The sequence below is a fragment of the Nycticebus coucang genome, chromosome 22 (assembly GCF_027406575.1).
Source record: "Nycticebus coucang isolate mNycCou1 chromosome 22, mNycCou1.pri, whole genome shotgun sequence".
Classification (NCBI taxonomy): domain Eukaryota; kingdom Metazoa; phylum Chordata; class Mammalia; order Primates; family Lorisidae; genus Nycticebus; species Nycticebus coucang.
Window position 1 is genome coordinate 25,623,722 of NC_069801.1, and position 65,409 is coordinate 25,689,130.

At 46.6% G+C, this 65,409-nt stretch overlaps 2 protein-coding genes and 1 pseudogene across 9 annotated transcripts in view; 2 read left to right on the forward strand and 1 right to left on the reverse strand.

The window, feature by feature from the left end:
* KHDRBS1 (KH RNA binding domain containing, signal transduction associated 1) overlaps positions 1-15,507 on the forward strand; it is a 50,204-nt gene extending 34,697 nt beyond the window's left edge. The window contains exons 10-11 of the transcript XR_008376843.1: positions 511-570; positions 11,963-15,507. The gene's annotated coding sequence lies outside the window, so the exon portion shown is untranslated. The remainder of the gene's footprint in view (positions 1-510; positions 571-11,962) is intronic.
* Positions 15,508-27,853: 12,346 nt separating this feature from the next.
* On the forward strand, positions 27,854-60,249 carry TMEM39B (transmembrane protein 39B). Of its 7 annotated transcripts, none has more exons than XM_053575581.1 (9): positions 27,855-28,483; positions 30,725-30,859; positions 31,418-31,637; positions 32,229-32,312; positions 32,634-32,788; positions 48,694-49,030; positions 51,781-51,968; positions 56,373-56,493; positions 59,824-60,249. In XM_053575581.1, exons 4-9 carry the CDS (start codon positions 32,259-32,261, stop codon positions 60,064-60,066), a joined length of 1,098 nt encoding a protein of 365 aa, XP_053431556.1. In that variant the 5' UTR covers positions 27,855-28,483; positions 30,725-30,859; positions 31,418-31,637; positions 32,229-32,258; the 3' UTR covers positions 60,067-60,249. The 7 variants fall into 7 exon arrangements, with proteins under 7 accessions (XP_053431551.1, XP_053431556.1, XP_053431550.1 ...); XM_053575575.1 differs by having other exon boundaries at positions 27,860-28,483; positions 30,733-30,859; XM_053575576.1 differs by lacking the exon at positions 56,373-56,493 and having other exon boundaries at positions 27,854-28,483; positions 30,733-30,859.
* On the reverse strand, positions 41,220-47,004 carry LOC128575433 (general transcription factor 3C polypeptide 6-like; annotated as a pseudogene). The gene is made up of 3 exons (XR_008376994.1): positions 46,985-47,004; positions 43,944-44,589; positions 41,220-41,245 (listed from the first exon to the last, which is right to left on the reverse strand). The product of XR_008376994.1 is annotated as a general transcription factor 3C polypeptide 6-like (transcript).
* Positions 60,250-65,409: the final 5,160 nt, after the last annotated feature.

The window sequence follows — 65,409 nt, forward strand, 5'->3', positions numbered from 1 at the left end:
ACCTAAATGTCTGATTTTAATAGCACATATTTCTCTTTTACATAAACTGTGTCAGCAACTTGCATAAACAGTTCTTTAGCTGTTAATTTTAATGTTAAAACTTTGCAAAACTTGTTTAATAAAAATAGCTGTAAAAAGAAAAAAACATATGCTGCCGCATAAATTAGCCATAACTCTTAATAATCCTGCCCATCACAAGTGAACTGTAATGTAACCTGGGCACAAAATCTGAATCTTAAATGACACATTGTAAAACTTCAATGACTGTAGACTAGACCTGCTGCACCCTAAAGTAAAGCTTTTTGCTCAGCTGTTTTAAAATGTATAAGGATGAGTCCCTGTAGGTCCCCATATTGATATTCACAATGAAATGTTACTTAAAATTTCTTGAAAGTTGCATGTTTCTCTCCTGTAATGTATAAACTACACGCAGGATCTCTTTATCTTTTATTTTGTATGTCTTCAAAACTTCCTCTTCTAAAGACTGATGTCTTATTTCTCCATTTTCAGGTACTAGAAAACTCCTGAGGCATTTCCTGGAATAGAATGGGTAGTGAAGACCCATGTCAGGTATGTTAAGGTAGCTTTCTGTTAAGGACTGTGGGCCTTTCATCATGACTGTAGAACAGTTATGCCAGGAGGTGACCTGGAAGGTGTCAGTGGACTGCTTTGTCACTGACACTACACTTTGTCACTGTCACTACAGTCATCTGTACCGTCTTTTACATGTCTGTGTTTATATGATGGTTTACAGTCCTTACTGAATTTACTTCTGGTTAAGACCAGAATATGTTAATTTACCTATTGAATCCCACTCTACTTACCCTATTAGAAACCTGATGAGGTAGTGTTTGATTTGGTGTTGATTGGTTATAAGCAGCAAAGTGGCTGATGTACATAAAATGATGGACTTTATTAGAAAGATATCAAGGGCTCAGAGGTTTAGTATGAAAGCTAGCAAACCTGGCATGGGAACCATAGTAGCTACAGAAAACTGGGATAGCGGTGGTAGACTACAGGATGATCTTGAAGCAAACTGGCTGCCAGTAATATAATAGTGCTTGGGCACTGCTACTAGAATAGGTAAACACCAGGCAGCACCAATAGTTCAATGGTAGGGCATCGGCCACATACACCCAGGCTCGGGGTTCAAACCTGGCCCAGGCCAGCTAAAATGACAATGACAACTGCAACAACAACAAAAAAATAGCCGGGCGTTGGCGTTGTGGTGGGCACCTGTAGTCCCACCTACTTCAGAGGCTGAGGCAAGACAATTGCGTAAGCCCAAGAGTTTGAGGTTGCTGTGAGCTGTAACACCACAGCAATCTATCCAGGGCAATAGCTTGAGACTCTCAGGGGAAAAAAAAAATTGGTAAACTCCAGCTGTGTTTGTTTTTTTTTCCTCCCTCTACTCAAGGTTCAAATTCTTAGGAGAGAATTGATGATTAGCTTGAATTTTATGCCTTTACTTTTTAGTAAGAAACTAATTCCTCAAAAGGAAGTTGGGGTGTTATAAGGAGAGGGAAAGAGGGGATGTGGGTCAGTGAGTAGGGCGCTGGCCCCATATACTGAGGGTGGTGGGTTCGAACCCGGTCCCAGCCAAACTGCAACAAAAATGTGCTGGGCGCCTGTAGTCCCAGGCTCTGGAGGCTGAGGCAAGAGAATCGCCTAAGCCCAGGAATTGGAGGTTGCTGTGAGCTGTGAGCTGTGAGCCACGGCACTCTACCAAGGGCGATAAAGTGAGACTCAGTGTCTAAAAAAAAAGAACAGTGGTTCTCAACCTTCCTAACACTGCGATGTATTTTCATTGTTACAAAGGGGTTGCAAACCACAGGTTGAGAACCACTCCTTTAGAAACAAGCAAGATTGGGTACCAGTTTTAGTTCTGCTTCATCTCACCTCAGACAAAAACAAAACCTTTAACCCAGCTCAGCGCCTGTGGCTCAAGCGGCTAAGGCACCAGCCACATACACCTGAGCTGGCAGGTTTGAATCCAGCCCAGGCCCGCCAAACAATAATGATGGCTGCAACTAAAAAATAGCCGGGCGTTGTGGCAGGAGCCTGTAGTCCCAGCTACTTGGGAGGTGGAGGTAGGAGAATCACTTGAGCCCAGAAGTTGGAGATTGCTGCGAGCTGTGATGCCACGGCATTCTACCCAGAGTGACAGCTTGAGGCTCTGTCTCAAAAAAAAAAAAAACCCTTTAACCCTTCTTCATGCCTTATTTATCATCACATGAAATTTAATGATAATAGCTAATATCACTAGGTGCATCAAAATATCCTGCATAGTTAATAAAGAGTTATTTTATTTGGTGGTCCTCTACCCTTTTGTATTTTTTGTTTTGTTTTGTTTTTGAGACAGAGTCTTGCTATGTCACCCTTAGTAGAATGCCATGGCATCACAGCTCACAGCAACCTCCAACTCTTGGGCTTAAGCGAGTCTCTTGCCTCGGCCTCCCAAGTAGCTGGGACTACAGGCACCTGCCACAACACCTGGCTATTTTTTTGTTGTAGTTGTTTAATTGGCCCCAGCCAGGTTCGAACCCACCACCCTTGGTGTATGTGGCTGGCACCATAACCACTGTGCTACGGGCACTCAGGCTACCCTTCTTTTTTTTGCAGTTTTTGGCCGGGGCTGGGTTTGAACCCCCACCCCTGGTACATGGGGCCCTACTCCTTGAGCCACAAGTGCTGCCCTACCCTTCTTTTTTAATTGAGATAAAATTTATATAGCATAAAATTTACCTTCTTAAAGTATACAATTCATTGGGTTTTAGTATGTGTGCAATGCTGTGCAACAATTACACTTTAATTCTAGAACACTGACATCACTTCAAAAAGAAATACTGTACTTGTTAGTAGTCACTTCCAATTCTCCCACTCTCCCCAGCCCCTGACAGCCACTAATCTGGCTCCTTTGACTTTGCATAATGTCTTCAAGTTTCATTTATGTTATAGTATATATCATAATACTTCATACCAGTGATAGATGACATACTACTTCTTTTTGTTTTGTTTTGTTTTTTGGCCAGGGCTGGGTTTGAACCCACCACCTCTGGTATATGGGGCCGGTGCCCTACCCACTGAGCCACAGGCACTGCCCAATATATTACTTCTAAAAGCATGCTCAGCACCTGTAGCTCAGAAGCTAGGGTGCCAGCCATGTATACCCGAGCTACCAGGTTTGAATCCAGCCTGGGCCTGCCAAACAACAATGACAACTACAACCAAAAAATACCTGGGCATTGTGGCAGGCACCTGTAGTCCTAGCTACTTGGGAGGCTGAGGCAAGAGAATCCTTTAAGCCCAAGAGTTTGAGGTTGCTGTGAGCTATGACACCACAGCACTCCACTCAGGGTGACAGCTTGAGACTGTCTCAAAAATAATAATAATAAAATAAAAAATAAATAAATGCAGCCCATTTCATTTGAGATACCTCTAAGTATTAGAACTCCTCGCATTTTGAATGAGACCTACACCCTAGTAGCTTAACACTGGTTCTACTTTGGACTTCTGAAGCAATAGCTTTTCAAGTAATTAAAGATTGTTTTTGGCTCAGCACCTGTTGTTCAGTGGTTAGAGCTCTGGCCACATATTCCAGGGCTGGGGAATTCGAACCTGGCCCAGGCCTGCTAAACAACAACAACAACAACAAAATAGCCGGGCATTGTGTCAGGCACCTGTAGTCCCAGCTACTTGGGAGGCTGAGGCAAGAGAATTAATCCCAAAAGTTTGAAATTGCTGTGAGCTGTGATGCAGTTGCTGTGAGCTGTGATATAACAGCACTCTACTAAGGGCGACATAGTGAGACTATCTCAAAAAAAAAAAACAGGAAGATTATTTTCATTCTTGTTTCATCTCTAAAGTAATTTTTTTGTTAGACTTGCAAGATTTGATTGTCAAGAAAACTGGAAATTTGAGCCACATGCAATGGGTTATGCCTACAGTTCCAGCTACCTGGGAGGCTGAGGTAGGAGGATCATTAGAGCTCAGGAGTTCAAGGCTGCATTAAGTAGGTTATGATTTCACCACTGTGCTCCAGCCTAGGTGACAGAATGATGCTCCTTCTCAAAAAAATAGCGGGTTTTGTTTGATTTTGGTTTGGTTTATTTGGATTTTACGTATAATTGTTCAGTGTTTGCTCAGATTTTTTAAAATATAGTATTGGTTCCAATAAAATTCAACTGCTGCAAGGCAAATGTGTCTCTTAGCCTACCAGTTTGCAGCCTATGATTAGCTTCTGTTGATAAAAATAAAAGGCATGTTATAAGTTTTAAGAGCTCCTGTCTCTTTGGCGGCGCCTGTGGCTCAGTGGGTAGGGCACCAGCCCCATATACCGAGGGTGGCGGGTTCAAACCCAGCCCCAGCCGAACTGCAACAAAAAAATAGCCGGGCATTGTGGCGGGCGCCTATAGTCCCAGCTACTCCGGAGGCTGAGGCAACAGAATAGCCTAAGCCCAGGAGTTGGGGGTTGCTGTGAGCTTTTTGACACAATGGCACTCTACTGAGGCCGATAAACTGAGTCTCTCAAAAAAAAAAAAAAAAAAAAAAAACAGATCCTGTCTCTGTAGATCCTGTAACTATCATGTTGGCAAAAAAGTCTGGAGTTTTCAGGGGCTTTGGGGGGCAACAGCTTTATTCAGATATAATTCATATGCCATAGCATTCACCCATTGAAAGTATATAATTCAGTGGTTTTAGTATCTATACAGGTATACAGTCATCACCGTAATCAATTTTAGAACATCTTTTTTCCCAAAAGAAACCCAGTGCCCCATGCCCTTTATCTGTCTCACCTCAGTCCACTTATCCCCTCCAACCCTAGGCAACTACTAATCTACTTTCTGTGTCTATAGACTTCTCTGTTCAAGACATTTCACATAAGTGGAATCATACAATATATACTTTTTTGTAACTGGCTTTTTAAATTTAGCATAATGCTTTCATGGTTTATCCATGTTAGAGTATGTCAGTATTTTGTTCCTTCATACCATCAGATGCTGTTTCATTATATACATATGCCACATTTTATTTGTCCATTAATCCATTGGTGGACATTTGGGTTGTTTCTACCCTTTTTTTTTTTTTAAACAGAGTCTCACTTTGTCGCCCTCGATAGAGTGCCTCGGCAACACAGCTCACAGCAACCTCGAACTCTTGGGCTTCAGCAATTCTCTTGCCTCAGCCTCCCAAGTAGCTGGGACTGCAGGTGCCCACCACAACGCCCAGCTATTTTTTATTTTTTCTCCTTTTATTTACTGTTTTGAGATAGTCTCCCTTTGTTACCCTTGGTAGAGTGCCATAGCATCATAGCCCACAGCAATCTCAAACTCTTAGGCTTAAGCGATTCTCTTGCCTCAGCCTCCCAAGTAGCTGGGACTACAGGGGCCCGCCACAACACCTAACTGTTTTTAGAGATGGGGTCTCGCTCTGGCTTAGGCTGGTCTCGAACCTATGATCTCAGGCAATCCCCTGCCTCAGCCTCCCAGAGTGCTAGGATTACAGGCGTGAGCCACCATACTCGACCATGTTTCTGCTTCTTGACTATTAAGAATAATTCTGCTGGGCTCAGCGCCTGTAGCTAAGTGGCCAGGGCGCCAGCCACGTACACCGGAGGTGGCAGCTTTGAACTCATCCTGGACCAGCTAAACAACTACAACAAAAAACAGCTGGGCATTGTAGCAGGTGCCTGTAGTCCCAGCTACTTAGGAGGCTGAGGCAAAAGAATTGCTTAAGCCCAAGAGTTTGAGGTTGCTGTGAGTTGTGACATTACAGCACTCTACTGAGGGCGATGTAAAGAGACTCTGTCTCAAATAAAAATAATAATACTGCTGGCTAGGTGCCCATAGCTTAGTGAGTAGGGTGCCAGCCACATACACTGAGGTGGGCGTGTTCGAGCCTGGCCCTGGCCTTCTGAGGAACAATGACAACTGCAACCAAAAAATAGCCAGGTGTTGTGTCAGGCACCTATAGTCCCAGCTACTTTAGCTACTTGAAAGGCTGAGGCAACAGAATTGCTTAATCCCAGGATTAAGATTGAGATTGCTGTGAGCTGTGACACCACAGCACTGTACCAAGGGCAACATAGTGAGACTCTGTCTCAAAAAAAAAAGAATAATATTGCTTTGGACATTGGCATACATGTTTTTATGTAGGCCTATGTTTTCAGTTTCTTGAGTATATACTTAAGAGAGAAATTGTTGAGTCATATAGTAACTCTGTATTTAATTTTTTGCATAATTGCCAAACTGTTCTCCACAGGGCTTGTACCATTCCCACCAGCAATGTATGGGGGTTCCAATTTCTCCATATCCTCACCAACATTTAGTTGACACTTTATATTATAGCCATCCTGGTGGTTATGAAGTGGTATCTCATTGTGGTTTTGATTTGGATTTGCATTTTTCTAATTACTAGTGTCATTGAGCATCTTTTCCTGTGCTGAATAGCCAGTTATGTATCTCTGGATAGATGTCTCTTTATATACTTTGTTGACTTTTTTTTTTTTTTTTTTTGAGATAGTCTTACTGTGTGGCCCTGGGTAGAGTGCCTTGGCATCATAGCTCACAGCAGTGTCAAACTCGGCTCAAGTGATCCTCTTGATTATAAACTTGCACCACCACATCTGGCTAGTTTTTCTATTTTTAGTAGAGAAGGAACCTTGCACTTGCTCAGGCTAGACTTGAACTCCTGAGCTCAAGCAGTCTACCCACCTTGGCCTCCCAGAGTGCGAGGATTACAGGTGTGAGCCACAATGCCAGGCTGTTAATTGACTTTTAAATTGGATTATTTGTCTTTTTATTACTGAGTTGGTAAATTCTTTATATGTTCTGAGTGCTAGCCCCTTACCAGATAATATGATTTGTAAATACTTTCTCCCATTCAGGGCCTTATCTTTATTTGAACACAGAAGTTGTTCATTTTTATAAAGGATAGTTTATTTCTTACTCTTTATTGATAGTGGTTTTGGTGTCATAGATAAGAAACTGTTGTCTTATGCAAGCTCAGGAAGACCTGCACCTAGTTTCCTTTGAAGAGTTTTTTAGTTTTAATTTTTACATTTAGGTCTCTGATTCTTTTGTTGTTGTTGCTGTTGTTGTTTTGATGCGGAGTCTCACTCTGTCATAGAGTGCTATGACATCACAGCTCACAGCAACCTCAGACTCTTGGGCTTAAGTGATTCTCTTGCCTCAGCTTCCCAAATAGCTGGGACTACAGGCGCTGCCAAAACACCTGGCTATTTTTTTTTTATTGCAGTTGTCATTGTTTTAGCTGGCCCAGGCCAGGTTCAAACTGCCAGCCTCAGTGTTATGTGGCTGGCGCCCTACCGACTGAGCTATGGGCTCCACCAGGTAGGTATTTGGGCTATTTGATGATGGAATGTTAAGACTTTGCCATATGTTAAGAGAATTTCTTCATATCCAATTCCTTTCACACACCCTGTTAATTGGAAACCAAAACTCTATGAGTCTCCACTGATTAAGAACTTTGCTCATGGGCGGCGCCTATGGCTCAAAGAGTAAGGCGCTGGTCCCATATGCCAGATGGAGGTGGCAGGTTCAAACCCAGCCCCGGCCAAAAAAAAAAAAAAAAATACAAAAAACTTTGCTCATAAGCAAGGCTTTGCTTTACCTCGAATGGATGAGGTCCCTGCCTCCATTTTAAGCTCTTAATTTTGTTCTAATTCTGGCTCGGCGCTGATTGCTCAAGCAGCTAAGGCACCAGCCACGTACACCAGAGCTGTAGGGTTCGAATCCAGCCCTGGCCTGCCAAACAACAATGACAGCTACAGCCAAAAGATACCCAGGTGTCTGTAATCCCAGCTACTTGGGAGGCTGAGGCAAGAGAATTGCTTAAGCCCAGGAGTTGGAGGTTGCTGTGAGCTATAATGCCACAGCATTCTACCCAGGGTGACAGCTTGAGGCTCTGTCTCAAAAAAAAAAAAAAAAAAAATTTTTTTTTTTTTTTGTTCTAATTCTGTGCCGAGAGTATCATATACAGCATCTCATTTAATTTTCTTAATCCTGTGAAGCATGGATTATCCCTGGTACACAGAGTGAGAAACTAATGTCTAGAGCAGTGTTTTTCAACCTTTTTTATCTCATAGCACACCTGAACCTATAGTTAAACTTCATAGCACAGTTAAATTATGTTGATTAAGGGCGGCGCCTGTGGCTCAGTTGGTAAGGCGCCGGCCCCATATACCGAGGGTGGCGGGTTCAAACCCGGCCCCTGCTGAACTGCAACCAAAAAATAGCCGGGCGTTGTGGCAGGCGCCTGTAGTCCCAGCTCCTCGGGAGGCTGAGGCAGGAGAGTCGCTTAGGCCCAGGAGTTGGAGGTTGCTGTGAGCTGTGTGATGCCACGGCACTCTACCGAGGGCCATAAAGTAGAGACTCTGTCTCTACAAAAAAAAAAAAGTTGATTAAAAAAATATATATATATATGCTTATTGTGCTTTGAACTTTAAACTTCTTTTGAAAATAATTAATGGTCTTTAAAAAGGCACACCTAAGATCCCCTCATGGGATACCAGTTGAAAATCACTGGTGTACGGCAGTGCCTGTGACTGAAGGAATAGGGCACCGGCCCCATATACTGGGGGTGGCGGGTTCAAGCCCAGCCCCAGTCAAACTGCAAAAAAAAAAAGAAAGAAAAGAAAATCACTAGTTTGGAGATTAGGATGACAATACAGTCCAAGAACTTGAGTTTAAACCCACGTCTTTCTGTTCCTACTTAGCTGCTTCCTTTTCTCTCTCTGTATCTAGAGTGACCACAAGATCAGCTTATGCTGAAAGTAGTTCCTGGCTTTGGAGTATAGGATTGGCACCCCCAGCTTGGTTTCCAGATTCTGAAGTTAAAAGACTTGGATACTTACGAGCCCTCCCTTCCCCTCCTCTGTCTCTCACCCACACATACTTCCTGTTCTCCCAATTAATAGTCACTGCATGTTTAAAGTTAGCAGGCATCTGATGAATATTTAATAGCATTGAGCAGACAGCCTGGAAACAGCTGTGTAAGAGAGCAGCTGCTGGGGGAGGTGAGGAAGCACACTATACTGTCTTAACTACCTGGTCTTCTGTTTCCTGGCCCTTCCAGGCCTCTGAAGAGCAAAGGGCTATGGTGGGCATTGTATTTCAGTCCTGTAGGGGCTTCATGCTGCTCTGTGCTCCCAAGGAGGGTGCACTCAAGTAGCAAACTCAAGTCTTTGGGAAGGGGAAATTGGAAGCAAAATGTTCAGTAGCCTCTAGAATCAATTTTCCAACCCCTGGCTTGCAGGTCTTCTAATCTGTTGTCTGTTAAATTACATTCCTATTTAAGTGTTCTGTCAACTGCAGCTTTCTTTTCCAAAAGAAGGAGACTCCTGGCGGCACTTGTGGCTCAAGGAGTAGGGCGCCGGTCCCATATGCCAGAGGTGGCGGGTTCAAATCCAGCCCTGGCCAAAAACCACAAAAAAAGAAGGAGACTCCTATCGAAGGAGGAGTCCCTATTCCAAGATATTCCCTATTCCAGGGTAGGGAATATCTTGCTTCAAGGAGGTCTTGTTATGTCCAGGGTAAATCTGGGGAGGTCATGGGACTCCTGCAAAAAGACAGCTCATTTGAGATGTTTTTAGGCAGAGTGTGAGGCATTGCCAGTCTGTTAGCCCATATTAATTACCTAAATAGGGCACCTTGCTAGAAATTCGGGCACTATTTCTGATCATAATACTGCATTAAAGGCCTCCATTCGTTGTTCCCTTCTCAACATCTGGAAACCATGTTGGCCCACTCAGGTTAACCAGTCTCAACTGTTGCCGGCACCATGGTGTATGTGAGAATTTGAGATAGAAGAATTTCATTTCAGATACAGGGCTGATCCTTCTCTGGGGTTTTCTGACTCTAGCAGCCTTCATGACTCCTATACATCACCCGGCTTTAAGTGTAAGCTGGGTATTACCCATCTCTCAGGCTCTCTGGGGTTGGAATGTAGCAAACAAACTCTTCATTTACCTATGATAAAGAGGAATACATTGTGCTCTGACAGGATTCTTTATAAGCTTCTCTCCAGAAATCAAAACAAATGTCTCCTTTCATTCTTTTTTAAAATATATATATATATACATATATATACACACACACAGTATTGTAAATTGTGCCTACTATGTGTTTCTCACCAGAGATTCAGTGGTGTATGAACAAGATAAAATGGTCTGACTCCACAGTGCTTACAGTGTATGTAAGGGAAACATACAACCTCTGCTGGGCAAGGTGGCTCACACCTGTAATCCTAGCACTTTGGGAGGCTGAGGCAGCTGGATTGCCCTGAGCTCACAGGTTCAAGGCCAGCCTGAGCCAGAGTGAGACCTCTTCTCTAAAAATAGCTGGGCATTGGGCGGCTCCTGTGGCTCAGTGAGTAGGGCACTGGCCCCATATGCCGAGGGTGGCGGGTTCAAACCCAGCCCCAAAAAAATAGGGGCTGCAACAAAAAAATAGCTGGGCGTTGTGGCAGGTGCCTGTAGTCCCAGCTGCTTGAGAGGCTGAGGCAAGAGAATCGCGTAAGCCCAAGAGTTAGAGGTTGCTGTGAGCCGTGTGACGCCACGGCACTCTACCCGAGGGCGGTACAGTGAGACTCTGTCTCTACAAAAAAAAAAAAAAAAAATAGCTGGGCATTGTGGCAGGCACCTGTAATCCCAGTTACTTGGGAGGCTGAGGCAAGAGAATCGCTTAAACCCAATAGTTTGAAGTTGCTGTGAGCTGTGACGCCATAGCACTCTACTGAAGGTGACAAAGTAAGACTCTGTCTCAAAAAAATATATATATATATACACACATATATAAAACATACAAACAAATAATTTCAGTTGTGTTAAGTTCTGTAATAGAACAAAACAGGATGATGTGAAGACATACAACCTAACTACCTAACTCTAGGGTTTTCTCTGAGGAAATGGTTTTTAAGCTAACATCTAAAGGAAGACTGAAGTAGACAGTTAAGGGAAAAGGATCTGAAGCACATTCTAGGAAGAGGGTAGGACTGAAACAGGTTCAAGGTGAGGTAGGAATCTAGACCTAATTCTGAGGGTATCACTGAAGACTGTTGAATGGGTGGAAGGGCTGGGGTAGAGAATTAACATTCTTTGATTTCTGATTTTAAACTTGCTTATAAGTGGAGAATGGTTATGGTAACCTGTTAGGAAACTTCGTTAGTTTAAGCAAGAAATGAGAAAAGTCTGTGGTAGGGTACTACTGAAAATGTAGAGAAGTTAATGGATTCAAGAACTTTTAGGAGATAGAATAAATATAGTTTGGTGATTGATTAGATGTGGGAGGAGAGGGATATACTAAGGTTCTAGGTTTCTGGTGAGAACAATATTGGGGGGGGGTATGGTCATTTAAAAATAGGAGGCACCACTGCAGACTTTAGCCTGAGGTCAGGCCCCTGCCCTGTACTTCAGGTTTCAGATGTGTTAACTCCTGTGGACAACCCTGAGTATTTGGGGATAGGATGAAACCCCTTAGAAAGCCAGAAGAGATGGCCCCTGCACATAGAATCAAGTTACTAAAAATAGCAATGAGAAGATTCCTATTTCTCTATTTTTTTTCTTCCAAAGACTTTAAAGCTCTTTGTTGATCTTTCTCACATCTCTGGGAGAGCAGAATGCGGCTCTAAAGCCCATATAGCTAACAGCCTCCATCCCCAAGGTTTAGTTGATTCTTCACTTGATCACTCAGCTCAAGCATAGCCAGGGATGGAAAGCTTGGGATGTGAGATTATTTTCCTTGCTTGCGTGATAGCAAAAAAGGAGCTCATGCCATAGCTTTCTAAATTTCTACTCATCTGTGTACCTACTGAAACAACTCAAGTTGTGCTGTGGGATGGGGAGATTGTAAGGGAAGCAACCTAACCATGTGGGAGGGAGGCTGGGAAGTCCCTTGATAAGGCATCTTCATGTTTCTTAATTGTCCACTTTGTGTCTTTGCAGCCATCAGAGGACTCTGGAAACAGGAAAGCTACCTGCTACTGTAAAGTCTGGCCCGTGGGCATTTGCTGAGCACAGAGAAACCCAGGAGAGGAGATCAACAGTTTTGTTGCCCTACACCTCTTGATTTTTGTGATTTATCCACAGAAAGCCAGCCAGGGTTCCCTTAAGAGTTGTTAGGCCCAGAGTGGAGACCTCAGGGCTGTAGGGGACCTTGATGCTATCAGTTTAGACCTCAAGACTTTAAAGAATTGAAGGGGAGGAACAGTATTAGAATAAACTTTGGTATTCCCAGTCTGCCTGCTTCACCTCAGCCTCCCACAGAACTGGCTGGAACACACTGCCACCGTCTATCTCCCCCTCTCCCCCTCCACCGATTCCTACCTGTGTGGTGTGGGTCACCCTGGGAGCCCTTGGACACATCCAAAGGGCTCCCAGAGAGAGACTGAACAGTCATCTGCTCTGTAAAAGGCTGAGGAAAGCCAGGCGAGAAGGTTCAGTTACTTTGGGCAAGTTATTTAACCTATTTTTCTCTTCATTGGTCCAAAAAGCTCTCAAGGGTAGGTAGGGCTTCTCCTCCATTTGTACTATATTCCTGCCACAAGCATATGCCCCTCAGGAGCTCAATAAAGGTTTGGTCAAGTGATGAATGTTCCCACTCTAATAGCTTCTATCAGCTTTGGAAGAGAATCAAAGCCTCCCTGTAGCTCCCACTTTCCTTCCAGCTATGTAGTGGGCCATGTTTTAACATTTGTTGTAACATTTTCTGTTGAAGAATTAGAAAGCCAGCCTTTGGTAGGCTTCTGGTTTCCTGTGGCCTGTTTTTAAGTTAATTTATACTAAACTTTCACAGAGTTTAGGAACCTCCGATACTGTACTCTTTCTTCCCTGACACCTTCTGGTTAATTTTCCTAACAAAAGAACAAGGGGAAGAAGGACTGAGTTTAAGGAGACTTGAGAATCTACATTTTAACTGTACCTGGGGCATTATGATGAGCCTGAATTTATTATGTGTTAGGAACAGAGGTACAATAGAAAGGGACATTAAAATCAGTTGATTTACATTGGGCAAGCTATTTAACCTCTGAGCTTGGTTATTATAAATAATAACTAATAATTTATTATTTCTTAGTATGTACCAAGCACTATGTCAAGCATTTATATGCACTATTTCACTTGCTCCTCTAATTCATTATACTGGTTTTACAGACAAAGAAACTGAAACTGAGCTCAAGAAGGATATAAAACTTGTGTAAGGTTAGAATCATACTATTGGATTTTGTAGTCCACACTTATAACCTATTTGAACCTCTTACAGCCACTGTTGCTCTGAAACAGTAAAGTGTTGTGTTTGTATGAGAGGTTTGGTCAACCTTCCTGATGCTGGGGCCCTTTAATACAGTTTCTATGCGTTGTGACCCACAAATTGAGAACCTCTAATGTAGGGTGACAAACCATGCAGGTTTACCAAAGCCTGAGATAGTTTCTGGGATGCAGGACTTTCGGTGCTAAAAGTAGGAAAGTTACAGGCAAACCTAGATGTATTTGTCTCCCTGTTTGCATTAGAGGCTTTCAGTCCAGGGATATACACTAAGACTGCTCTTTCCTTGGCTTCTTGGTCTGTTAGACCTCACTTCGTGGCCAGGGTTCCTTTAGTATTTTGAATACCTGCTTCCATTCTAGTCACCAGGCAAGGTCATCCTGGTCATAGATGAAGAGAGGAATCAAGGCACAGAACCTGGGTCATGGTCTTGAGGAGCTAGGATCAGGTTCCTAGGCAACCATACCTTCAACCCCCAGGTGTAGGATATCTACTTGGGAACCAAAGAGGTTCATTTTATAGGAAACCTCACAAGGCTGAAACCAAGCTGTTCTGGATTCAAATCTCAGCTCACCTTTTGTGTATTTTCAGGGCTTGTTTACTCCACCAAAGTAGGATAATAATCCCTACCCACTGAATAGAGTTTGAGAAGCAAATGAAATGCGTTTGAAATGCATAGCACAGGGTCTGCCATAATATTACTCAACACTTAAGTTTCCTTCCTCCTTTGTTTAAAGCTTACAGGTCTTATTCAGGCCTGTCACCTGTCATGTCTGTCTCACATAGCTTCTGTCCTCCTCCAGTTACCGCTTTTGTCCCTAGGAATCTTCCTTTGAGAGCCCTGACCTAATGGACTTGGCCCACCCACTCAGCTGAGTTACCTCCTCTGCAAGCTGAGAATGGATGACATCAGCCAGTCCCCCTAACCCCCTCCTAAGCCTTTGGACTGTTTTGAGCCATAAATATTTTAGCTGGGCCCTTCTTGGCTGTTGCCAGGGTGATGGGCTCTCAAGGGACTGGGGTGGGAGTATAGAAGCAGAGGCGGGGCTGGCAACCTGGGGCCTAGCAGCAGAGCTGGCCCTAGTGGGGCCAGTATGAGGGCTGGTCAAGAGCCAATGCTTACAGCTCTGATGGCTGTGCTCTGCCTGCCTTCCCTTCCTGAGCCCCTCAGAGCCATTCCTATTGCTTACAAGCTCATCTCTGGTCTTTGGGTGCTTGTTGATGCTAGGTAAATTGTTAACAGGTCTCTGGGCGCATTCATTTTCCCTGCCTCAGTGCAGGTAAGTGGAGAATACAAAGAAGGTAAAGCAGACTTCTGTAAAGTCCTGTGAAACACTGGGCTAAGTCATGACTGGAGAAGCTAGGCTCCACTACACATTTCCACAGACCTAAAGGCTGAGGTCCTGATAGCAATGTGGATTCCACCCAAAAGATGACACTCACTCCTCCCCCTACCTTATGCTGCAAGCCCAGCTCCTTTTTCCTTATTTTATGTATTATTGAGACAGTCTCAAGCTGTTGCCTTGGGTAGAGTGCTGTAGCATCATAGCTCACAGCAACCTCCAACTCGTGGGATTAAGTGACCCTCTTGCCTCAGTTTTTCTATTTGTAGTAGAGACGGGGGTCTCACTTTTGCTCAGGCTGGTCTCGAACTTCTGAGCACAAACAATCCACCTGCCTCAGCCTCCCAGAGTGCTAGTAGGATTACAAGCATGAGCCACTGTGCCCAGCCCCAGCTCCTTTTTCTAAGGTTCCCAGTTCTGGCTAGATGACTTGGTCTGTATTCTGAGAAGGAGTTGGACCTACTCACTTAATGACCTGAGTTGATAAAAATCTATTTTTTTTTTTTTTGAGACAGAGTCTCACTATGTCACCCTGGGTAGAGTTCTGTGGTGTCACAGCTCACAGCAAACTGACACTCTTTGGCTGAAGCAATTCACTTGCCTCAGCCTCCCAAGTAGCTGGAACTACAGGCACCCACCACAACACCCGGCTATTTGTTGTCGTTGCAGTTGTCATTGTTCAGCTGGCCCCAGCTGGGTTTGAACTCCCCAGCCTGGGTGTATGTGGCCGGTGCCCTACCCACTGAACTACAGGCACTGCCTGATAAAAATCTTTGTTTCAGATACAGAAACCCAAGCTCCTAGACTAGATCTGGCCCTGGCCCTCATCTATTCCCTCCACCCCAATTTCTAGAGACATAGCTAGCTACTAAACTCTTCAGGGGTCCTCAAACTTTTTTTTTTTTTTTTTTTTGTAGAGACAGAGTCTCACTTTATGGCCCTCGGTAGAGTGCCGTGGCCTGACACAGCTCACAGCAACCTCCAACTCCTGGGCTTAAGCGATTCTCTTGCCTCAGCCTCCCGAGTAGCTGGGACTACAGGCGCTCGCCACAACGCCCGGCTATTTTTTGGTTGCAGTTTGGCCGGGGCCGGGTTTGAACCCGCCACCCTCGGTATATGGGGCCGGCGCCTTACCAACTGAGCCACAGGCGCCGCCCAAGGGTCCTCAAACTTTTTAAACAGGAGGCCAGTTCACTGTCCCTCAGACCGTTGGAGGGCCGGACTATAGTTTAAAAAAAAAACAAAACTGGGCTCGGTGCCTGTGGCTCAAGCGGCTAAGGCGCCAGCCACGTACACCAGAGCTGGCGGGTTCGAATCCAGCCCGGGCCCGCCAAACAACCATGGCTGCAACTAAAAAACAGAAGGGTGTTGTGGTGGGCGCCAGTGGTCCCAGCTACTTGGGAGGCTGAGGCAGGAGACTCACTTGAGCCCAGGAGTTGGAGGTTGATGTGAGCTGTGATGCTACTGCACTCTACCCAGGGCGACAACTTGAGGCTCTGTCTCAAAGGGAAATAAAAACTATGAACAAATTCCTGTGCACACTGCACATACCTTATTTTGAAGTAAAAAAAACAAAACGGGAACAAATATAATCACACTGCTGCATGTGGCCCGCGGACCATAGTTTGAGGACCCCTGCTAGGTTATGGTGGCATGCCCCACCCCTTCTTCCTGGGATGGGTCTAAGAATGAAAAGAGGGCCATAGTGGGGGCACCTGGATCCATGCCCTACCCTATGATTGAAAAGCCACAGATTGGATCCATTATGCCCAGCTTAATTTCTCCATTGTGCTAGGAGTTCTAATTCCTTTGTATTGGGCTCTCTCTGGTGGTTAAGATGTGCATTGCAGGAGAATTAGATAAGACTGATGTTCAGGCCACCCTAAGAGGTGGGATGGTTTGCTCTGTCTCCAACTCATAATGCCCACTCTCTTTATCCCTCCTGTCTGTTTGCTTCTCTCCATCACTAATCCTCACAATGACATAGGAATTGTCCTGATTTTATGGATGAAACGGGCTTAGTTGAAATTGAGACCAAATTCTTTACTGTGTGCAGCATTCAGGATCATCAAGTGATCTAAACTGAGTCTATTTTCCCAACCTCATCTTCAGTTACTCCGAAGCCAAAATGGACTCGCTCTTCTGGCACATAGCCTGTTTCTGGACCTTTGCTCATGCTGCTCCCCTCTCTCTTCATTACCCCTCACTTGATCCCCAAGTATGCTACCTGTCAAAATCCTATTATTATTTTTTTATGTAGAGACAAGAGTTTCACTTTGTAGCCCTCGGTAGAGTGCCGTGGCGTCACACAGCTCACAGCAAACTCCAATTCCTGTGCTTAGGCTATTCTCTTGCCTCAGCCTCCCAAGTAGCTGGGACCTGGGGCTACAGGCACCTGGCTATTTTTTTGTTACAATTTGGCCAGGGCCTGGTTTGAACCCACCACCCTCGGTATATGGGGCCAGCGTCCTATCCACTGAGCCACAGGTGCTGCCCAAAATCCTATTGTTTAAAAAACTAAAGAAACAGTATTTTCCATGTTTTCTATAGATAGCATATATTATCTTTTTTTCTGAGAAAGAATCTTGGTCACCCTCAGAGTGCTGTGACACCTTAGCTCACAGCAACCTCAAACTTTTTCTTGGGTTCAAGCGATTCTCTTACCTCAGCCTCCCAGATAGCTGGGACTATAGCCACCCACCACAACACCCAGCTATTTTTTAGAGACGGGTCTTGCTCTGGCTCAGGTTGGTCTCACGTTTGTGAGCTCAGGCAATCCACCAGCCTCGGCCTCCCAAGAGCTGTGATTACTGGCGTGAGCCACTGCGCCCAGATCAACATACATTATGTTTTTTCTTTCTGTTTTGTTGTGTTTTTTGAGACAGTCACATTCCATGCCCTGGGTAGAGTGCCATGGCATCATAGCTCAGAGCAACCTTAAACCCTTGGGCACAGGTGATCCCCCTCCCTAAGCCCTCCCAAGTATTTGGAACTACAGGTACCCACCACAATGCCTAGCTAGTTTTTCTGTTTCTAGTACAGATGGGGTCTCACTTTTGCTTAGGCAGGTCTCAAATTCTTGAGCTCAGGCAACCCACTGGCCTTGGCCTCCCAGAGTGCTAGGATTACAGGTGTGAGCCACTGCACCTGGCCACAGATATTATCTATGTAATAAATGCAAGACACAGGAAAATAAATACAAATGTGTAGATGAGAACAGGTAGGTTGGTGGTCCTGACAAGTTGAAGGTTGTATAGGGAGACTAATGTATATATAGATGGAGTGAGAAAGGCCTGGGAAATCTGAAGAACATGAAAACACTTGGATTATTTTGTAGATTCTCATAGTGAAAATCAGGTGTAGGGCAGCTCCTGTGGCTCAGCGGGTAGGGCGCCGGCCCCATATGCCGAGGGTGGCGGGTTCAAACCCAGCCCCGGCCAAACTGCAACAAAAAAATAGCCGGGTGTTGTGGCGGGCGCCTGTAGTGCCAGCTGCTCGGGAGGCTGAGGCAAGAGAATCGCCTAAGCCCAAGGATTTGGAGGTTGCTTTGAGCTGTGTGATGCCATAGCACTCTACCAAGGGCGATAAGGTGAGACTCTTGTCTCAAGAAAAAAAAAAAAAGAAAATCAGGTGTAAATTCTTGTTGGTGTGAGAAAATGAGAGTAAATCACTGCAGGGACAGCTGTAGGTAACTTTTTAAAAGTCTTCAAACTTCACATTAGTTTGTGAAATATACCTATATTTTAATAATATTAGGTAATACTTCAATAGAACTTCCAATAGTCAATGTTCTAAGTAATTTACGCAGACTAACTGGATCTCTCCCTAATCCCATAAAGCAGATAATAATACTATCCTTATTTTATACTGAGGAAACTGAGACAGGCTAAGTAACTTCCTGATTGCTTAACCAGGAAGTGGTGAACTAGAAAGTCTGACTCTAGGGAAAGTGCTCTTAATAGTTAAGTTCCTTTTGGGGTGAGAAGAGGGGGGACAATCTCATTCTAGAGTGCCGTGGCATCAGCCTAACTCATAGCAATCTGAGACTCTTGGGCTCAAGCAGTCCTGCCTCAGCCTCCCAAGTGCTAGGATTACAGCCATGAGCTACTGCACCCGGCCAATAACTATATTTTAGCATTGAAAATACTGCCTTGGCCGACCACAGTGTCTCACGTCTGTAATCCTAGCACTTTGGGAGGCCGAGGTAGGTGGATTGCCTAAGCCAGAGCAAGACCCCATCTCTAAAAATAGCCGAGCGTTGTGGTGGGTGCCTATAGTTCCAGCAACTCAGGAGTCTGAGGCAAGAGAATTGTTTGAGCCCAAGGGTTAGAGGTTGCTGTGAGCTATGACACTAGGGCATTCTACTGGGGGTGACAAAGTGAGACTCTGTCTCAAAAAAAGAAAAAAAAAACTGCCTTACGTGTCCAGTAAATAAAACTGCCATTCTAGCAAACTCCTGTCCTTTCAGCATCTCTGTGTACCACCAGAGGTCTGCATGATCTGAGTTGAAAATTGCTGATTTAGGGCAGCACCTGTGCTCAGTGAGTAGGGCACCAGCCCCAGATACCGAAGGTGGCGGTTCAAACCCAGCCCTGGCCAAACTGTAACAACAACAAAAAAATAGCCGAGTGTTGTGGGCGCCTGTGACAATTATCTAAGCCCAAGAACTGTTGGTTGCTGTGAGCTGTGACAGTACAGCACTCTACCGAGGGCGACAAACTAAGACTCTGTCTCTAAAAATATATATATATATACATATATATATCTCAGCTCGGCACCTGTGGCTCAAGCGGCTAAGGTGCCAGCCACATACACCTGAGCTGGCAGGTTCCAATCCGGCCCGGCCTGCCAAACAACAATGATGGCTGCAACCAAAAAATAGCCGGGCGTTGTGGCAGGCACCTGTATTCCCAGCTACTTGGGAGGCGGAGGCAGGAGAATCTCTTGAGCCCAGGATTTGGAGGTTGCTGTGAGCTGGGATATCACAGCACTCTACCCAGGGCAATAGCTTGAGGCTCTGTCCCCCCCCCAAAAAAAATAGCCAACCAGTACATGGTGAGCTGAAGCCGCAGGTAATAACACAGTTCATAGACTACATTGTATGCATGCTGTCAATCAACTCAGTTTTTTTTTTTTTTTTTTTGTAGAGACAGAGTCTCACTGTACCACCCTTGGGTAGAGTGCCGTGGCGTCACACGGCTCACAGCAACCTCTAACTCTTGGGCTTACGCGATTCTCTTGCCTCAGCCTCCCGAGCAGCTGGGACTACAGGCGCCCGCCACAACGCCCGGCTATTTTTTTGTTGCTGTTTGGCCGGGGCTGGGTTTGAACCCGCCACCCTCGGCATATGGGGCCGGCGCCCTACTCACTGAGCCACAGGCGCCGCCAATCAACTCAGTTTTAAACATTTCCTGAGTGTTTACCTTGTAGAAGGTCCAGCACTTTCCATATAACAGATGCACAGCAAAACATTCCCCTACCACCAACCCCATAGACAATTACCATACTCAAGCTATAACTTCCTCCCCCACGGGAGTACAATATGCAAACTCCTATTCACTTCTCAGAAACCTCTTGATCCCTTCCCTGCCAGTCACTTCTGCCTACTCTGAATTTACTACATAATGCTGTTAATACTCCATGCCAAAATTTATTGATTCTTCCTGCTTTCCCTTCTGCCCACTCATTCACCTCTGTATCCTCAGTGCCCAGAATACAGAAATTGATTTTTTTAAAAAATGCTTATTAGCCTGAGTTAAAATGTGTTCCTAGGGGCAGCGTCTGTGGCTCAGTGGGTAGGGCACCAGCCCCGTATAGGATGCTGGGTTCGAAACCGGCCCTGGCCAAACTGCAACAAAAAATGGCTCGGTTTTGTGGCGGGCGCCTGTAGTTCCAGCTACTCAGGAGGCTGAGGCAAGAAAATTGCCAAAGCCCAGGATTTGGAAGTTGCTGTGAGCTGTGATGCCAGAGCACTCTACCAAGGGCCATAAAGTGAGACTCTAATATGGGCGGCTCCTGTGGCTCAGTGAGTAGGGCGCCGGCCCCATATGCCGAGGGTGGCGGGTTCAAACCCAGCCCCGGCCAAACTGCAACAAAAAAATAGCCGGGCGTTGTGGCGGGCGCCTGTAGTCCCAGCTACTTGGGAGGCTGAGGCAAGAGAATCGCGTAAGCCCAAGAGTTAGAGGTTGCTGTGAGCCGTGTGACGCCACGGCACTCTACCTGAGGCCAGTACAGTGAGACTCTGTCTCTACAAAAAAAAAAAAAAAGTGAGACTCTAATAAAAAAAAAAAAAGTGTTACTAGGAAGGGCCCAGCCTCAGTCTTCCATAAAATATTCCTGAAACCATAGCCGGGCGTTGTGGCGGGCGCCTGTAGTCCCAGCTACTCGGGAAGCTGAGGCAGGAGAATCGCCTAACCCCAGGAGTTGGAGGTTGCTGTGAGCTGTGTCACGCCACGGCACTCTACCGAGGGCAATAAAGTGAAACTCTGTCTCTACAAAAAAAAATAAAATAAAATATTCCTGAAACCATTTAGCCTCCCATCACAATCTTTTTTTTTTTTTTTTTTAGACAGTTTCACTTTGTCACCCAGTAGAGTGCCCTGGCATCATAGCTCATAGCAACCTCCAACTCTTGGGCTCAAACGATTCTCTTGCCTCAGCCTCCCAAGTGGCTGGGACTATAGGTGCCTTCCACAATGCCTGGCTGTTTTTAGAGATGGGGATCTCGCTTTAGCTCAGACTGGTCTCCAACTCGTGAGCTCAGAGGATCTGCCCAATTCAGCATCCCAAAGTGCTGGATTATGGGTGTGAGCCACTGCCTGGCCCAGCCTTCTTTTCAAGAGCCATTAAGCTACTACCTCAATTAAACTGAACTAATACATATCGAATGTCTGCTATGTGCTAAAGTTGATAGGGTGTGGTGGCTCATACCTGTAACTTCAGCACTCTGGGAAGGATCACAGGCCAGAAATTCAAGAACCCCTGCGAGGCTGGACGACGTGGCTCACACCTATAATCCTAGCACTCTGTGGGCTCCAGGCAGGCAGATTGCTTAAGCTCATGAGTTCAAGACCAGCCTGAGCAAGAGCAAAACCCTGTTTATAGGCTCATTGCCCGTAGCTCAGTGGTTAGAGCACCGGCCACATACACCAGGGCTGGCAGGTTGGAACCCGGCCCAGACCTGGTAAAAAACAATGACAACAACAACTACAATAAAAAAATAGCTGGGTATTGTGGCAGGCACCTATAGTCCCAGCTACTTTGGAGGCTGAGGCAAGAGAATCACTTGAGCCCAAGAGTTAGAGGTTGCTGTGATGCCACAGCACTCTACCGAGGGCAACATAGTTAGACACTGTCTCAAAAAAAAAAAAAAGATCCCATTTCTACTAAAAATGAAAAACAGAGGCAAGAGGATCACTTGAGCCCAAGAGTTAAAGGTTGCTGTGAGCTATGACACCACAGCACTCAGGGCAACAGAGTGAAACTGTCTCAAAATAAAAGTCCAACCTGGGCAACATAGTGAAGACTTTGTCTCTACTAAATAAAAGAAATTAAGATACATTTCAAATTTACCTCTAAAGAGGCCAGAATCATCTCTTTCATCAAAATTTCTCTTGCTGGAAAAAAAATCTTAGTCCTGGTTTCTCTACTGTCCTTGGTGATCCAGGGAAAGTCATTCTCCTCCCTGTGCTTTTTTTTGAGACAGAGTCTCATTTTTGTTGCCTTCAGCAGAGTGCTGTGTGTCACAGCTCACAGCAACCTCCAGCTATTGGGCTTAAGCGATTCTCTTGCCTCAGGCTCCTGAGTAGCTGGGACTACAGGTGCCCGCCACAACGCTTGTCTATTTTTTTGTTGCAGTTTGGCCGGGGCCAGGTTTGAACCCACCACCCTCAGTATATGGGGCCAGTGCCCTACTCACTGAGCCACAGGCACCGCCCCTCCTCCCTGTGCTCTTGTGCCTGGGAAGGAAAAGACTGACTTGGTGTAAAATCTGTCATAATTTAATAAATATGTGTGTTGGGGCGGCGCCTGTGGCTCAGTCGGTAAGGCGCCGGCCCCATATACCGAGGGTGGCGGGTTCAAACCCGGCCCCGGCCAAACTGCAACCAAAAATAGCCGGGTGTTGTGGCGGGCGCCTGTAGTCCCAGCTACTCGGGAGGCTGAGGCAAGAGAATCGCTTAAGCCCAGGAGTTGGAGGTTGCTGTGAGCTGTGTGAGGCCACGGCACTCTACCGAGGGCCATAAAGTGGGACTCTGTCTCTACAAAAAAATAAATAAATAAATATGTGTGTTGAATTAGGCTTAGTATTTTAGTTTGTCCAGGACAGATGCTCTGGAGTCATCCTTAACTCTTCTCTTTCACACTCATGTCCAGTCTGTCCACAAATCTTGTTGACTTCACCTTCAAATCCAGAATCCAACCATGTTTCACCATCTCATCCAACTTGATGCATACCATCACCATCTCTTGCTAAGATCGCCTTAGCCTCATGTCTAATCTCCCTGCTTCCCTCCTTGTTCCCTTGCAGTCCATTTTCACTGAGCAGGCAGAGTGGTTCTTTGAAATCGGAAGGTCAATCTGGGCTCAGTGGCTCATGTCTTTAATCCCAGCATGTGGATCACCTGAGCTCACTAGTTTGAGACCAGCCTGAGCTAAAGTGAGACCCTGTCTCTAAAAATAGCCAGGCATTGTGGAAGGCGCCTGTAGTCCCAGCTACTTGGGAGACTGAGCCAAGAGAATTGCTTAAACCCAGGAGTTTGAGGTTGCTGTGAGCTGTGATGCCATAGCACTCTACCAAAGAAAAAGAGGGGGGTGCCTGTGGCTCAATGGGTAGTACGCTGGCCCCATATACTAAGGGTGGCAGGTTCAAACCCATCCCTGGACAAACTGCAACAAAAAAATAACCAGGCATTGTGGCAGGCGCCTGTAGTCCCAGCTACTTGGGAGGCTGAAGCAGGAGAATCACCTAAGCCCAGGAGTTGGAGGTTGCTATAAGCTGTGGCGCCACGGCACTCTACTGAGGACGACAAGCTGAGACTCTGTCTCAAAATACATAAATAAATAAAAAGAAATTGGAGGCCAGGCGTGGTGTCTCACGCTTGTAATCCCAATGCTGCGGGAGGCCGAGGTGGGTGGATTGCCTGAGCTCGGAGGTTTGAGACCAATATGAGCAGGAGTGAGCCAGAGTGAAACCCCGTCTCTACCAAAAAAACGAAAAAAAAAAAAAGCCAGGCGTTGTGGCAAGCACCTGTAATCCCAGCTACTTGGGAGGCAAAGGGCAAGAGAATCACTAAAGGAAGAATAGAAAAAAACAAACAAACAAACTACAAACTAAGAAGAGGGAACAAGCCAGCTGAAGTTGAAAGCAAAAAAAAAAATCGGAAAGTCAAATTCTTCAATAGCTCTGCCTCTGTTCAAAGTAAAAAATATACAGCCCTATGTGATATATCCCTTCTCATGTCCGATTCATGCCTATACCACCTAAACTATATTGGCTTGCTTACTGTTTCTCAAATACATCAGGCACCATCATGCCTGCAGGCCCTTACACCAACTGTTCCTCTGCCAGGAATGACCCCTTTTCCCAGATATCTGCATGACTGACTCCTTCGTTTCTTCTATGTATTTACTCAAGTCACCTCAGTGAAGGCTCCTCTGCCTGCCATATTTAATATTGCAACCCTCATCCCCCTTTCCTTTTCCTCCACACCAATCATTCCCTTGTAACATACTATAGAATTTACTCATTTTGTTTGTGTCTGTATCCTCTCACTTGACTGTAAGCTCTGTGAATATCTAGTAATTAAAGATAGAATTCACTCAATTAATTGAATATTGATGTCTATCATGTGCCAAGCACTGTTACTGTGATAAACAATGTAGCTACAAAGTGATTAAGACTGCTTATAAGGGCCTGGCATGGTGGCTCATGCCCATGATCCTAGCACTCTTGGAGGCTGAGGTGGGAGGATCATTTGAGGTCAGGAGTTTGAGACAAGCCTGAGCTAGAGTGAAACCCTGTCTCTACAAAAAATAAGAAAAGTTAGCTGGGCATGGTGGTTGGCACCTATAGTCCCAGATACTAAGGAGTCTCAGACAGAAGGATGGCTTGAGCCCAAGAATGTGAGGTTGCAGTGAGCTGATCATGTCACTGCAGTCTATCCTGGGCATCAGAGAAAGACCCTCTCTCAAAAAAAAAAAAAATGTGGGGCGGCGCCTGTGGCTCAGTGAGTAGGGCGCCGGCCCCATATGCTGAGGGTGGCAGGTTCAAACCCAGCCCCAGCCAAACTGCAACAAAAAAATAGCCAGGCGTTGTGGCAGGCGCCTGTGGTCCCAGCTGCTCAGGAGGCTGAAGCAGGAGAATCGCGTAAGCCCAACAGTTAGAGGTTGCTGTGAGCCGTGTGACGCCACGGCACTCTACTGGAGGGCGGTACAGTGAGACTCTGTCTCTACAAAAGAAAAATGTGGATGTGGAAAGAAGGGAACACTTTTACATGGTTGGTGGGATTGCAAAGTAATACAGCCTCTATGGAAAGAAGTATGGAGAACCCTCAAAGAGCTAAAAGTAGACATATCATTTGATCCCACAATCCCATTACTAGGTATCTACCCAGAAGTAAAAAAGACATTTTACCATAAGGACATTTGCACTAGAATGTTAATTACAGTTTAATTCACAATTGCTAAGGTGGGGAATCAACCCAAGTGACCATCAACCCACGAATAGATTAATAAACTGTGGTATGGGCTTGGCGCCTACAGCCCAGTGGGTAGGGTGCCAGCCACATGCACTGGAGTTGGCAGGTTCAAACCCAGCCCAGGCCTGCCAAACAACAATGAAAACTACAACAAAGAAATAGCCAGACGTTGTGGCGGGCGCCTGTAGTCTCAGCTACTTGGGAGGCTGAGGCAAGAGAATTGCTTAAGCCCAAGAGTTTGAGGTTGCTGTGCCTTGTGATGCCAAGGCACTCTACCCGAGGGCCACATAGTAAAACTCTGTTTTAAAAACAATATTAATAATAAAATAAAATAAAAATAACCTGGGGTATATGTATACCATGGAATACTATTCAGCCATAAAAAGATGGAGACTTTACATCTTTTGTATTTATCTGGATGGAGTTGAAGAACATTCTCCTTAATAAAGTATCACAAGAATGGGCAGCGCCTGTGACTCAGTCGGTAGGGCGCTGGCCCCATATACCGAGGGTGACGGGTTCAAACCTGGCCCCGGCCAAACTGAAACCAAAAAATAGCTGGGCGTTGTGGCGGGTGCCTGTAGTCCCAGCTACTCGGGAGGCTGAAGCAAGAGAATCGCTTAAGCCCAGGAGTTGGAGGTTGCTGTGAGCTGTGTGAGGCCACAGCACTCTACCGAGGGCCATAAAGTGAGACTCTGTCTCTACAAAAATAAATAAATAAATAAATAAATAAAGTATCACAAGAATGGAGAAGCAAGTATCCAATGTACTGGATACTAATATGAAACTAGTAGATGAGCAAGTACATGCCCACATAACAGAAAAACAAACTCAAGCAGGAGAGAGGGGAGAGGAGAAAGGAAAAAAGAGAGGGGGATGGATAAACTCTAACTTAAAGGGTACTCGGCATCCCTCCTGGGTGAAGAGCTCCATCACAACTTGGACTTTACCTAACAAATGGAAGCAATGTGGCCCAATCATTTGTATCCTCATATTAATCTGAAACCTAAAAAAAAAAAGAAAAAGAAAAACACTCATAAGTCTTGGGAAGAAAGAAATAATAATTACCAGTGGTATCTCATGTATTGACTGCTTCCTTTGTATTAATGTTTGCCAAACATACTGATGGCTAACTGGTTAAAACAGACTTTGTTTTAATCCTCTCCAAGATTTGTAAGGTGAGTATCCCCAGCCTCATCCAAAAGAGTAAAAGTTCAGGGCAGCGCCTGTGGCTCAGAGGGTAGGGCGCTGGCCCCATGTTTGGTGGGTGGTGGGTTCAAAACCAGCCCAGGTCAAACTGCAACAAAAAATAGCCGAGCATAAATAAAGATTAAAAAAAAAAAGCGGGGCATTGTGGTGGGTGCCTGTAGTCCCACCTACTTGGGAGGCTGAAGCAAGAGAATTGCCTAAGGCCAGGAGCTGGAGGTTGCTATGAGCTATGACACCACAGCACTCCACCGAGGGTGATAAAGCGAGACTCTGTCTCTAAAAAAAAAAAAAAGTAAAAGTCCAGGCACTGTGGCTCACACCTGTAATCCCAGCATTTTGGGAGGCCAAGGCAGGAAGATAGCTTGAGGTCAAGAGCTCAAGACCAGCCTGAGTAAGAGTGATACCCTGTCTCTACTAAAAATAGAAAAATTGGCCAGACTTTATGGTAGGCATCTGTAGTTCCAGCCACTTGGGCGGCTGAGGCAAGAGGGTCGCCTGAGCCCAAAAGTTTGAGGTTGCTGTGAGCAATCATAATGCCAGAGTACTCTACCCAGGGCAACATAATGAGACTTTATCTAAAAAAAAAAAAAAAAGGGTGGCGCCTGTGGCTCAGTGAGTAGGGCGCAGGCCCCATATGCCAAGGGTGGCAGGTTCAAACCCAGCCCCGGCCAAAGTGCAACAAAAAAATAGCCAGGCGTTGTGGCGGGCGCCTGTACTCCCAGCTGCTTGGGAGGCTGAGGCAGGAGAATCGCTGAAGCCCAAGAGCTAGAGGTTGCTGTGAGTCCTGTGACATCTAGTGAAGGCGGTAAAGTGAGACTGTCTCTACAAAAAAAAAAAAAAAAGTCAGGCGAGGTGGCTGATGCCTGTAATCATAGCACTCTGGGAGGGACGGGCTGTGGATTGCTTGAGCTCAGGAGTTGAAGACCACCTGAGCAAGAGTGATACCCCCCTTGTCTAAAAATAGCCGGACGTTGTGGAAGATGCCTGTAGTCCCAGCTACTCTGGGAGGGAGGGTGAGGCAAGGGCATTACTTGAGCCCAAGAGTTTGAGGTTGCTGTGAGCTATGACTCCACAGCATGGCACACTACCCAGGGCGACTGAGTAAGGCTCTTTCTTTTCTCCCGAAAGAAAAATAAATACCAGCCTGGGTTACATAGAGAGACCCTGTCTTTACAAAAAGTAAGAAAAAGCTTGGAGTGTGCACCTGTAATCCCAGCTATGTGCCACTGCACTGCAACCTATGTGACAAAACTCATCTCTTAAAATAACAAACAAAAAGCAACAATAAAAAGGATAATTTCAAGACTTGGAAATGGCAGTCAGGATTTGAACCAAGGCCTCGGCAATGAGAAAGGATAGAAAGGTCAAATGTGACAAATATCTAGAATTTAGGGTCAGTAAGACTAGGGCAAGGATTGAATGTGGTGGCCGAGGGAAAGGGAGAAGTGACTCCTAGGTTGTGACTGGGGTGGACCAAAGTATAATAAGGTCGAAGAGAAAGATGAAATCCCAATTTGAGAGGCCTAAAGTTTGAGGTCCTGTGGGCCTTTCGTGGATACAGTCCATCTAGGGTGGGGGCAGAGAGGCGTTTCCGCTGCTCCTCCACCCCCACCTGGGCCTGAAGAGATGCTGGGAGAAGGTTCGCGCAGGAAGTACAGGAAGTGAACTGTCCTCACTCTTGAGTCTCTTCAGCAGCAGCTGCAGGAAGAGCGTGGGGGGACCGCGACACAAAGAGTGCGCAGGCACCGCCTTCGTCAGTTCAGCCCCTTTAAGAAGCGCGCTCCCAGCTTCCAGCCCGCCTTGCATGCAAATTTAGCGGCGGGGCGGGAGCGCGCGAGTGATACCCGGGGACAGGGCTGCGGCGGTTAGTCCTCTCCCGGCCGCCGTCGCCTCCGACATATTGCCCGCAGGAGCTGCGGCGGCGAAGCGGAGAGCGCCGGGGGGGAGGAGATGGGTGAGCAGAGCGGGTCAGGCTCGGCTTGGGAACCACTGGGTGCGGGGGTTAGGAGGGCCAAGCCACTAATTGCCGTCCCACGCGGACAAGATCCCAGCGAGCGGAGGGGGAGGGGATGCGAGCGCTGACGGGACCCCGCCCCCTCCTGTCTTTTTGCGGGGTGGGGCCTCTGTTGTGGGAGCGGGACCTTAGGTGGTGGGTGGAGCTTCTAAAATGAGGGCCTGCAGGGGTTTGGGCTTCGGTGAGGACCTGCTCTTTGGAGCTAGAAATGGGGGCGGAACCTACTGGTGGGTGTTACCTTCATGCTAAGGGCGGAGCTTCGGAGGCACTTCTGCGGGGGCAAGCTTTTTGGGCTAGAGGGGCTTACACTGAAGGCAGTGGGGCGGGGAGACTTTGCAGACTGAGGAATCTTATTCTGGAGTGGGGGGCTTTAGGGCAGAGGGTTTTCTTTGGCCTGTGGGCGGAGTTTCTGAACTGACAGTTGTGTGTGGGCGGGGCTTCTGGGCAGAGGGGCTTTATGTGGGTGCTTAGCTTCTAAAGAGAGGAGAGTGGGTGTGGGCAGAGCTTCCGGACTGAGGGCGTTTGTGTGGGGTTTTCCTAAGCCGACTATAAAAGTGTATGAAGAGAGTTTCTGGTCTGGGGGCTTGGTGAGGACAAAGCCCGTAGTGTGGGGCAATCTGGACAGGTACTTTATGGAAATGTATCGGAAAAGCTTCTAAGCTGGGGTGCTAGAGCCTGGAGTGTATGTTAGAGTGGAGGCTTCTATGTTGCTGTGAGGAGGTTTGAACAGATTGTTACTTTGATTACGTGCTTAGGAGTTCTGTGCGGAACTTTTGTGCAAGGTGGTAATAGGAGCTTGGACTAGACTGCTAAGGCTAGGGAGATAGCTTGTGGAGCCAGAACCACAGCATTCTCTAAGCCATATATCATGTGCTCAGGCCCCAGGTCTGCCAATGAGACATCAAGATGCTCATTGAACTGGATCTTGGGGTCCTGGCGGAAAAAGCTGCCTCAATGGTGCCCAAAATTATAAGTCTCTAGAAACCTATATCTGAATGGGCCCCAGTGTGTACCAGAGCAAAGCGCACACGACCCAGCCCTAGTACTGTCTGTGACACAATGTAAGCTAAGTTTCCTGATTTGTGAAAAATCTACCTTGCTCTTGCTGGGGTCAGTCACTCATCAAAATATACTTACTTTTGGGCTCCGCACGCCAGCCACATATACCAAAGCAGGCAGGTTCCAACCTGGCCTCCACCTGCTAAACAACAATGACAACTGCAACAACAAAAACAACAAAAAATAGCTGGGCATTGTGGCGGATGCCTGTAGTCCCAGCTACTTGAGAGGCTGAGGCAAGAGAATTTCTTAAGCCCAAGAATTTGATGTTGCTGTGAGCTGTGACACCATGGCACTCTACCAAAGACTCATAGACTCTGTCTCCCTCCCAAAAATTATATATATATATAATATATATATATATATATACTGCTTTATATACACATACACATACTTTCAGTGGTAGGGGTAGGGGATACAGCAGTGAAAAAAAGAGATAATGTCTGACCTCACTGACCTTCTATCCTAGTAGGTAAGCCAAACAATAAGCATGTTGGGCGGCGCCTGTGGCTCAGTCGGTAAGGCGCCGGCCCCATATACCGAGGGTGGCGGGTTCAAATCCTGCCCCGACTGAACTGCAACCAAAAAATAGCTGGGCGTTGTGGCGGGTGCCTGTAGTCCCAGCTACTTGGGAGGCTGAGGCAAGAGAATAGCTTAAGCCCAGGAGTTGGAGGTTGCTGTGAGCTGTGTGATGCCATGGCACTCTACCGAGGGCCATAAGGTGAGACTCTGTCTCTACAAAAAAAAAAAAAAACAATAAGCATGTTAATGAATGAGATAATTTCAGAGAGTGAATTGTGAAAAAAAAAAAATAGAAATAAGACAGAGTTATGGGGGCAGCTACTTTACAAATGGCGGACAGAGAAGAGCTCTCCAGACAGAGAATACAGCAAATGCAAGAGGTAGCAGAAGCTTGTCTTGCTGAGGAGAAAAAGGCCCAGATGTCTAGCACATTGCGTGGGGGGAGTGAGGCAGAAAATGGTAGGAGATGAGGTTGAAGAGGTAGGCAGGGGCGTAGTGAGAATTAAATGATAAAATGGGATACCTGGTAACTGGTAGCCAGTATCATTGCTGTTATCCTTGATATCTACCCCCTGGCTTGAGGATCTATTTTACATTGAGCCACACAGGAGGACGAAGAGGTCCCAACCGGACATCTTACTGTCGAAATCCACTCTGTGAGCCAGGATCCTCAGGGGGCTCTGGTGGGGGCCACACTTCCAGTGCATCAGTGACCAGTGTCCGTTCTCGAACCAGGTAAACTACCTCTCTGTCTGTCTCACCCCTCATTGTGTGGGCAGTGTGGACAAGGTTCTCACTGACTGGGTTCTAGGATGTGGCATAGAGGGAAGTAAGGGGGTTTGAGGGAAGTAAGCTGCCTTAAAGACCCAATGGGAATGAATGAATGAATGAATAAATAAATAAATAAATAACCCAGAGGGAGTTCAGTCAAAGGTAGCCACTTGGACATGCAGTACATGCACATGGTAGAATAAGCCAAAGGCCTAGATTCCAATTACAGTTCTGTTCTGTCTTTGCTAATGGCTTGGACAAGTTGCTTCCCCTCTCTGGGCTTCCTTTTCCTTGTGTGTAAAATGAATATAGTAATTCTTTCCCTCCTAGGGGGTGTTGGAAGACTTAAATAAGAGTAGGGATAGGAAACGACTTTGCTTCTTTTCTGACAAGCAGTATTAGGAGGACTCCATCCTTGCCATGAGCTGCTTTCTGATCTCATCCCCCAATCCTGGGCCTCAGAAGTCCTTCCTGGTAGGAATCTCAGGTCAGCTCCTGATGTTGTTCCCTCCCCATTCCCAGGAGCAGTTCTGGGACAGGGCTGTCCAGCCCCCCTCTGGCTACCCAGACGGTCGTGCCTCTACAGCATTGCAAGATCCCTGAGCTGCCAGTCCAGGCCAGCATTCTGTTTGAGTTGCAGCTCTTCTTTTGCCAGCTAATAGCCCTCTTCGTGCACTACATCAACATCTACAAGACAGTGTGGTGGTATCCACCTTCCCACCCGCCCTCCCACACCTCCCTGGTAGGTGCCTGGCCAAGGCTAGCTGTGTGTGTGTGTGAGAGAGAGAGACAGAGAGACAGACAAACAGAGATTGAGAGAAACATTTGGTTTCAGTTTACATAGCCTTACCAAGCACTATGTACTTGGCCCTGTGCTGAGCGTGGAAGGTGTAGAAGGAACAGGAAAAGGATGATTTCTGAGTGCTCCTCATGTGCTTAGTACTACACTGGAGATTGAAGGGTTGCAGAGATGAATCTAACACAGATTTTGCCTAACGGAACTCAGTCTTACGTCCTGTAGGGAAGATGAACCACAGGTATATATGACTGTTTCAAGGGGTAGGAGAATAGGTACAGAGACAGGGGCATAGGTGATCATAGCAGGAGGGCTCACACACCACTCTCTTATCCCCAGGGACTGTCCCACTTCCCTTCTCTGGGTTCTGTTCTACTCCTCTAGGTAATTCCTGGCCTGACTCAGCTGGAGGCAGATGAAGGTCAGAGAATGGGGACAGTCTCTGTGGAAAGGACTGGGCAGGGGGAGGTGGGTATGAGAAAAGCCTGAGTATGGGCAAGGGGCCCACGTGACCCCCAGGCCTCTGCCCCCTGACAGAACTTCCACCTGATCGACTTCAACTTGCTGATGGTGACCACCATTGTTCTGGGCCGCCGCTTCATTGGGTCCATCGTGAAGGAGGTGATTGGGTCATAGAGGCTGGCCAGGGACTTTGGGGCTCCCTTTTTCCCTGGGGGTGCTAGGGAGACATGCCTAACCCCCTCAACCCTGAGATATATCCTTGGGGCTCCCTTTGGACTTGGTTGAAGAACATTAATCACATCCCATCAGCTTTGGAGTTTACTGGGCATCAGAAAGATTGATTCACCTTGCCCGGTTCTGCCCAGCCTACTGTGCCACCTTTCCCTGGGTGGGATCACAGGCCATGCTGGGTGGGATCTGGGCACAATCCCTGTGGCCTCCATCCAAGGCCCCACCCCATCCTATCTCGCCCTGACCCAGGCTTCTCAGAGGGGGAAGGTCTCCCTCTTTCGATCCATCCTGCTGTTCCTCACCCGATTCACCGTTCTCACGGCAACAGGCTGGAGCCTATGCCGATCCCTCATCCACCTCTTCAGGACATACTCCTTCCTGAACCTTCTGTTCCTCTGCTATCCGTGAGTACCCTTCACCTCACCCTGCATTGCCTAGCACCTGGATCCTGACCTCTGCCCTGAGTGTGGCTGGGTCACTGGCCTCCATATATAGAAGACTAGAGGCAGTCACGACAGTATTCTGTCACATGGTCTGACACCCTCCCCGTGAGATCAGAACGATTAGCCCTCTTTTGCAGAAGAAACAGAAGAAGCATAATTTACCCAAGCTCCCACTGAGGTGGAGGTCAAAGTGGGACTCAGATCTATGTGTATATCCCAAAGGAATATTACCTGCAGGGAATGCACAGGCTTTTCTCACTCCCTCTTCCTTTTCAATCTCTCAGGTTCTTTCTCTTTATGTCTTTCTTTGTATATCTCAGCATTTGTATAATCCTTTGGTACCTCCCTGGGTTTGTGTGCAGGCAAGCATGTTTGCATGTCTCTGTAGGTATCTGTGCATGAAGTGTGTGTGTGTCTGTTTCTGTCTGGCACATGCATGTATGTATGTCAGGCTTTGTATCTGTTTTGCTTGCTCCCTACCTCTTACCAAAAACCCAGATCGTTGAGGCTGGAGAGATAGTATCTGAGAAGAGCCTAGGACTGCCCCTTTCTGGCCTAGAATCAGGGAGGACTTTGGTGAGGTGCCCAATCTGATTGCTCCTGGGTCAGGCTCTTGGCTGTCTGGGCATTAGCACTCATTTCTCAACCCTGGGCTTTCTGGTTCATGGAATTCCTTAGGCTGGACCAACCCCTGGTCCCTGGGAAGCGCCAGAGTTGGATATTTTTCCCTTTCTACCTTGCATGACCAAAAAGGTACTGACATGGGAGCCTCATTACATTTGTTTCAATTTTATGTGGTTTTTAATGTTAAGATGACACGTGTCTTATTATTGTTATTTTTTTTTTTTGGTTGCAGTTTGGCCGGGGCTGGGCTTGAACCCGCCACCCTCAGTATATGGGGCTGGCGCCCTACCGACTGAGCCACAGGCGCCACCCACATGTGTCTTATTAAAACATTGAACTTTATAGATGGGTACAGGCAAAACCTACTAAATGCAGAATACAAATGTCTACATACAATAACTAAGAAAATGCCATGAAGGCTACGTTGAACAGTTCGATGAGAATATTTCAGATTGTATATGAAACCAGCACATTGTACCCCTTGATTGCACAAATGTACACAGCTATGATTTAACAATAAAAAAATTAAAAAATAAAAAAAAATCATTGAACTTTATAGAAATTTAAAAAATTTTTGGAAAATAGGGATAATTTATCATCTGATATACATACTTTGAACATAGAAAATGAAAGTCCCCCGGCTCGGCGCCCATTGCTCAGTGTTTAGGGCGCCAACCACGTATACTGGAGCTGGTGGGTTTGAATCCAGCCTGGGCCTACCAAAAACGAAGACAACTACAACCAAAAAAAATAGCTGGGCATTGTGGCGGGCACCTGTAATCTTAGCTACTTGGGAGGCTGAGGCAAGAGAATCGCTTAAGCCCAAGAGTTTGAGGTTGCTGTGAGCTGTGATGCCATGGCACTCTACCCAGGGCGACAGCTTGAGACTGTTTCAAAAAAAAATTAAAAATAATAAAAATAGCCGGGCTTTGTGGTGGGCATCTGTAATCCCAGCTACTTGGGAGGCTGAGTCAAGAAAATCGCTTGAGGGTGGCGCCTGTGGCTCAGTCAGTGAGGCGCCGGCCCCATATACCGAGGGTGGCGGGTTCAAACCCAGCCCCGGCCAAAACTGCAACCAAAAAATAGCCGGGCGTTGTGGCGGGCGCCTGTAGTCCCAGCTACTCGGGAGGCTGAGGCAAGAGAATCGCTTAAGCCCAGGAGTTGGAGGTTGCTGTGAGCTGTGTGACGCCACGGCACTCTACCGAGGGCCATAAAGTGAGACTCTGTCTCTACAAAAAAAAAAAAAAAAAGAGAATCGCTTGAGCACAAGAGTTTGAGGTTGCTATGAGCTGTGATGCAACAGCACTCTACTGAGGGCAACAAAGTGAGACTCTGCCTCTAAAAAAAAAAAAAAAATAATAATAATAATGGATTATAGTAGGCTTGATGTTATACAATTTATTACATCTTTCACCTTGTCATACACCTTGGATATTCTTCCGTCTACCTTATTTTATTTATTTATTTTTTTTTTGCAGTTTTTGGCCGGGGCTGGGTTTGAACCCACCACCTCCAGCATATGGGCCCAGTGCCCTACTCCTTTGAGCCACAGGCACCGCCCAAAGCATTCAAATTTTTTATTTTTTTCAGTTTTTGGCCGGGTCTGGGTTTAAACCCCCCACCTCCGGCATATGGGGCTGGTGCCCTACTCCCTTGAGCCACAGGCGCCGCCCCTACCTTATTTTTTTTAATAGATTCATAGTATTCCATGGTATAGAATTTTCACAATTTATTTATCTTCTGTTGGTGAACTGTTAACTTCTTCCTAGCTTTTCCTTGTAACAATGAGGTAGGAAATATTCTCTTAGATAGATTTTTATACAAGAAATTGGCCAATATTTCTGTACAATAGATTACCAAAAGCAGAATTACTGAATTAACAGAAGCATCCATTTACATGGGATTTTTTTTTTTTGTAGAGACAGAGTCTCCCTGTACCGCCCTTGGGTAGAGTGCCATGACGTCACACGGCTCACAGCAACCTCTAACTCTTGGGCTTACACGATTCTCTTGCCTCAGCCTCCCAAGCAGCTGGGACTACAGGCGCCTGCCACAATGCCTGGCTATTTTTTTGTTGCTGTTTGGCGGGGGCTGGGTTTGAACCCGCCACCCTCGGCATATGGGACCGGCGCCCTACTCACTGAGCCACAGGCCCCGCCCTGTTTCATAGGTATTAACAAATTATCTTTCAAAAGCGTTGTGCTATTTAAAACTCAGAAGTTGCCTTAATTTGACACTTGAAGGTTACTGACTGGTGAGTCTGTTCTCTTTGGCTCTCTTGAAAGCACGATATTTTGCTTTATTTGTTATTTATTTTTATATTTTTTGAGACAGTCTCAAGCTGTCACCCTGGATAAAGTGAGATGGTGTCATAGCTCACAGCAACCTACAACTCGGGCTCAAGTGATCCTCTTCCTTCCTTTTTTTTTTTTTAGACAGTCTCACTGTGTCGTCATTGGTAGAGTTGCAGGGCATCACAGCTCACAGCAACCTCAAACTCAAACTCTTGGGCTTAAACAATTCTCTTGCCTCACCCACCCAAGTAGCGGGGGCTATAGGCACCTGCCACAGTGCCTGGCTATTTTTTGTTGTTGTTGCCATTGTCATTGTTGTTTTAGCTGGCCCGGGCTGGGTTCGAACCTGCCAGCCTCAGTGTATGTGGCTGGCACCCTACCCACTGAGCTACAGGCACCACCTTTCTCTCTCTCTTCATATATATATGTATATGTATATGTATATGTGTATATATATATATATATATTTTTTTTTTTTTTTTTTTGAGACAGTGTCTCAAGCTGTTACCCTAGGTAGAGTGCCATGGCATCATAGCTCATAGCAAACTCCAACTCGGGCTCAAGTTGATCCTCTTGCTTCAGTTTTTCTATTTTTAGTAGAGACAGTGTCTCACTTTTGCTCAGGCTGGTCTCGAACTTTTGAGCTCAAGCAATCCACCAGCCTCAGTCTCCCAAAGTACTAGGATTATAGGAGTGAGCCACCACTCCAGCAATGTTATTATTTAATTTAAATATGTTATTGACATAATACAATTACATTGTAAATCAAATCTAATAGTGCTAAAAAGCTTCTAATGGAAAGCATTAATCTCTAACCCCACCCTCCAGAGTTTTAGTCTCAGTCTGTAGTTCTCTGTCACTGTCCTAGTTTTGTGTGTTTTAGATATCCCCATAATTCTAGTATCCCTACTTTATTTATTTATTTTTTTTAGAGACAGAGTCTCACTTTGTTGCCCTCAGTAGAGTGCTGTGGCATCACAGCTAACAGCAACCTCCAACTCCTGCGCTTAGGTGATTCTCTTGCCTCAGCCTCCCGAGTAGCTGGGACCACAGGCGCCCACTACAACGCCGGCTATTTTTTTTTTTTTTGGTTGTTGCAGTTTGGCCGGGGCTGGGTTTAAACCCGCCACCCTCAGTATATGGGGCCAGTGCCCGACTCACTGAGCCACAGACACGGCCCATAGTATCCTTATGTTTTTATTCTTTTAAAATACGTATTTGCTGGGCGGTACCTGTAATCCCAGCTACTCAGGAGGCTGAGGCAAGAGAATTGTCTAAGCCTAGGAGTTGGAGGTTGCTGTGAGCAGTGTGATGTCATGGCACTCTATGGAGGCCAATAAAGTGAGACTCTGTCTCTTACTAAATAAATAAAATATGTATTTGTTGATTTTATAATTGGATAATAGGTTTACATGGTTGAAATTTAGAAGGTATGAACGTATAGAGTGAAAAAGTCTCCCTTTGACTGCTTCTTCCCAGACATCCATTTTTCCTTCTTGTATATCCTAGAAATAAATGTTCTATGCATATACAAGCATACCACACATACACACACACACGCATGCGCACGAATATTCTATTCCCTGCAATAACAGATGAAGATTTAACTCACTCTCCCATCCCTACTATTCCCAGCTGTTATCATTTTTAGTTTTCTATTGGTTATCTTTGTCAGTATTCTAAGTATGTCTATACTTTTTATTCCATTAATGATAGTCAGTATCTTGAATCCCTTTCATGTAAGAAAAGAATATTAGGTACCCTACCCATACACCTTTACTTCCTGCTTCTTCCTTTCACTTCCTGGCAGCTATAATTTTATATTGTCAAGCTTGACCTTCACATTTTCCTATATAACCACATTTAAGTCTTCCATTCTTTGTCTAAGGTGCATTCTAAAAATTAAAAACCAATAAGTAGCTTTGATATAGTATGGAAGATATCATTCACTGTAGGTCCCAGTAGTGTACTTAGACGCCATTCCTTTTCTATAGTTACTGAGTTACAATCTTGGGCCTCTTATAAAAGAATGTTCCTAGTGTCAAGGTCAAATAGTTTCTCTTTTCTCATATTCCAGTAGTTGCTTAAAATCATGTCACATTTTAGTTTGTTTCTTTCTCTTTTTTTTGCAGTTTTTGGCTGGGGTCTGGTTTGAACCCGCCACCTCTGGTATATAAGGCCAGTGCCATACTCCTTTGAGGCACAGGCACTGCCCTGTTTCTTTTTTTTTTTTTGAGACAGAGCTTCAAGCCGTTGCCCTGGGTAGAGTGCCGTGGTTCACAGCAACCTCCGACTCCTGGGCTTAGGCGATTCTCTTGCCTCAGCCTCCCAAGTAGCTAGGACTACAGGCACCCGCCACAACACCTGCCATTTTTTGGTTGTAGTTATTATTGCATCTTGTCAGGCCCCGGCTGGGTTCAAACCCACCAGCTCTGGTGTATGTGACTGGCACTTTAGCCACTTGAGCTAGAGGCACTGAGCCTTGTTTTATATTTAGATGGTACTTTCTTTTACAGCTTTTTATTTTTTTTTTATTTTATTATTTTTTTTTTTTTTGTAGAGACAGAGTCTCACTTTATGGCCCTCGGTAGAGTGCCGTGGCCTCACACAGCTCACAGCAACCTCCAATTCCTGGGCTTAAGCGATTCTCTTGCCTCAGCCTCCCGAGTAGCTGGGACTACAGGCGCCCGCCACAACGCCCAGCTATTTTTTGGTTGCAGTTTGGCCGGGGCCGGGTTTGAACCCGCCACCCTCGGTATATGGGGCCGGCGCCTTACCGACTGAGCCACAGGCGCCGCCCACAGCTTTTTATTTTTTCTGGAGTTTCTAATTGCCTTTCTTTTTTCTTTTTTTTTTTTTTGTAGAGACAGAGTCTCACTTTATGCCCCTCGGTAGAGTGCCATGGCTTCACGCAGCTCACAGCAACCTCCAACTCCTGGGCTTAAGCGATTCTCTTGCCTCAGCCTCCCGAGCAGCTGGGACTACAGGCGCCCGCCACAACGACCGGCTATTTTTTGGTTGCAGTTTGGCCGGGGCTGGGTTCAAACCCGCCACCCTTGGCATATGGGGCCGGCACCTTACCGACTGAGCCACAGGCGCCGCCCCATCCTTTCTTTTTTCTTGTTGATAAAAGAATGATGGGCCGGGGCGGCGCCTGTGGCTCAAGGAGTAGGGCACCGGTCCCATATGCCAGAGGTGGCGGGTTGAAACCCAGCCCCGGCCAAAAAAAAAAAAAAGAATGATGGGCCTTCAACATGTCCTTAAATTTATCCAGCCTCTCAGTCATGCTACCTGTTGCCTGAAGTCCATTTTACCCACCAAAGACAACCCTCCTGGGGCCTTCCATCCTCTTGCTCTAGTCTAGAGTGGTTGCTTTAGACCTGCTATATAGCTCTCAGCCTGGGACTTCCCTTCATCACTCTCCTGAGTTGTATCTACTGTTTTCTTGGATTCCATGTCTTGTCTTCCTTTTTCTTGGGTTTCTCCCTTATTTTGCTGGAGTTCATTATCAGATAATATCCTTAACAGCAGATATTTGGGCGGTATATACATTCTGAGTCCTGGAATGTCTAAAAATGACTTTATTTTGTCCTCATATTTGATTAATGAGTTTGGCCAAATATAGAATTCTAAGTTTAAATTCATCCTCTTTCAGAATTTTCCATTTTCTCTAGCATCCAATGTTGCTAGTAAGAAGACTGATGCAAGTTTGATTCCTATTCCTTTGTAGATGACTTGTTTTTTCCTTTCTGAAGGCATTGAGGACTATTCTATTTATCTTTGTATTACTTGAAATTTCATAAGGATGTGTCTGGTATAGAACTTTCATCATTCATCCTGTCAGTACTCTAGGACATTTTAAACCTGGAGATTTGGGCACTTCTTTAGCTCAGGGAATTTTTCTTCTATTATTTCTTTAATAGTATCTTCCTCTACATTTTTTCTATTCTCTCTGGGATTTCTGTTCATCAGATGGTAGACATCATAGATTGGTCATCTGTTTCTTTTATATTTTCTATATCTACCTGTCTCCATCTCGCTCCCTCCCTCCTTCTTTTTTTTTCTTTTTTTGAGACAGAGTCTCACGTTGTCACCCTTGGTAGAGTCCTATGGCATCATAGCTCTCAGCAATCTCAACCTCTTGGGCTCAAGAGATCCTCTTGCCTCAGTTTTTCATTTTTAGTAGAGATAGGGGTCTCACTCTTACTCAAACTGAGCTCAAATGATACACCTGCTTCAGCCTCCCAGAGTGCTAGGATTACAGGCATGATCCCCTGCGCCCAGCCTCCCTCCCTCCTTCTCCTCTTCTTCCCTCTATCCCTTTTTTTTTTTGGCTGGGGCTGGGTTTGAACCCGCCACCTCCAGCATATGGGACTGGCGCCCTACTCCTTGAGCCCCCTCTATCTCTTTCTGTCTTTACTTTGTCTTTAGAGAGATTTTCTCAACTTTGTCTTCTACCTCTTTTACTGATATTTTTTTCAGCAATTATATTTTTCATCTCCAAAGCTTCTTTCTTATTTTCTGATTGTTCTTTTCTCATAGCATCCTGTACTCCTTTTAAAAATCTGTGGCTCAGCTCCCGTTGCTCAGTGATTAGAGTGCCAGCCACATGCACTGGGGCTAGTGGGTTCAAACCTGGCCCCGGCCTGCTAAACAACAATGACGACAACAACAACAACAAAAAGTTGTTGGACATTGTGGCAGGTGCATGTAGTCCCAGCTACTTGGGAGGCTAAGGCAAGAGAATTGGTTAAGCCCAAGAGTTTGAGGTTGCTGTGAGCTGTGACACCATGGCACTCTACCAAGGACAACACAGTGAGACTCTGTCTCAAAAAAAAAAAAAAAACTCTTGGGTGGTGCCTGTGGCTCAAGGAGTAGGGTGCCAGCCCCACATGCTGGAGGTGGTGGGTTCCAACCCAGCCTCAGCCAAAAACTGAAAGAAAAAAAAAACTTATTTTGGCGGTGCCTGTGGCTCAAAGGGGTAGGGCGCCAGCCCCATATGCCAGAGGTGGCGGGTTCAAACCCAGCCCCGGCCAAAAACTGCAAAAAAAAAAAAAAGAAAGAAAGAAAATGACTACCGAGGGTGACAAAGCAAGATTCTCTCAAAAAATATATATAAATTAAAAAAATAATAAAATAAAATATTAAAAAAAAAAACAACTCTTATTTTGTCTCAATTTTGTCTTACACTAGGGTTAGGTTTTCTGTTTCATGCTGCTAGTTTTCCAAGTATAGTTTGTTTCTTTGGTTGGTCTATTTATACTTAAGAATGAAGGACTGAGTAGCAGAGAGTGCATACTCTACCTGCCATTGTTTAAGTGAGTGGGATGTTTGACTGGGAGTTTAAGTACATGAGCAAGACACAATGGCAGGCTCTGCTTTAGGATGAATGAGTGAGATGCTAGTTGTCAGGCTGTAGGCTGTAGGTGGGGGTATTACTCTAAGATGCTCTTGTTAGAGACTTCCATTCTCAGTTATTCAGTGTCTTTAGAGAAGAATCCTTCAAGGTGGGTTGTATGAGGTGAACAGGGGAATAAAGGGACTGAATCTTATAAATAAATATGAATCTTTGTTTAATTCCATTTTTCAGCCCTACTTCTCACTTCTATCCTGTATCAAAGGTACCCATTTCCAGCCAGAGTCTCTGTCAGGTCACTCTGGGGAGATAAGTTCCCACCCCTAGTGTAGTCCTCATATGGCACATTCTAGAGCTGTGCCATCCAGTTTAGCAGCCACTTGCTGCCTGTGGTTATTGAACATGTGAAATAGGCTAGTTGGAATTGAGATGTGCTCTAATTGTAAAATACAGAAGAGATTCTGAAGACTTAGTGCAAAAAGAGGAAAAAAAAGTAAAATATCTCATTAATTAATTTTCATTGCTGGGTACAGTAGTTTATGCCTATAGTCCCAGCTGCTTGGGAGGCTGAGGTAGCAGGATTGCCTTGAGGCCAGGAAATCCCAACCTTCAGTGAACTATGATTGCACCCCTGCACTCCAGCCTGTGTGAGAGAGCAAGAATCTACCTCTTTTTTTTTTTTGTGGAGACTGAGTCTCACTTTATCGCCCTTGGTAAGAGTGCTGTGGCTTCACACAGCTCACAGCAACCTCCAACTCCTGGGCTTTGGCGATTCTCCTGCCTCAGCCTCCCAAGTTGCTGGGACTACAGGTGCCCACCACAATGCCTGGCTATTTTTTTTGTTGTTGCAGTTTGGCTGGGGCCAGGTTTGAACCCATTACCCTCGGTATATAGGGCTAGTGCCCTACACACGACCCTGCCTCTTAAAACAAATAAAATTATTCATTTATGTTAAAATAGTGATATTTTTGGGCAGCGCCTGTGGCTCAGTGGGTAGGGCGCCGGCCCCATATGCTGAGGGTGGCGGGTTTAAACCCAGCCCCGGCCAAACTTCAACAAAAAAATACCCGGGCGTTGTGGTGGGTGCCTGTAGTGCCAGCTACTTGGGAGGTTGAGTCAAGAGAATCGCCTAAGCCCTAGGATTTGGAGGTTGCTGTGAGCTGTGTGACACCGAGGCACTCTACCGAGGGTGATAAGGTGAGACTCTGTCTCTACAAAAAAAAAAAAAATAGTGATATTTTGCAAGTGTTGGGTTAAGTAAAATAGAATATAAAAATTAATTTCCGGGGCAGCGCCTGTGGCTCAGTCGGTAAGGCGCTGGCCCCATATACCGAGGGTGGCGGGTTCAAACCCAGCCCCGGCCAAACTGCAACCAAAAAAAATAGCCGGGCATTGTGGCAGGCGCCTGTAGTCCCAGCTACTCGGGAGGCTGAGGCAAGAGAATTGCTTAAGCCCAGGAGTTGGAGGTTGCTGTGAGCTGTGTGAGGCCACGGCACTCTACCAAGGGCCATAAAGTGAGACTCTGTCTCTACAAAAAAAAAAAAAAATTAATTTCCTGTGGGCGGTGCCTGTGGGTCAGTGGGTAGGGTGCTGGCCCCATATACCAAGGGTGGCAGGTTCAAACCCAGCCCCACCCAAATTGCAACAAAAAAAAGCTGGGCGTTGTGGCGGGTGCCTGTAGTCCCAGCTACTCTGGAGGCTGAGGCAAGAGAATCACCTAAGCCCAGGAGTTGGAGGTTGCTGTGAGCTGTGACGCAACGGCACTTTATCGAGGGTGATAAAATGACACTCTGTCTCTAAAAAAATAATAATAATAATTAATTTCAGCACAGCAGCTCATGCCTATAATCCTAGTACTCTGGGAGGCCGAGGCAGGAGGATTGCCTGAGCTTAGGAGTTTGAGACCAGTGTAAGCAAGGGTGAGACCCCATCTCTACTAAAAATAGAAAATCTAGGCTTGGTGCCTGTAGCTCAGCGGCTAGGGTGCCAGCCACATACACTGAGGCTGGTGGGTTCAAATCCAGTCCGGGCCTGCCAAACAACAATGACAACTACAACCAAAAAATAGCCAGGTGTTGTGGCGGGTGCCTATAGTCCCAGGTCCTGAGGAAGCTGAGGCAAGACGATCTCTTGTACCTAAGAGTATGAGGTTGCTGTGAGCTATGACACCATAGCGCTCTATCAAGGATGACCAAAGAGAGACTCTGTCTTGGGTGGCGCCTGTACCTCAGTAGGTAGGGTGCCGGCCACATAAACCAAAGCTGGTGGGTTTGAACCTGGCCCTGGCCAGTTAAAAAACAACAATGACTACTGCAACAACAAAAAAAACCCGGGTATTGTGGCGGGCACCTGTAGTCCCAGCTACTCGGGAAGCTGAGGCAAGAGAATCACTTAAGCCCAAGAGTTGGAGGTTGCTGTGAACTGTGACGCCACAGCACTCTACCCAGGGCAACAGCTTGAGATTCTGTCTCAAAAAAACAAAACAAAACTGAGACTCTGTTTTAAAAAAAAGGAAATTAATTTCCTCTTTTTTTTTTTTTGAAAGCTACACAGCTGATTATTTTATATAAAAACTCTCCAGAGTTCATGACAACTTATTATGAGAAACATTTCATCTAGGAGTGATTTCTAAGGCAACATCTTGAGTTTCCAGAAACACAGAACCTTCTGTCTCAGAAGGGATTTCAATTTTTCTTTCTTTTTTTTTTTTTTGCTTGTACGAAAGGTCTTTATTGGTGAGGGGGGGGATGTTGCAGGACAACACCAAGGAGGAGTGAGGAAAGAAAGAGAGAGAGGAAAGGGGGGGAGAGATAGAGAGAGAGGAGAGAGAGAGAGAGAGAGCCAGGGATTTCAATTTCAATAAGAGGTCCAGAATCCTCTATTTCCAAGTGCACTGGCTTCTCCTGTTCATAATCAGGTTTGAAATGTCTTTCATTTGAATCTCTTGTTCTTCCAACTCTAAAGGTTTATCTGGGGCTGAAGCTACCACTTCTTCATCTTCATGTTGAAAACTACAAATCATGTTGAGTCTATAGGAGAAATCATTATCCTTGATTTGCAGCCATTCCACCCCACCTATGTTTTCTTCTCCTTCCTTCTTTTCCGTCAGAAGAGTTCTTGTCATGCTGAGCTTCTTCATTGTATGGCATTTATATTTTAGTACTGTTTTGTTACTGCCTTCTGCATCCACACGTTCAACATTTTCTTCAAATACAACACAAGTCCCAAGAGTATCTTCATACTCCCCAGCAAAGACATAGCTATCCACTTGCAGAATGGGCCTCTCAGTATCAATCCCCAAAATCTTGCATTTATTTCCACATTTTGAGAGAAAGTCCGAATCGATAATTCCCGACAATTCCACCAGAACCAGCTGCTCCTCTGTGAAAACCGGGCCCTTCCCCGTACTCCCCCATTCTAACTGCCGCAGGGCAATTCGGGCTGAGACTGGACGCTCACTGGCCCTGCAGGCCCAGGCTTTCCTCTCTCTTTTTTTTTTTTTGTAGAGACAGAGTCTCACTTTATGGCCCTTGGTAGAGTGCCGTGGCCTCACACAGCTCACAGCAACCTCCAGCTCCTGGGCTTAAGCGATTCTCTTGCCTCAGATTCTCTTGCCTCAGCGTCCCGAGTAGCTGGGACTACAGGCGCCCGCCACAGCACTCGGCTATTTTTTTGTTGCAGTTTGGCCCGGGCTGGGTTTGAACCCGCCACCCTCGGCATATGGGGCCGGCGCCCTACTCACTGAGCCACGGGCACCACCCTCCTCTCTTTCTTTAATGTGACTGTTAGAAGTTTTGTTTTTTGTTTTTTTTTTTCAGTTTTTGGCTGGGGCTGGGTTTGAACCCACCACCTCTGGCATATGGGGCCGGCGCCCTACCCCTCTGAGCCACAGGCGCCGCCCAGAAGTTTTTAAATTATGTTATGTGACTCATTTTATTTCTGTTGGAAAGCACTGCCCTATTTTTTTTTTTTTTAAACAGTCTCACTTTGTTACCCTTGGTAGTGTTGTGGTATCATAGCTGACAGCAACCTCAATCTCTTGGGCTCAAGCGATCCTCTTGCCTCAGCCTCCTAAGTATATGGCAAACTACAGGTGCTGCCACAAAGCCTGGCAATTTTTAGAAATGGGGTCTCACTGTTACTTAGGCTGGCTCAGGGAGGTGCTTAAGTACTTGCCTTTAAATTTGAACCTGAGTCCTTTGTTTTTTTGTTTTTTTCTTTAGGTGAGAGTCTGAGTTTTTTGTTTTGTTGTGTTTTGTTTTTTTAGACTGTCTCACTTTGTCCCCCTAGTAGAGTGCTGTGGTGTCACAGCTCACAGCAACCTCCAGCTCTTGGGCTTAGGTGATTCTCTTGCCTCAGCCTCCAGAGTAGCTGGGACTACTGGCACCTATCACAATGCCAGGCTACTTTTTTTGTTGCTGTTTGGCCGGGGCCCGGTTTGAACCTGCCATCCTCGGCATATGGGGCCAGCGCCCTACTCACTGAGCCACACGGGCCGCCCTGAGTCCCTTGTATGTTCACACAGGTGCCCCCATCCCTTCATTCCCGCAGGGTATCTTGAAAAAGGTGTTAGGAATCCCATTCAAACCTTCTTTCCTCTCCCCAAGTCACAGGCCTCATTCTTTTCAAAACAAAATTGTGGGCGGCGCCTGTGGCTCAAGGAGTAGGGTGCCGGTCCCATTTGCTGGAGGTGGCGGGTTCAAACCTAGCCCCGGCCAAAAACCACAAAAAAAAAAAAAAAATTGTATCATTCTTGACCAGGCACTATGCTTGGTATTGCTTAAGTATTAGAAGAGATTTTTTTTGTCACACTCGGTAAAGTGCTGTGACCTTATAGGTCACAGCAACTTCAAACTCTTGGGCTTAAGCAATCCTCTTACCTCAGCCTCTGGAGTAGCTGAGACTACAGGTGTCCACCATAACACCCAGCTATTTTTAGAGCCGGGGTCTCCCTCTTGCTCAGGCTGGTCTCAAACCTGTTAGCTCAGGCAATCCACTCGCCTTGACCTTCCAGAGTGCTAGGAAAAGAGAATTTTTTTTTTTCTTTTGTAGAAACAGAGTCTCACTTTATTGCCCTTGATAGAGGGCTGTGGCGCCACACAGCTCACAGCAACCTCCAACTCCTGGGCTTGAGCGATCTCTTGCCTCAGCCTCCTGAGTAGCTGGGACTACAGGCACCTGCCACAAGGCCCGACTACGTTTTTTTTTTTTTTTTTGAGACAGAATCTCACTTTGTTGCCCTTGTTGCAGTTTGGCCAGAGCTGGGTTTGAACCCACCACCCTTGGCATATGGGGCCGGCGCCCTACCCACTGAGCCACAGGCACTGCCCAGAAAAGAGAATATTTTTAAAAACACTAGTATAATTCCTGGCTGAAAGTAGAGGATCAATATAAGCGATGTAACCCTAGGGCAAGTAAAGGAACTGAGGTTCACAGAGGTTAAATATAATAACTTGCCCTAACTCACATAGCTAGTAGGTGGCAGAGCTAGGATTTTAATCTGGACCTGTTTTACCCCACAGGTTATGCTTTTGACCATAATTCTCTAAGTTATTAATTAATTAATTTATTTTTTTTGAGACAAGAGTCTCACTTTGTTGCCCTCAGTGGAGTGTTGTGGTGTCATAGCTCACAGCACCCTCAAACTCAGGCTCAAGCTATTCTTTTGCCTCAGCCTCCCGAGTAGCTGGGACTACAGGTGCTGTAACTGCTATGGGTGTTATAGCTATAACGCCCAGCTATTTTTAGAGATGAGGTCTCGCTCTGGCTCAGATTGCTCTGGAACCTGTGAGTTCAGGCAATCCACCCGCCTTGGCTTCCCAGAGTTCTAGGATTACAGGCGTGAGCCACCTCGCCTGGCCGAGTTATCTTATTTAACCTTACCCCAAGAAAGGTGGTAGCATCCCCACCCAAAGAGGCTAAATTACTTGCCCAGGATCACTCAGATATCCTTTGTTGGGACCCCAGAAAAAAGGAAAAAGTATTATTGATGAGAAATATTGTATTATCATTGACCCTAACTCCTAAGGGCAGAGTAGGCGACTTTCTGGGACTTTGTAATCCTGGGGATCTGGAGAAATCGAGAGGCCTCAAGCTGAAGAAGGAATACTTATAAAAAATACCTATTCTGGCTTGGTGCCTGTAGCTCAAGCGGCTAAGGCTCCAGCCACATACACCTGAGCTGGTGGTTTGAATCCAGCCCAGGCCGACCAAACAATAATGACAGCTGCAACCAAAAAATAGCCGAGTGTTGTGGCGGGCACCTGTAGTCCCAGCTACTTGAGAGGCTGAGGCAAGAGAATCACTTAAGCCCAGGAGTTGGAGGTTGTTGTGAACTGTGATGCCACGGCACCACTCTACCTAGGGCGATAGCTTAAGGCTCTGTCTTAAAAGGGACAGAAAAATTGCTGAGCCCAGGAGATTAAGTAAGTGGGCTGTGATCAGGCCACTACACTGGCAAAAGAGCAAGACCCTGTCTCTAAAAATAAAAACTAAACAACCTTGACTCATTTGTTCCAGCCCTACTCTACAAGTGTCGCTCAGGGGAAGGGATTGGTTCTGTCTAAGAGCCTATTTCAGTGCCTGGCACATAACCCTAAATAATTCTTCCTGAACTGCCCTACTTTATAAAACTACAGTTGCATACCACAATACCTGGCTAGTTTTTCTATTTTTAGGAGAGACAGGGTCTTGCTCTTGGTCATGTTGGTCTAGAACTTCTGAGCTCAGGCAATCCACCCACCTTGACCTGGCACCCAAAGAGCTGCCTCTCATACATGTACCAATAACAACCTATACCTCTCTTATGGCACTGTGTACAATTTTTTTTTTTTTTTTATAGAGACAGAGTTTCACTTTATCGCCCATGATAGAGTACTGTGGCATCACACAGCTCACAGCAACCTCCAGCTCCTGGGCTTAGGCAATTCTCTTGCCTCAGCCTCCCGAGTAGCTGAGACTACAGGCGCCTGCCACAATGCCCGGCTATTTTTTATTGTTGCAGTTTTGGCCGGGGCTGGGTATATGAGGCCGGCACCCTGCTCACTGAGCCACAGGCGCCGCCCACTGTGTACATTTTTAATTAATTACTTTTAATATTTTGTGAATATGTGTCTTGATCTCTGGTATCAGACAGTTCTGGGTTTAAGCCCCGGCTCTTTTACTTCCTTATACTTGTTCAACCTTTGGGGATTTACTTCATCTCTTTGAGGCACAGCTTCCTCAGCTGAAAGGGGAGAAAATAACAGTACCTAACTGAGGATGTAGGAAAAGCATTTAGTACAGTGGCTGGAAATAGGCTGTGACCAGTGAATTTGGGCTGTTATGATTATTATTTGTCACCAGCAGACTGGGCGGGGACTTGTCTCTTGCTTCCTACTCTATCCTCCATGCTGGAAACATGCTCAGTAATTATACATGTGTTGAATGACTTTTCGGTAGGAGGATGGCTGGATGGAAGGATAGGTAAATTCTCCCCTCTGAGCAGCCAGGAAAGCTGAATCCCAGGAAGGAAAGAAGATTCTCCTCAGTGGCTGAACTTCGGGATCCTGGCCCAGGAGCAGACCTGTTCTCACCATCATCTTCCCCAGCAGGTTTGGGATGTATATTCCGTTCCTGCAGCTGAACTGTGATCTCCGCAAGACAAGCCTGTTCGGCCACATGGCCTCTGTGGGGCCCCGGGAGGCAGTCAGCGGCCTGGCGAAGAGCCGAGACTACCTATTGACGCTGCGGGAGACATGGAAGCAGCACACGAAACAGCTGTATGGCCCGGACGCCATGCCCACCCATGCCTGCTGCCTGTCACCCAGCCTCATCCGCAGTGAGGTAGAGTTCCTCAAGATGGATTTCAACTGGCGCATGAAGGAAGTGCTGGTCAGCTCCATGCTGAGTGCCTATTATGTGGCCTTTGTGCCTGTCTGGTTTGTGAAGGTGCGTAACTCAACCCAGGGCAGGACAGGGTTTAGCGGCTGCCTCCTGCTTGCATAACTAACTCTGATGTTTGGGATGAGATTTTTTTTCATTTGTTCTCCTCCGGAGAGCTAGAGTGGCTACTGTCTCTATTTTGTCTTTTTGTTGTTGTTGTTGTTGTTTTTATAGTTGCATTTTGGCCAGGGCTGGGTTTGAACTCTCTAACCTCAGTATATGGGGCCAGCACCCTACTCACTGAGCCACAGGCACCACCCGATTTTGTCTTATTTTTATTTATTTATTTATTTATTTATTTAGAGAATCTTACTCTGTTGCCTAGCATGCCATGGTACCTTGCCTAGCTCACATCAACCTCATATTCCTGGCCTCAAGTGGTCCCCCTGCTTCAGCCTCAGGACTACAGGTGCCTGCCATAACACCTGCCTAATTTCTTCCATTTTTAGTAGAGACAGGGTCTCACTCTTGCTTAGACCAGTCTTGAACTCCTGAGCTCAAGAGATCTTTCTGCCTCAGGATTGTTAGACCCCAGAGTGCTAGGATTAGAGGCATGAACCACTGTGCCTAGACATTTTTTTTTTTTTTTGGAGACAGAATGTCACTTTGTCACCCTGGGTAGAGTGCCATGGTGTTATTATTCACAGCAACCTCAAACTCTTGGGCTCAAGAGATCCTCTTGCTTCAGCCTCCCAAGTAGCTGGGACTACAGTTGCATACCACAATACTTGGCTAGTTTTTCTATTTTTAGAAGAGACAGGATCTCGCTCTTGCTCAGGCTGGTTTCGAACTTCTGAGCTCAGGCAATTCACCTACCTTGGCCTAGCACCCAGGGTGCTAGGATTACGGGTGTGAGCCACCGCACCTGGCCTGGACCTATTTTTATTTTCATTTTTTTATTTTTATTTTTTTTAGAGACAGAGTCTCACTTTATAGCCCTTGGTAGAGTGCCATGGCATCATACAGCTCACAGCAACCTCCAACTCCTGGGCTTCAGCGATTCTCTTGCCTCAGCCTCCCAAGTAGCTGGGACTACAGGCGCCCGCCACAACGCCCGGCTATTTTTTGGTTGTAGTTCAGCCAGGGCCGGGTTTGAACCCACCACCCTCAGTATATGGGGCCGGCACCTTACCAACTGAGCCACAGGCGCCGCCCGACCTATTTTTATTATTACTTTTTTCCTGGCCCTCAGTCACTTAGGATGTCTACATTTTAGAGTACAGGGAACAAGGCTCACTGAGAGGAAATGACTTGCCCAATGTCATCCAACCAGTGAGGAAGACATGGTGTTGTTTTTCATAATACTTGATAACAAAGAGCAATGACTTTGTATTTCAGTGGCTGGTGGTTTTTTGGTTTTTGTTGTCACCCTTGGTAGAGTGCTGTGGCGTCACAGCTCACAGCAATCTCAAACTCTTGGGCTGAAGCGATTTTCTTGCCTCAGCCTCCCAAGTAGCTGGGACTACAGGCACCCACCACAACGTCCAGCTATTTTTTTTATTGTAGTTGTCATTGTTGTTTAGCAGGCCCAGGCCGGGTTTGAACCCGCCAGCTCCGGTGCATGTGGCCGGCACCCTAACCACTGAACTACGGGTGCTGAGCTTCAGTGGCTGTTTTGACACAGGCATGTCACAATGTCCTGTTTTTATCATTAATTAGGAAAGCCAGGATTTATCCAGATCCTAGTGACCCCAAAAACCTATGCTCTCTTTTCTTGCTTATGTGACTTCTTGGGAAGTTACCTCCTCAGCTGCAGTAGGCTGGAAACATTTCTGCAGGATAGACTATACTGAATGATTTGAGGTTTAGAGGGCTTACTGTTTGTTGAGCACCTGAAACATGCCAGGAGTTCTCATGAGTGTTAGAATCCTTCTAATGCCTCTCAGAAGCATTGAATGACTTGCCTGAGGTCACATAGTTAATAGCAGAAGAGCCAATTTTTTTTTTTTTTTAAACAGAGCCTAAAGCTGTCGCCCTGGGTAGAGTGCTATGGCATCACAGCTCACAGCAACCTCCAACTCCTGGGCTTAAGCAATTCTCTTGCCTCAGCCTCCCAAATAGCTGGGACTACAGGCACCCGCCACAGCACCTGACTATTTTTTGGCTATAGTTGTCGTTTAGCACGCCCGGGCTGGATTCGAACCTGCCAGCTCTGGTGTATGTGGCTGGCACCTTAGCCACTGAGCTACAGGCACTGAGCCACTGAAGAGCCAGATTTTGAATTCAGGACTGTTGGACCCCACAATCTGGCTCAGAGGAGGGGCCAGTGGCAGCAATTTTTCTTTGTAGAAAACTGATGGGCACAGGGTCTAAGCCTTCTTTGTTAGGTGTGTTTTTTTTTTTTTTTTTTTGAGATTGAGTCTCACCTTATCACCCTCAGTAGAGTACCATGACATCATAGCTAACAGTAACCTCAAACTCTTGAACTCAACTGATCCTCTTGCTTCAGCCTCCCACGTAGGTGGGACTACAGGCGCCTGCCACAGTGCGTGACTAATTTTAGAGACGAGGTCTCGCTCTGGCTCAGGCTGGTCTCAAACCCCTAAGCTCAGGCAATCCACCCACCTTGGCCTCCCAGAGTGCTAGGTTTACAGGTGTGAGCCACTGGGCCCAGCCTGTGTTCAATTCTTGGTTTCAGGCTACCCTGGGTCTCCTCAGGACTGTCCTAATCTCTCAGGCATGGGGAATCAGGAAAGAGAGGGGAAGTGAGGCCATTACGGGTGTCCCAGGCCTCACCTACCTTCTGCTACCCCCAGAACACACATTACTACGACAAGCGTTGGTCCTGTGAACTCTTCCTTCTGGTATCCATCAGCACCTCGGTGATTCTCATGCAGCACCTGCTGCCTGCCAACTACTGCGACCTCCTTCACAAGGCTGCCGCCCACCTGGGCTGCTGGCAGAAGGTGGACCCAGCGCTGTGCTCCAATGTGCTCCAGCACCCGTGAGTCACCCTACCCTGCTTTACCCAACCCCAACCCTCCTGGTCAGTGTCTGGAGTCACTTGGCTAGTTGCTCATTAACTTACTCATTCAGTCAGCAAATAGTTATTGGGTGTGTCTTGTTTATTAGACTCTGTGTCGAGAGTGGTGTACAGTGGGACCCAAGACAGACATAGCCCCTTCTTGGGTAACTTGCAATGTACTGGAGATTGGAGGGGAACAGGTGGTAAATTCACAGACTCACTGACTTTCCCATTCACTGACTCATTTATTTACTCGCTCATTGACTGCCTTGCTCATGCTTCACTCCTCTCTCTCCTGCTCACTCATCTACTCAATGATTAGGTCACCTATTCTTTCAGCGACATTTACTTCTACCTAATTCATGCCAGGCTTGGCGCTGTGTGTCAGGCAGAGGAGCTTGGATTTTAACCTACAGGCCAAGGGAAGATATAGAGGATTTTGAACAGTGAGACCTCTTCCAAGATGTGCTCTGGTGACAAGATATGGTGCTGTATTAGCTGATGATGAATCCTGGCAAGGGAAGAAAGGCCACTGGAAAGAATGGGAGGCATCCATGTATACAAACAGGATGAGTTGGGTGAAAGAGGCCTACCTGCCCAGAGCAGAGGCAGAAGTCACCCTGCCTAGGAGCCCTTTTTCAAAGTACATTTTGCTCCAGGTGTTGCTAATTTCTTGCCTGTATTCCCCCCATTAGACTGCAAGTTCCTTGAGGCCAGGACCACTTCTGAAGCACGTCTGAGACTTGCCCCAAGACAAGGGTTGGCCGAGAGGAGGCCCCTAGGAGAGGTTTGTGGAGGTAGGCCCACCCAGGAGCAGAGAAGCAAAGGGAGGCCACAGGAGCCAACCTTCCTGGTGTTGACCTTTCATGCAGTCAGGGTCCCTTTCAGGTTCTGTCTAGGTCCAGAAACAGGATTGCTAAATGGTCCAGAAGACCTCAAGCTTTAAGGGGAGGGAGTATTTGAAAGAAAGAACACGGCTGAAAATGAGGATAAGCCTGTATGTGGTTCACCATGGTCCTGCCGTGGCTTCCTAACTGATGGACTGAGTCCTGCCAGCCTTCTCTGCCTCATCTTTCACCACGCCCAACTCTTTCTCACTCTGCTCTCAGCAAACAAAACCTCTTTGGGTCCTCATGAACTTGATGTGTTTCCACATCCAGGCTCATGCACATAATATATCTCTTGCTTGTAATGGTCTTTCCATTCTTCTTTTCCTGGTTAACTCCTGTTCATTCTTTAGCACTTTGCTTCCTCCAGGAATGCTCTCCTGACCACTCAGAATGGGTTTGATCCCCTTGCCCTCCCATCAGTGTCCCATGTCATGATCATTGACCTTAATGCTTTTACCATGTTTGTTTGGTTACCTCCTTGCCATTCCAAGACTAAAAATTCTTGGAGGTCAAGGCCCTGGCCTGTCTAGCATTTAGCTATCTCCTCATTCATGGCAGAGTACCTGGCTTATAATAGATACATTGCAAATTTTTGTGTTTTGTGTATAAAGTCGTTTTGTTTTTGTTTGTTTGTTTGTTTTTGAGACAGAGTATCACTTTATTGCCCTCGGTACAGTGCTGTGGCATCACAGCTCACAGCAACCTCCAATTCTTGGGCTTAGGCGATTCTCTTGCCTCAGCCTCCCAAATAGCTGAGACTACAGGTGCCCACCACAAAGCCTGGCTTTTTTGTTGTTATTTTGCAGTTTGACCGGGGCCGGGTTTGAACCCGCCACGTTTGGTATATGGGGCCAGTGCCCTACTCACTGAGCCACAGGCATCTCCCTAAAGTCGTATTTTTTTTTTTTTTTTGTAGAGACAGAGTCTCACTGTACCACCCTCGGGTAGAGTGCCGTGGCGTCACACGGCTCACAGCAACCTCTTAACTCTTGGGCTTACGCGATTCTCTTGCCTCAGCCTCCCGAGCAGCTGGGACTACAGGCGCCCGCCACAACGCCCGGCTATTTTTTGGTTGCCGTTTGGCCGGGGCTGGGTTTGAACCCGCCACCCTCGGCATATGGGGCTGGCGCCCTACTCACTGAGCCACAGGCGCCGCCCATAAAGTCGTATTTTTAAGGTAAAATTTATATGCAGTAAAATGTACAAATCTTAAAGTACATAATTCTCTGAGTTTTTTTTTTTTTTTTTTTGAGACAGAGTCTCAAGCTGTCACCCTGGGTAGAGTGCTGTGAAGTCACAGCTCACAGCAACCTCAAACTCATGGGCTTAAGCAATTCTCTTGCCACAGCCACCCGAGTAGCTGGGACTACAGGCGCCCGCCACAACGCCCGGCTATTTTTTGGTTGCAGTTGTCATTGTTATTCAGCAGGCCTGGGCCAGGCTCGAACCCTCCAGCCTCTGTGTGTGTGCCCTACTTACTGAGCTATGAACACCGAGCTTCTTTGACTTTTGATAAGGGCATATACACCCATGTAACCCACCCTTATCAAGACACAGAACATTTCCAGCCCCTCAGAAAACTTCCCTATTGCCCTTCCCACGATCTTTTCCTCCCACGACAACTTTTTGCTTTCTTTCACCATCCTTAGTTTTGCCATTCTAGAACTTGATATAAACGAAATCATACAGTAGATACTCTTGTGTCCAGCTTCTTTCATTCACCATATTGGGTGTGAGGTTCATCCATGCTGTATAAATAAAGGGTGGCCATAAATTTTGTGTGCAATTTAAAATAGTGTACAATTTATTGGTAACCAACTTTATGGCCACCCTGTATAATAACTATTTTTTTTCTTTTGAGACAGAGTCTCACTTGGTCCCCCTTGGTAGAGTGCCATGGCATCTTATCTCACGGCAACCTCAAATTCTTGGGGTGAAATGTTCCTCTTGCCTCTATCTCCCAAGTAGCTGGGACTATAGGCACCTGCCACAACACCTGGCTACTTTTTTAGAGACGGGGTCTCACTCTGGCTCAGGCTGGTCTCGAACCTGTGAGCTCCAGCAGTCCACCCACCTCAGCCTCCCAAGTGTTGGGATTACAGGCATGAGCCACCATGCCCAGCTGTAATAACTATTTTTTTTTTTTTTGAGACAGAGTCTCATTTTGTCGCCCTGGGTAGAGTGCCATGGCATCACAGCTCACAGCAACCTCCAGCTCTTGGGCTTAAATGATTCTCTTGCCTCAGCCTCCCAAGTAGCTGGGACCACAGGTGCCCGCCTCAATGCCTGGCTATTTCTTTGTTGCAGTTTGGCCATGGCCAGGTTCAAACCCACCACCCTCAGTATATGGGGCTGGCGCCCTACTCACTGAGCCACAGGCATCACCATATAATAACTATTTTTTAAATGAATAAATCAGTGAGGCAAGATCCCCTGACCCATGATCTTTGGGGTTCCTAGTAGATATCACAAGACATTGGGAGAAAGCTCACTCTGTTTCTGCCATCTCATTCACATGCTCATTGGGGCCTCCCTATGCCAGATCTTATGGCAGGCTCTGAGAACACAGGGATGAATTAGACACTCTCCCTCTCAAGAGCTGCCAGCCTAGTGAGGGACACAGATGGGGAAATAAGTAAATGACAAACATTAGGGAATATTGGACCAGTAGCAAGAGATTCAGAGAACAATGAAATAAAGCTGAACTCTGGGGAGTTTGGGAAAGGCTTTCTGGAGGAGCCTGGGTTTTAAAAGATGATGAAGAGCTTACCAGAAGAATAAGGCATCAAGAAGGGTAATCCATTTGGCTTATGGAGATAATGTGAAGCAGTATGATGTGCTGGACTAACTGAACTGTGTGGCTTGAGCATGATCTATGTGATGGGAATGGTGGAAGTCACACAGGACCTCAGAGGCCATGGCCAAATCCTTGGGGCCTTGATCCAAGGGCACTGGGAAGCCTTCAGAGAGTTTTAAGCAGAGAATAATCAGGCTCAGCTTGGTATTTTTTACAAAGACCACTCAGGCAGCTGCATGATGGACCAGTTGGAGACTAAAGGTGAGACCAGATGAATCACATGGATCCAGAGAGGAAAAAGAATTTTCTTTTTTTTTTTTTTTTTAATTTTATTATTTTATCTTATTTTTATTTTTTTTGCAGTGTTTGGCCGGGGCTGGGCTTGAACCCACCACCTCCAGCATATGGGGCCGGCACCCTACTCCTTTGAACCACAGGCGCCTCCCGAAAAAGAATTTTCTTGACAATCCTCAGTCAGTAATGTCAGCTCTAGACCTTCTGACTCCCAGTGTAGTGAATTTTTCATGGTTCTTGCCCCATTTTACAGAGGAGGCAACCGAGACCCAGAAAAGGAGTCACTGTGCTAAGTGATAGACATGGGAGTAGAGCCCTGATGATCACACTCTGCCCAATCTTCTGGTACCCCCACTCATGGGTGAGCTGGGGATAAGGGGCACTGTTGGGCTGTGCCTCCAGGTGGACTGAAGAATGCATGTGGCCGCAGGGCGTGCTGGTGAAGCACAGCAAGAACGTCTACAAAGCAGTGGGCCACTACAATGTGGCTATCCCCTCTGACGTCTCCCACTTCCGGTTCCACGTGAGTCTCTTCCCCTGGGCAGGAGGGGTGGGGAGGAAAGGTGATGGTCATAGCAAAAGATAGGTATTTTCAATGTTTCCCAGATGCAAAGAAGACATGCCCACAGGCAGCAAAAGGATAGCCATACAAATTGTCACTTAATAACAACAGCTTACTTGATAACAGATCTTTCAAAACATTGGATGGAGGGAAAGATGATACAATAAAAGAAGGGGTTCTCAGTGGTGAAAATAATTATCTTCATCCTCATTTTGTGCTAAGCCCTTCCCTAGAACCTTGAGAGAGATGTCAGGGCTATCCCTGTTCTCAGATACTGAAATTGGCATGGAGAGTTTAACTTGTTCAAGGATGCTTTACTGAAACCCTTAGGAATTAGTGGTAATGACTCATGACTCAGATATGGAAAGGACTACTCAAAATCATCTAGGCTAGTGGTCTCCATTTAATTTATTCTACTGCCAAAATCCTTTTTTCCAACACAGAGACCGGAGTCCAATATATAGGCCTGCATGGCACTGTTCTATTTTAATGAACCCTCTTGACTTCCTGCTCACCCTTGCAGTAGCTCCTAAAGTCCATCTCCCTTTTCTTTTTTTTTTCCTGTCAAGGCAGAGTTTCACTTTGTCACCTTCCGTAGTGTGCTGTGGTGTCAAGCTCACAGCAACCTCAAACTCTTTGTTTTGTTTTTTTTTGCAGTTTTTGGCCGGGGCTGGGTTTGAACCGGCTACCTCTGGCATATGGGGCCGGCACCCTACTTCTTTGAGCCACAGTCACCACCCTCAAACTCTTTAGTTCAAGTAATTCTCTCGGGCGGCGCCTGTGGCTCAAGGAGTAGGGCACCGGTCCCATATGCCGGAGGTGGTGGGTTCAAACCCAGCCCTGGCCAAAAAAAAAAAAAAAAACAATAGGGTGGCGCCTGTGGCTCAAGGACTAGGGCGCCAGTCCCATATGCCGGAGGTGGCGGGTTCAAACCCAGCCCCGGCCAAAAACCAAAAAAAAAAAAAAAAAAAAAAAGTAATTCTCTGGTCTCGGTCTCCCAAGTTGCTGAGACTACAGGCGCCTGCCACAACGCCTGGCTGTTTTTTGGTTGCAGTTGTCATTGTCGTTGCCAGGCTCAAACCTGCCAGCCTCAGTGTGTGTGGCTGGCACCTTACTCACTGAGCTACGGGGCACCGAGCCACAGTCTTGAACTCTTCAGCTCAAGCAATCCATGTGCCTTGGCCTCCCATAGTGCTAGGATTATAGGCGTGAGCCACTGCACCAGCCCACCCCTTTTTTCTTCATTTTTAATTAATTTTTTTTTTTTTAGACAGTGTCACTTGTTCATCCTTAGTAGAATACTGTGCATCTTAGCTTACAACAACCTCAAACTCTTTGGTTTAAGTGATCCTCTTGTCTCAGCCTCCCAAGTTGGGACTACAGGTGCTCACCACAAACCCGGCTATTTTTTAGAGATAAGGTCTTGCTCTTGGTCAGGCTGGTCTCAAACTTGTGACCTTAGGCAATCCATCCACCTCCGCCTCCCAAGTTCTGAGATTACAGGTGTGAGCAACCACACTCAGCCTCATTTTTAATTTTTTTGAGATGCGGGTCTTGCTATATTGCCCAGTCTGGCCTCAAACTCCTGAGCTCAAGTGATCCTTCCACTTCAGCCTTCACAATAGCTAGGATCACAGGTATGTGCCACCAGGCCCAGCCCCAAAGGACCCCTTAAAACCTGGGACTCTAACAAACACTGATCTGGGCTGGCCTGTTATCTTCATTTCACAGTTGAGAAATCTGAGGCTGGGTGGCGCCTGTAGCTCAAAGGAATAGGGTGCCAACTCATATGCCAGAGGTGGCAGGTTCAAACCCAGCCCTGGCCAAAAACTGCAAAAAAAAAAAAGAGAGAGAGAGAGAGAGAAATCTGAGGCCTAGAGAGGGACTTGTCCAAAGTCTTGCAGCCTGAGCAGCGCCTGTGGCTCAAAGGAGTAGGATGCCGGCCCCATATAGGCATCCCAGAAGTGGCGGGTTCAAACCTGGCCCTGGCCAAAAAACTGCAAAAAAAAAAAAAAAAATTCTAAGTCTTGCAGCCTGTCAGATGCAGAGCTGAGCCTGATGTCTCTTGTCTCCCATCTCCTGCCACTTCTCTTTCCATCCTATAAGCAGCTCTTGAGGTTTAGGTACCTTGGCCCCTGCAGAATCAAGACCCATAGACATTGAGCACTCTTTTGAACTGATTAGAAAACTTTTCTTGGGTGGCGCCTGTGGCTCAAGGAGTGGGGCGCCAGCCCCATATACCCAGGGTGGTCGATTCGAACCTGGCCCCAGCCAAACTGCAACAACAATAAAAAAATAAACATTTAAAAAAAAAAAACTTTTCTTACATTCCTGTATCTACTTTGCCCTGAAACCCCATATAAGAATGAGGTGTTGGGCCAGGCACGGTGGCTCACACTTGTAATCCTAGCACTCTGGATGGCTGAGGCGGGTGGGTTGCCTGAGTTCACAGGTTCGAGACCTGAGCTAGAGTGGGACCCCGTCTCTAAAAATAGCTGGGTGTGGCTTGGCACCCATTGCTCTGTGGTTAGGGCACCAGCCATGTACACGGGGCTGGCGGGTTCAAACCCAGCCTGGGCCTGCTAAACATCAATGACAACTACAACAAAAAAATAGCTGGGCATTGTGGCGAGCACCTATAGTCCCAGCTACTTGGGACTGAGGCAAGAAAATCATTTGACTCCAAGAGTGTGAGGTTTCTGTGAGCTATGACACTACGGCATTCTACCCAGGGTAATAAAGTGAGACCCTGTCTCAAAAAAAAAGGTGTTTTGAGACCCTGTCTCAAAAAAAAAGGAGTGAGGTGTTGCCATATTCCGGAAAGCTTCCAGCCTATCTAGGATGTTGCTGTACATGAACTATTAGGTAACTCAAGCCGTAGAGTTTATAATAACCTTCCATGCCTATATCATAAGATTCTGCTTTGTTCAATACCCAGGAGGATGACATATAAAAAGGTGTTGATTTTAGACCAGAAATAGTTTGAGAGAGCAAGTATGACCTCTCAAGAAAGGGCTCCTGGAGGAGGTAGAAGTTGAACAGGATCTTAAACGACTTATGTGGGAAGCAGCAGTCGTCCAGGAGGAATACCACAAGCAAAGGCAGCTGCAGTGGCAGAGTCCATGCCAAACCCTACAAAGTCTGCCTCCTCACCCAACTCTGCATGGGGTCCCAAGAGCTTGCCCCTATGCAGAACCCCATTCCAAGAGCTTGCCCCTACCCAGAACCCCATTCCAAGAGGCCGGTTTCAGCAGCATACCTTCCAGCCTTTGCCTACCCTTTTCTGGGCAGTTCTTTTTCAGCAAACCCCTGCGGATCCTCAACATCCTTCTGCTGTTGGAGGGTGCTGTCATTGTCTACCAGCTGTATTCCTTAATGTCCTCTGAAAAGTGGCACCAAACCATCTCACTGGCCCTCATCCTCTTCAGCAACTACTATGCCTTCTTCAAACTGCTTCGGGACCGCCTGGTACTGGGCAAGGCCTATTCGTACTCAGCCAGCCCTCAGAGAGACCTGGACCACCGGTTCTCCTGAGCCCCAGGATGACCTCAGGGACAGCATCCAAGCTTTGGCAAGGGGCTATTGGGAAGGGGTGGGAGGGACAAAGAAAAAAAAAAAGACAAAAAAATTCACCAGAGCTTTGTATTTTTGTTACGTATTGTTTCTTTGATAATTGATGTGATAATGAGGAAAAACGTCCTATTTTTATACTCCCAACAAGCTTGTGTCCTGTGGTTCTTTCCCTTCTCACCTGTGAGGCAGATTGCAGAGGTGTGGGAATCTGGGCTAGGAAGCCCCACACACAACTTCTGAAGCCTCTGGGCTCCACCTCCAATAGGAAGGAGGCGGGGAGGCACCAGAGGCTATGGTAGCAGTGACAGCTGCTGCTAACTGAATGGCCCTCATATACCAGATGCTCTTTGTGTGTTTCAGGCCTTGCCATAGTCTAACCTTTATGGCAACCCTAGGAGTTGAGTGCTATTACTCCCATAGACAAAGAACTGGAGCCCACAGAGTTATAGTGATCTGCCTGTGTGGTAGAACTGAGCATAAATTTGCTTCTGGACTGGGTGCCCTGGCTAGCACTTTGAGAGCCTGAGGCAGGAGGATCCCTTGAGGCCTGGAGTTCAAGATCAGCCTGGGCAACATAGAAAGACTGCATCTCTGTGAAGAATAGAAAATTCAGCCAGGTTTGATGGTGTGCGCCTGTAGTCCCAGCTACTTTGGAGGCTGAGGCAAGAGAATCGCTTGAGCCCAGGAGTTGAGGTTGCTGTGAGCTGTTATGACACTACTGCATTCTATCTCCGGCAACAGAGTGAGACCATGTGCCCCCCACCCCCCAAAAACAAACAAACCTGGTAGGGATTGGACAACTGAAAGATGATACTACTACCCTAGCAGAATGATTCTCTCTCAGCTGTAGTCACTGAGACCCTGCTTTGTGCCAGGTATTGTGGTAGTGAGGCATCTTGGAGGAGGTGATAGTTTGAGTTGTATTAGCCATTTCCTAGGTGGACAAAAGAGGCAAAGACATTTCAATGAGAGAAACAAGTGCATGTAATAGCATTTACATTTGGAACATCCTGCTATGTTCTGGGGAGAGTAAGCAGAATGTGGTTCCTAGAGCAGGAAAGATAAGGAAAATGGGAGGCCAGGCACAGTGGCTCACACCTGTAATCCTAGGAGAGACAGGCGATTGCTTGAGCTCAGAAGTTTAAGACCAGCCTGAGCGGCGGTGCCTGTGGCTCAGTGGGTAAGGCGCCGGCCCTATATACCGAGGGTGGTGGGTTCAAACCTGGCCCCGGCCAAACTGCAACCAAAAAATAGCTGGGCGTTGTGGCGGACGCCTGTAGTCCCAGCTACTCGGGAGGCTGAGGCAAGAGAATCGCTTAAGCCCAGGAGTTGGAGGTTGCTGTGAGCTGTGTGAGGCCACGGCACTCTACCGAGGGCCATAAAGTGAGACTCTGTCTCTACAAAAAAAAAGACCAGCCTGAGCCAGAATGAGACCACTCCCCCACCTCATCTGTAAAAAAAAAAAAACTTAACAAGCAGGGCCTTGTGGCAGGTGCCTGTAGTCCCGTTACTTCGGAGGCTGAGGCAAGAGAATTATTTGACCCCAAGAGTTTGAGGTTGCTGTGAGCTATGATGACCTGGGACTCTACTGAGGACAACAAAGTGAGATTCTGTCTCCAGAAAAACAAAGAAGGGTGGCGCCTGTGGCTCAGTGGGTAGGGCACTGGCCCCATATACCAAGCAAGGGTGGTGGGTTTGAACCCAGCCCCGGCCAAACTGCAACAAAAAATAGATGGGCATTGTGGCAGGTGCCTGTAGTCCCAGCTACTTGGGAGGCTGAGGCGAGAGAATTGCCTATGCCCAGGAGCTGGAGGTTGCTGTGAGCTGTGACAGTACAGCACTCTACCAAGGGCAGTAAGGTGAGACTCTATCTCAAAAAAAAAAAAGAAGGCTTGGCGCCTGTAGCTCAAACAGCTAAGGTGCCAGCCACATACACCTGAGCTGGCAGGTTCGAATCCAGCCCGGGCCTGCCAAACAAGGACAACTGCAACCAAAAAATAGCCAGGCATTGTGGCGGGCACCTGTAGTCCCAGCTACTTGGGAGGCAGAGGCAGGAGAATCGCTTGAGCCCATGAGTTGGAGGTTGCTGTTGCTGTGAGCTGTGATGCCACCGCACTCTACCCAGGGTGACAGCTTGAGGCTCTGTCTCAAAAGAAAAAGAAAAGAAAATGGGGTTGGAAAGGCCAGCAGAGGCTGTATCTGAGAGGATCAATGGCCCTAGGCTAGGAAGGGTGCGTGGGCAAAGCCCAGTCCTAGAGTGGAAACAAAGCTGAAGTGTTGCTGGTTCCTAGGACATAGGGTGGAGGGCTCAGGAGCAGGAAAGAGGAAACTCAGACCATCATAGCTATTTTCATCTATTCAGCCCATGTTTCCTGAGCCATTTTTGGCCCCAAGGTGTGCAGAAGATGAGTTCACAGTGGAATATGGGAGACAGATGCCTCAACAAATATTTTTGGTGCCCCTCCTGACGTATGTGCTACACTAGACACTGAGACGGTTACAAAGATGAGGAAGATACTGTCCCCTAGTCAACAGAGAGATGGACATGTGAGCAAAGTAGGGTGTAAAGCAAGTTCAGGGCCCTGTGGGAGCAGATGGGACAAATTATCTGACAGACAGGCTTCTCTGAAAAGCTGATAGTTGGAAGGGTCTTGAGAAATGAACGTGGTTTGGGGGAAGGGAGGGCATTGCATTCCAAGCAGAGGGAACAGAACATGCAAAGACACAAAATAGGAACATAATTGGGTAAAAGTGGCTCTCCAAAGACAGTCGGAGCCTGAGTTACTTGGTGGGGAGTGGCCCAAGAAGCTGGAAAAGACCAGTGTATATACTAGATTGGAATGTTTGGATGTCACCTATGGGTAGGCAGTACAAAGTTGCTAAGCAGAGGGGGAACACTGAGACTTCTGCTTTTAAGGAGATGGGAGTGGGAGAGTCTGGAGGAAGGAGGCCACTGAGGACAGGCAAAATAGACCAAGAAAGTGATGAGGTCTCACTTTGAACAATGGCAGTAGGAAGAGAAATACAGTGCTCCTTTGCTAACCTTGAGTCCTAGATTTTGTCTTTGAGTTGTTTTTCCTAGTGGACCCGACATACAACCAGAATTGGCAATTTTTGTGACAGACCCTGGGGACCAGATTCTAGGTCCCTTATTATTCTCCTTCCAAAAGATAGGTCCCTCTATGTCTTTTTTTTGAAACAGAGTCTCACTCTGTCCCCCTGGGGTTGAGTGCCATAGCATCATAGCTCACAGCAACCTGAGTTCAAGTGATCCTTCTGCTTCAGTCTCCTGAGTAGCTGGGACTACAGATTCCTGCCAAAATGCTCAGCTAGTTTTTTTATTTTCAGTAGAGAAGGGGTCTGGCCACTGGTTTTGAACTACTGAAGTCAAGCAATCTACCCACCCAGAGTGCTAGGATTATAGGTGTAAGCCTCCATGCTTGGCCCATCTATGTCTTGAAGATATAGCCTGGCTCTGTGTGTTGAGGTGGGGGACAGGAGGATGGGCACGTCATTATAAAAAAAAGTAAGGCCTGGCAGCACCTATAGCTCAGTGTGTAGGACACCAGCCACATACACCAAAGCTGGCGAGTTCAAACCTGGCCCAGGCCAGCTAAAACAACAACAACAACTGCAACAACAAAAAAATAGGTGGACGGCACCTGTGGCTCAGTGGGTAGGGTGCTGGCCCCATATACCAAGGGTGGTGGGTTCAAACCTAGCCTTGGCCGAATTGCGACAAAAAATAGCTGGGTGTTGTGGCAGGCACCTGTAGCCCCAGCTACTCGGGAGGCTGAGGCAAGAGAATCGCCTAAGCCCAGGAGTTGGAGGTTGTTGTGAGCTGTATGATGCCACAGCACTCTACCAAGGGTGATAAAGTAAGACTCTGTCTCTACAAAAAAAAAAAAGTAGGCATTGTGGTGGGTGCTTGTAGTCCCAGCTACTTGGGAGGCTGAGGCAAAAGAATCGCTTAAGCCCAAGAGTTTGAGGTCGCTGTGAGCTGTGACGCCATAGCACTCTACTCAGGGTGACAGCTTGAGACTCTATTTCAAAAAAAAAAAAAAAAAAAAGGCCTAATATGAATCAGCCATAAATTCTATGATTCAAAAGGCAAACATAGGTGGCTATGTCGGCTTACACCTGTAATCCTAGAACTTAGGCAAGCCAAGGTGAGAGGATTACTTGAGGTCAGGAGTTCTAGGCCAGCCCAGATGACATAGCAAGACCCCATCTCTACAAAATACAAAGAAAATTCTTTTTGGGTGGTACCCGTAGCTCAGTGGGTAGGGCGCCAGCCACATACACCAAGGCTTGCAGCTTTAAACCCGGCCTGGGTCAGCTGAAATAACAATGACAACTGCAACAAAAAAATAGCCAGGGGTGGCACCTGTGGTGCAGTGGGTAGGGCGCCAGCCCCATATACTAATAGTGGCAAGTTCGAACCCGGTCCCAGCCAAACTGAAATACAAACAAAGAATAGCCAGGTGTTGTTGCAGGTGCCTGTGGTCCCTGCTGCTCAGGAGACTGAGGCGAAAGAATCACCTAAGCCCAGGAGTTGGAGGTTGCTGTGAACTGTGACACTGTGGCACTCTACCCAGGGCAACAAAGTGAAACTCCATCTCAAAAAATAAAAAAATTAAAAAAAGGCCAGGCGTTGTGGTGGGAACCTGTAGTTCCAGCTACTTGGGAGGATGAGGCAAGAGAATTGCTTAAGCCTAAGAGTTAGAGCTTGCTGTGATCTGTGATGCTGTAGCACTCTACAGAGGGCAACATAGACTCTGTCCAAAAACAAAAAACAAAAAACCCAGCTGTCGCCCTGGGTAGAGTGCTGTAGCATCACAGCTCACAGCAACCTTAAACTCTTAGACTCAAGCGACTCTCTTGCCTCAGCCTCCCAATCCACAAAAAAAATTTTTTTAATTAAGCCGGGTGTGATGGCTCACGCCTATAATCCCAGCACTCTGGGAGGCCGAGGAGGGTGGATTGCCTGAGCTCACAGTTTTGAGAGCTCAGCCTGAGCCAGAGTGAGACCCCGTCTCTAAAAACAGCTGGGTGTTGTGATGGCCGCCTGTAGTCCCAGCTACCTGGGAGGCTTGAGGCAAGAGGATCGCTTCAGCCCAGGAATCAGAGGTTGCTGTGAGCTAAGACGCTACAGCACTCTACCAAGGGTGACAAAGTGAGACTCTGTCTTGAAGAAAAAAAAAATTAGTGAAATGTGGTGGTATGTGTTGGTAGTCCTAGCAACCAGGAGACTGAGGCAGGAGGATCGATCAAGTTCAGTTCAAGGTTACGGTGAGCCTCAGG

Bases quoted from the DNA above. Each gene is read 5' to 3' on its own strand.
- TMEM39B (XM_053575575.1), top strand. The intron at 31,638-32,228 runs GTAGGTGCCTGG...GCCCCCTGACAG, and splicing joins CGCCCTCCCACACCTCCCTG to AACTTCCACCTGATCGACTT. The intron at 56,494-59,823 runs GTGAGTCTCTTC...TTTTCTGGGCAG, and splicing joins TCTCCCACTTCCGGTTCCAC to TTCTTTTTCAGCAAACCCCT.